At 39.7% G+C, this 67,573-nt stretch overlaps 4 protein-coding genes and 1 long non-coding RNA gene across 16 annotated transcripts; 2 read left to right on the top strand and 3 right to left on the bottom strand.

Annotated features, from left to right (window-relative positions):
• Window positions 1-19,168: 19,168 nt before the first annotated feature.
• Window positions 19,169-32,615, bottom strand: LOC131336073 (ETHYLENE INSENSITIVE 3-like 3 protein). Of its 5 annotated transcripts, XR_009202745.1 has the most exons (4): window positions 32,112-32,549; window positions 20,084-22,039; window positions 19,888-19,993; window positions 19,169-19,585 (listed from the first exon to the last, which is right to left on the bottom strand). XR_009202745.1 is itself a non-coding variant. In XM_058371714.1 (3 exons), the coding sequence occupies exon 2, from the start codon at window positions 21,861-21,863 to the stop codon at window positions 20,097-20,099; it is 1,767 nt and encodes a 588-aa protein (XP_058227697.1). In that variant the 5' UTR covers window positions 21,864-22,039; window positions 32,112-32,615; the 3' UTR covers window positions 19,169-19,993; window positions 20,084-20,096. The 5 variants fall into 5 exon arrangements, 4 of the variants coding, with proteins under 4 accessions (XP_058227697.1, XP_058227728.1, XP_058227720.1 ...); XM_058371714.1 differs by having other exon boundaries at window positions 19,169-19,993; window positions 32,112-32,615; XM_058371745.1 differs by having other exon boundaries at window positions 19,169-19,993; window positions 20,084-22,053.
• A 4,787-nt stretch (window positions 32,616-37,402) lies between these two features.
• Window positions 37,403-38,557, top strand: LOC131336093 (uncharacterized). Its single transcript, XR_009202747.1, has 2 exons — window positions 37,403-37,530; window positions 38,106-38,557. It is a non-coding gene; the product is annotated as an uncharacterized LOC131336093 (long non-coding RNA).
• On the bottom strand, window positions 37,976-42,947 carry LOC131336047 (FT-interacting protein 3-like). Of its 5 annotated transcripts, none has more exons than XM_058371686.1 (4): window positions 42,735-42,947; window positions 41,940-42,009; window positions 38,878-40,951; window positions 37,976-38,555 (listed from the first exon to the last, which is right to left on the bottom strand). In XM_058371686.1, the coding sequence occupies exons 3-4, from the start codon at window positions 40,884-40,886 to the stop codon at window positions 38,264-38,266; spliced, it is 2,301 nt and encodes a 766-aa protein (XP_058227669.1). In that variant the 5' UTR covers window positions 40,887-40,951; window positions 41,940-42,009; window positions 42,735-42,947; the 3' UTR covers window positions 37,976-38,263. The 5 variants fall into 5 exon arrangements, with proteins under 5 accessions (XP_058227669.1, XP_058227677.1, XP_058227661.1 ...); XM_058371694.1 differs by lacking the exon at window positions 42,735-42,947 and adding an exon at window positions 42,417-42,708; XM_058371678.1 differs by lacking the exon at window positions 42,735-42,947 and adding an exon at window positions 42,453-42,708.
• A 5,821-nt stretch (window positions 42,948-48,768) lies between these two features.
• LOC131317478 (DNA topoisomerase 6 subunit B) lies at window positions 48,769-58,422 on the top strand. Of its 4 annotated transcripts, XM_058347027.1 has the most exons (19): window positions 48,769-50,161; window positions 50,290-50,342; window positions 50,923-51,020; window positions 51,126-51,231; window positions 51,610-51,747; window positions 51,904-51,955; window positions 52,156-52,220; window positions 52,534-52,640; window positions 52,808-52,910; window positions 53,089-53,174; window positions 53,314-53,510; window positions 53,750-53,865; window positions 53,983-54,068; window positions 54,225-54,297; window positions 56,393-56,484; window positions 56,615-56,753; window positions 56,825-56,919; window positions 57,016-57,190; window positions 58,152-58,422. In XM_058347027.1, exons 1-19 carry the CDS (start codon window positions 50,068-50,070, stop codon window positions 58,296-58,298), a joined length of 2,022 nt encoding a protein of 673 aa, XP_058203010.1. In that variant the 5' UTR covers window positions 48,769-50,067; the 3' UTR covers window positions 58,299-58,422. The 4 variants fall into 4 exon arrangements, with proteins under 4 accessions (XP_058203010.1, XP_058203016.1, XP_058203024.1 ...); XM_058347037.1 differs by lacking the exon at window positions 48,769-50,161 and having other exon boundaries at window positions 50,290-50,401; XM_058347033.1 differs by lacking the exons at window positions 52,534-52,640; window positions 52,808-52,910.
• Window positions 58,423-60,345: 1,923 nt separating this feature from the next.
• Window positions 60,346-65,418, bottom strand: LOC131317471 (uncharacterized). The gene is made up of 2 exons (XM_058347022.1): window positions 65,075-65,418; window positions 60,346-61,143 (listed from the first exon to the last, which is right to left on the bottom strand). The coding sequence occupies exon 2, from the start codon at window positions 60,986-60,988 to the stop codon at window positions 60,575-60,577; it is 414 nt and encodes a 137-aa protein (XP_058203005.1). The 5' UTR covers window positions 60,989-61,143; window positions 65,075-65,418; the 3' UTR covers window positions 60,346-60,574.
• Window positions 65,419-67,573: the final 2,155 nt, after the last annotated feature.

The raw sequence follows: 67,573 nt of genomic DNA, 5'->3' as shown, positions 1-67,573 counted from the left end.
GTAGAGGCCTGAGCCAAGCTGTTGGCTTCAGTGTTCATACTCCTTGAGACGTGTTTGACCGTGACATTATCAAAATCTTGAATTAATTGCATGGCTGCCATATAATAAGGGGCTAAGTCCTCACTATAGCATTTGAATGTTCCTGCCAAGTGATTGATAACAAGGTTTGAATCCCCAACAACTTGCACTTCTCTGGCCTCTAGATCCCTAAGAATTTCAAGGCCTATAACAACTGCTTCATATTCGCCTTGATTGTTTGTACATGGAAAATCAAATTGAAAAGACAATTCAATCCTCAGGCCTTGGGGAGAGATGATAATTACTCCACAGCCTGAGACCTCTTGAGTCCTTGATCCATCAAAAAGCAGTGTCCAAGGAGTGAGTGATATTTCAAAAGTGCTCAGCCCTTGTTCCGGATTCATCGTCGATATCTACGCATGGATGATCAGCAAGAAAATCTGCTAAGGCTTGGCCCTTCACAACTTTTTGTGGAATGTATTGAAAACTGAATTCCATTAGCTAAAGACCATTTTCCAATTCGGCCTCTCATGATTGGCCGAGAAAGCAAGTATTTAACTAGGTCTGTTTTACTCATAACGTAAACCAAAACAGGGAGCATATAGTGCCTCAACTTTATTACTGAAAAATACAAGGCAAGACAGATCTTTTCAATAGGAGTGTATCTCCTTTCACAAGGAGTCAACAACCTACTGAAATAATAAACTGCCTGTTCCTTTCCTTGAGCGTTGTCTTGAGCTAAAAGGCCTCCAATAGAGTCTTCAGCTGCTGAGATGTAGAGTTTCAATGGCTTGTTTTTTATGAGAGGCATAAGGACTGGAGCCGTTGTTAAGTAGCGTTTGATCTCATCAAAGTCCTTCTGATGGCTTGCCTCCCAAACAAAAGTGTTATGGTCCTTTAGTTTCAAGAGTTGAGAAAAGACCTGGACCCTTCCAGCTAGGTTTGAGATGAACCTTCTTAAGAAGTTGAATGAACCTAAGAGCTTCTGTATCTCCTTTTTGGTGGTAGGAGACTTTGTTTCCATAATTGCTTTGGCCTTGTTCTTGTCGACCTCAATTCCACTGTTATGAACCAGAAATCCAAGGAATTTGCCTGCAGACACTCCGAAGGCACACTTTAAGGGGTTTACTTTCAGATCAAATTGTTGCATCCTCAAGAATGACTTCCTCAAGTGTTCCAAATGTTCATCATAGGACTGAGATTTGACCATGATATCATCGATGTAGATCTCCATAAAAAGACCAATGCAATCATGAAATATGGTATTCATTGCTTGTTGAAATGAAGCACCTGCATTTTTCAGGCCGAAGGGCATTACGACCCACTTAAAGGTTCCTAGGGCTCCAGGACACCTAAAAGCAGTCTTAGCCGTATCGGCCTCGTCGATGAAGATCTGATTGTAACCAGAATGTCCATCCATGAAGGACAAAACCTTGCGACCAGAGGCTCCATCCACTAACTGATCTACAACCGGCATTGGATATTCGTCCTTTGGCAACGCCAAATTCAAGTTTCTGAAGTCTACACATACTCTAACCTTGCCGTTCTTCTTAAGGACTGACACAGTATTAGAGAGCCAAGTAACATACCTGGCTGTGCGTATGAACCCAGCGTTGAAGAGTTGTTCGATCTCATCTTTGACCTGAAGATAAACCTTATTGGACATCTTCCTTGGCGATTGCTTGAAAGGTCTGAATTCTGGTTGGATGGGGAGCTTGTGTTCTACTAGGTCTCTGGACAGACCTGAAAGCTCCTCATAAGTCCAAGCAAAACAGGACTTGAACTCCCTTAAGAGCTGGATGAACTTTTTCTTGACATCCTATGGCAGAAGTTGGCTAATATATATAGGTCTGGGATTCTCTGAGTCTCCCAGATTAACTTCTTCCAAGGGATCTTGCACATCGGCCTTTAGATCATCCAACTTGGCTTGGGCTGCTTCAAGGTCCTTTAACTAGATTTTGTCCAGATTTTTAATCAGATTTTCATCCTCATTGATTACTTCGGCCGCACAGGACGAATGATCTTCCTCTGATTCTTGATCACTCATCAACCTCCTTTCAAGCAAGTAAGCTTCAAATTTTGACAGTGTGGCATGAAGGGCCATACTCTTTTCTTTTTGTGAAGGGTTTATTGACGTTGAGAAGGGCGTTTGAATGAAGTTGTAATCGGCCTACTTGATTCCGTGATCATTGGACCGATTAACTCTTGAAAGAGTGCCTTTACTTCTTCCGCTGACTTGTTGCCGTGTATAGGAGCTATCTTGTGGCGGCCATACTTGTCAAAGCCTGCCACTTTCATTGGACCCACCCCCTCATAGTACAAATGGGCCTCAACATGATTCGTAGAGGCCTGGAAAGGTTTGCGGTCAGCCCATATCACCTCTACATCGTCTTGATTCCAGAAAATAAGACATTGGTGAAGGGTTAAGAGAACTGCTAGGCAAGAGTGAATCTAATATCTCCCCAACAGAACGTTGAAAGAAGAGAGTAAATTAACAACAAAGAAAGGTGTTGTTAAGGTCTTGGACCTTACTATTAGGTTCATGATCAGAATACCTTGACAAGCTGTCTCCTTTCCAGTGAAATCAGTCGAGGTTGAAGTGCAGGAGACTGGGTCTTGATCAGTCTTCCTAAGCTTCTGCATCATAAACCTAGGAATGAGATTGGCTGCTGACCCATTGTCCACAAGAAGACGATTGATTAGCATTCCATCAAGACAACCTGTGATGTACAAGGGCTTGATGTGTTTGTTCATCTTGAGACTTGGTCTCTCAAAGATCACACTAGCTACCCGATCCTCAGTCTTCCCTTCAATCTCATCCTTTAGCACAATCACTGAAGACCCGTTCAGTCCTACAGAGAAGGACTCATTTAGAATTTCAGCAGTTTGCCCCATCTCCACAACATCTCCTTCCATGGCTATTGGAGTGTTGTCTTTGGCTTCCAGATCTGCTGGTAGGATCACAACCATGTTGCATTGCATATTAGAACCCTGTCCAGGCTTGAACTCCTTGGCCTGTGGATTCAGATTCAACTTGCCCCCCGAGTCTGGCTTTCTCGGTTCAAGGGCTGTCTTCTGGAGCAACGTGACTTATCTTGGTGGGGCCTGAATCCTAGCCTCCTTAAGAGTTCTGTCCAAGAGAGGTTGTTTCTTAGATACAGCTGCTTGCTGGTTTGGTAATGGCCTCCTTGTACGTCTTCTTGAACGGGACTTGCTTCTGGGGTAGAGTCCTTGGAGGAGACTCAACGATAGCCTCTTCCATAATCCTTTCCAAAGGCTTGTATACTCTTTTAGCCTTAGGTTTTTCGACCATAGGCTCTTCCACTGGGATCTCCATCTTCGTTTTCCCCTTGGGATCATCCTCAATCATTGGGTCGTCCAATAGATCTGCTTCTTCCTCAGCCCTTCTTGCTGCCTGCCTGAATCATTGGCGGAGCCTCTTTTGAGATCTGGACAAAGGTGGAGGTTCAGAAGGAAACTTGGGATGTTCAACCTGTGCCATTCATCTGGAGAAGTAACGGGAGGTCTCACAACCCTTGGTTTGTCCTTTGAAGGAGCATATATCCTTAAGTTCTCCAAGTCATCTTGTATTTCGACCAATCCTGGCTGAATTCGGTTGAACACAGATTCACGTACAACCCTTCTTCCCTTAGACCTGTGTGCTTCCTCAGACCTTGGTTCCATCCTTCCCACGATAATACTCTTTAGGGCTGGTTTGCTAGGCCTGCTATGACTAACATGATGACCGCATGCCGTGCATATCATGGAATAGGTTGGCCTTTCTGGTTTCTTCACCCCTGTAGGTCTGGACCACCATGAATTCTGTTTTTCAAACCTTCTGACCCTTTCAGTTCTGAAATCCCCCTCATCATAATAAAGATCCAAGTACCTGCATGGGTTGGACTTGTAAGCTGTCCTGGAAGGAGCTTCCAAACTGATCTTCTGCCTAGGAACAGTCCTAGACACGCCTCTCATGTCTGCGGAGACCATATTTGTACTTAGCCCTGAGGGAAAAGGATTGCCATCAACCCCCATGAGCTGCTTGTCCTTCTTGGGAAATTTGAATTCTCCCCGGTCAATTTTGTCCTAGATATCATTTCTAAATACTATGCAGTTATTAGTTGTGTGACTCCAAGAATTGTGATACTTACAATACTCTTTGCCCTTCAGTTCTTCCGGAGTTGGAATCTTGTGACCAAAGGGTAGTTTGAGCAGCTTGTCGGCTAGGAGTTGGTCAAAGATAGCTTCAGCCCTACCAACGTCAAAAGTATAGGCCCTGGTTTGCCTATTAAAGGTGTTTTGGATTGGCTGCTTTATGGGCTCCATCTTGACAAAGGCCTTGCAAATGTATGGCTTTTTGTTAATGATTTTAGCCATGGCCACGTCTGGGTCGGCCTCTGCTTCCACTGCAGCAACCTCGCAATTAGGGTCACGGTAATACGTTCCTTTGGATGCAGTCTTCCTATCTTGCTCTTCTGCCAAGAACCTTTTATAATGAGAGGCCTTAAAAGATAATTCAAACAAGTCTCTGAATTCTGTCCCATAGAACTTCTTCTTCATTTCAAAGCTCAAGCCGTTCAATGCTATACGCACGTATTCGGCCTCTGGAAGGACTATCTTGCACTTGAATCGAGCAGTCTTGAAACGTAAGAGGTAAGACTCCACGAATTCTAGATGGGTTTGACGATAGCATGATAGGTCTGCCAACGTCACTTCTGGTTCTACCCTGTAGAACTGTTGGTGGAACATCTCTTCCAACTGTGCCCAGGCACGGAGTTAGGCAACAAGTTGATGTACCAAGTAAAGACTATCCCCATAAGAGAATTGGGAAAGAGCCTCAACTTTAGAGCATCAATGGTTCCAACCTCTCCACATTGAACTTGAAACCTGGCAATGTGTTCCACTGTTGACTGCGCGCTTTTACCATTGAAGGTCTGGAATTCTGGACCCTATAGCTCTTTGGGAAAGGTGTATTATCCACCTCCTCGGTTTGAGGTTTCCTATACATAGGCCTCCCCAAAGGTCTAAAACCAGGCCCTAACTACTCCTGGAGCAAGTTCAGGATTTGATCCCTTCCCATAGCTAGGTCTAGCACAAGAGGCGGCTATGGGAGTGCCTCTTGTGCTTGTTGGTTCTAGGTGTGGGCAGCATGCCCTTTGGAAATTTTTGAATTTCCAAACGCGCAAGGGCCCGAAATTGAGGGAGCGCTTTTTAGCTGGACAACAAGCGCTCGTAAAATACAGAGTCGCCACTCGGATTTTGAAGGTCTGACACCCAAGGAACCGTATTTTGAAGCAATTGCTGTGCTAATTTGATTTGAAAAAGTTTAAGGAACCAGTCCGTCATAACCATATCTGGGTTCGGGAGCCAGGTTACGAGAGGGGAAGGGTTTTAAGGCACCCGTCTCGCCCAATCCGGAGATTGGTCTCTACTTAAGTATTTTGTGAAAAAGTTTGTGATTCTTCTTTTATTAATCAATTTTTAGCCAATTAGGACGGGGGAACAGTTTAAAAGGGAATTAAAGCTATAACATATTTGCAAGATGTGATTAAAGACAAAATAAATGGATGGCATGCTTGAATGATAAACGAGATAATACCCAACACCGTTATCGAGCATTAAACAGCGCGTTGGCATGAATTAGGTACAAGCAACAGCCAACTTGCATGCATGGCTTTGCCAGCATGCAAGTAAACTGTCGCGCGACTAACTCACACCATCGCGCGATGGTTGTGTCCCTCCAATCAGGTTGAATTTCATCTTCTTCTGGGCTCTGGAAGGCGATGGTTGTATCCCTCCAATTAGGTTGAATTTCATCTCCTTCTGGACTCTGGAAGGACTAGTGCACACCCAAGATTCAAACCAAGCAGATTATATATACTGAAAGGAAATAATTATTACAAACAGAATGGATAGGAGATAAGTATAAACCCCTAAATAGTGGGGGCATTAAACAATGGTCATGGACCAAGCTGCGCATGCAAGGGCAACTTCTGGAAATAGAACGACTATCGCGCGATGGAGTCACTTCATCGCGCGAGTGTCACGACTGGACTTCTAGGAATTGCTTTGCATGCCTGAGCTCTGAGCCATGTTCAGGAGCAACCCAGGGGCATTCCAAAGTTAAATTACTGATAGCTAGGGGTTAAACTACCAATTTTAGCATGCAAGACAGTGAGTCTGGTTTTAAACATGCTTCACAGTGATTTAAAATACTATGAAACAGAAAATAACTAACATCCCATCCCCACGAGGACCGTCACGTGCTGACTCAAAGCGTTGCGCGATACAGTGAGTCCATCGCGCGTGGTTTTACTTGTTACACGGCTTTTGTAACCCTGCTGACTTTAGAACCAGGACTGATATTGATTATCAGCCTTGGCTCTGCCAGCCCCCCTCAGGGATCAAAACAGTAAACAGTAAAAGAATTATACCTTTGCTTGTGTGTTACGGAAATGGATCGAACTAGGTGGTGTGGCTTGGACAATGAGTGTAGGGGAATGACTTGAGTAAGGAAGTGGGAGGAGTGTTTGAGAGTAGCATTGTCTTTCTTTCTTGATTTTTTTTGTAACCCTTTGCAAGAAGAACAATGGGGGGGGGTTTATAGAAGATGAGAGGGTGCTTGGTGGGTGATGGACTTGGCCTAGTGACTAGCCAACAAGGCTAGCCAGCCCTCCTTGGTGGAGGAAGTGGCCAACAAGGTGAGGGGAATGGTTGTGAGGGTGGTGCAACCCATGCACCTGCAAATGCTGTTCAGCCCACAAAAACAGGGTTCCCAGGTCAGTAGCCCCCTGATCATCACAAAATCCAGCTGGAAAAAGGTGAAAACGGTGGGAGTTGACCATCGCACGAGGGACTGGGTTATCGCGCGATGGTTTTACCCACCCACGCGACGGTCAACAGTTTGACTTTGACCAACACCTGGCAAGTACATCATCGCACGAGGGACTCGATGGGTTGTGTGATGGTCAACCCCTGTGGTCGGGGTTTTGACTTAGGGTTTTAGGGTTTAAGATGGATTTTGCCTATTCTAAGCTCAAGCCACTTCACACTCAATACTGTTTTGACCTGATTCATCATCGGGGAAACAAGAAACCGAAAAAAGAAAGTAAATCAATTGGGAAATCAGATTGGGGTGTCTACACTGGGCTGGACTTGCCCCCCAAGTATTAGAGCTTTGAGGAGTATGGGCAACTCCTTTGTCCTTTCCAGAGCCCTGGCCTCCTTGTAAAGGCCTTTTGTTCGTTTTGTCAGGTTTGTTCAAGTCTTCAATCAAAACAAACCTTTGATCGTTATTTGTTGGAGGCAACTGGGCTCCTCCAATCATGACTCCTTTCTCCTTTTGCCCCCCGAGTGCAGGGCTACTGGATGAGGTAGCATGGTAAAATGTTTGAGGAGGGGGAGGTACCCCCAATAAGCCAGCTTGGTCTTGACTGTTGCCATAAACACCAAACTGTGAAAAGCCCTGCTGCTGAGGAGCAAGCGGTAGCCTCTCTGTAAGCGTAGCGACCATTTTATGGACTGCTATGGTCAGAGGTTCCAAGGACTGAGAGAACGATTGCGAAATTGAGTGTGCACGTCGCGGGAGATCTCACGTCCTGCCAAAAACATATAATTTTTGACGTTGTCGGTAGCGTCGCTAAGATCTTGAGCGCTGATCTGAGGACCAGCCTCCTCGAGTAACAGCACGTCGACAGCCACTCCCTCAGGACTTTGTGGTGGATCCAGGATGGGTGGATCCGATTGTTGCTGCTGCTGTTGCTTCCTTGCCATAATAAAACCCTTAGACGATTAGGGTCCCACCGGGCATGCCAAAAAACTGTTTCGGCTCCAAAGTAGCTTAAGGACTAAGCGGGCGTGCCAGGACTTGTCTCGTCCAACGTAAGGGACTGAGTGCCCCTTTTCTGACTTCTTAACCGTGAGGGCGAAAGTGCTGCAAACCTAAGGGCTGGATTGCAGTGTTGGTTCCTGGTTTTGCCTCTACGAGTGAGGACTTAATAATTTTCTAACCGTGTAGGAAAAGAAGTAACAACGTAGAATAACTTTATTATATCGTAATAATAAAGTTGGAATACAAGAGAAATAGGAATAATTTTGTTATGTCGTAATAACAAAATTGGGGTATAAGAGAGATAGAAATGAGGGAGAAATGAGATAGTTGCTTCGCTGAGAAGACTTTGGTTTTAAGCGTTGAGCTTGATTGGTGTGTGAACCATTTTTTCTTCTTGAGTTCTTCTATTTATAAGCTGAGATGCTCCACGGCTTTGCACGTTGTAAACCTCCTGACTTCACTACAACATGACACGTGTCCCATGAACTTCCACATTTCCCTCCAACGTGGCGGTTATAGGAAGTAATCTGAATAATCCCCATGTTTCTTTTTAGTCTTGGGCGGTTATCAGAGATAGTGGGCTTCCTCCATTTCCTATTTCCGTGGGTTTAGAAGAATAATGGGCTATTTGACAGTCAAATGGCCATGTGGCAATTACTCCCACTAACCCACTCCCTCATTTCATGGGATAGTTCCAGAAAGGTTACAAGGGTAATGAGCCACGTGGCTCTCCTTCTTTTATGGGCATGAGGGAATTAAGAGCCATTTGGCTTCAAAATGGACAATAAACATACCAATTTCATGGGCCTACTTCCAAATAATCATTTCCAATTATAAGCCTTTGCGCTTTGGCAGACAATTAAGCCCAGTATACTCCTAACCCATGATCGGATCAAATTAAAATTAATTGGGCCCAATTAGTTTTGTCTTGGCCCATTAATTTTAATCCAATGTATCTCTACTTTTTGGCCCAATTTAATCAAAAGACAATTAAATGGCCTTCTAACGCTTGTCCAGGACTGGGTTCCAAAAACGGGTGTAAACCATTTTATATACTGGGGCCCAATTGGCTTATATAATTGGAGGGGAAGTCAGAAATGAAAGGAGAGAGGAACTCGACAGAAACACAGAGAGAAGAAGGGGTAGTTCGAGCAAAAACCAAAGACCAGTTCCACTCCATAAATGGCTAACTAAACCTTCTCTTAGGGTATAGGTAAGCCCTGGCTTTGTAACTATGGTTTCTTTTGTTTTGTAATTAGATCAATTAAATATGGTGATTGTATAATACAGAGGATTGTCTCAGGGGGTGTTCCAACTTCAAAAAAAGAAGGTTTTGGAAAAAGGAAGGTAATTTCAAGCCCAAAAATCATATGTTTATGTAAATAATTTTCCTACCAATATGGATCTTGTTTGATAGATTTCATTGAGATCTTTTATACGGTGCAAGAAAAATCAAAAAATTATTTTTCATTTTCATTATATTTGAGTTTGAAAATTGAAGAAAAAGAACTTTTTAAAAAAGAAGGTTAGTTGGAACACCACCTCAATAATCGATTTCATTGCCAAATCTCAATCATGTGTTTTTATAATTGAGGTAACTCCTAGTCCTTGTGGATCGACACCTGTACTACCGCTTTACTACCGATTAAATTCCATTTTGCACATTCTTACGAGCAGGGGCAGACCCACCATAGGGCACGTGGGGTCACGTGCCCCCATGCCCTTTAAATTTTTTTTTTTTGCGGTTTTGTATATATATTATTTATGTTGAATGTATGTAAATATTTGTTGGTTGGTGCACCGGTAGAGTTCTCTCCTTTTAAGCAGGAGGTGGTGGGTTCAAGACTTCCCTCATGCTCTCCTGCAGGTACTTTTTGCCTTTTTCCAAAAGGAAAGTGTGTGTGTGTGTGTTTTTTTCCCAAAAGACAATAGAAAAAGGTAATGCGTGTGTATTTTTTTTCCCCAAAAGGTTGAAAATAGTAGTGTATACCTTGTTTTTATATTATTCGTGGGTTTGAGTCTACCTCCACATTGCATTTGTATACTTTTTTCCCCAAGACTGTAATAGTAGAGTTAGTAATAGAAAAATAGATGATAAACATGTGATAATGTTGTTTTAATGCATTTAGTCAAGGTGCGCAAATTTGCCCGAGTAGCTAATTATTAAAATACATATATACTTTAAAATTGTTAATTTATCATGAATTCTAAAATTATTTTGGAGTAAATGTGCTTAACTGTAACTCGTGTATTACGGTTACAAAAAAAATTGGTGCCCCCGCTAAGTCAAAATCCTAGGCCCACCACTGCTTACGGGTTAATTTTATCTTGATTTTGACATGATCAATTCTTGGCGCTGTTGCCGGAGACTTTGATAATTACTTTAATCTTAGAATTGATTTTCGTTCCCTTTTAAAAGAAAAAAAAGGAAAGAAAGAGCTCAAGAAAAAGAAAGAAGAAAAAAAGGGGGGAAAGACTTCTTCAAGCTGGAAGAAGAAAGCCAACAGAGTCACTCGACATTCTTCAAATGGCTGGGTATCTTTGGTTTCTGTGGTGCAAGAAGACCTCTCCCGTGTGTTTCACTTCATGTTATAATTTCCACGCGATGTGATATCTATGCTCCCCTCTTTGCTTTACGTGTTCTATATCTTCCCTTTTCTTGGGAGAATTTTTCATAAGTCCACTATAACACTTTCTAAACCCATCTAGTCCACTTCTAAGTTTCATAACCTACTAAGTCCACTAATAAATTTAATGACAAAAATACCCCACATAAGAAACAAGGGCCTTGTTTGGCTAACACGAAAATATATTTTTTCAATTTTTTTTCGTTTCTGTTGCAATATGACAAAAATACCCCACATAAGAAACAAGGGCCTTGTTTGGCTAACACGAAAACATATTTTTTCAATTTTTTTTCGTTTCTGTTGCAATCAAGCCGCCGCCGCCGCTATCGCCGCCACCACCGCCGCCGCCGCTGCCATCACGCCACATATAACGTTATATATGTAACAAAAAACGTATTTTTTCATTTTTTTAGATTTTTTTTATTGAACTCGCTACATTTAACATTTAACATTTAACATTTAACGTTATATATGTGACAAATTTCTCTTTTTGTTTTTTCCTATTTTTCTTGTATTGAGTTTTTAACGTTATACGAGTGATAAAAATTTCATAACATACAAAATTATATGTGTGGCAAAAATTTTCTAACATGCAACATTTCTTTTTGGTTTTTCTTATTTTTAGTCTTTAACGTTATATGCTGGTCCATACAAAACATATAGCGTTATATGCTCCGTTATCCATCACTTATTGAATTGGTCCGCGCAGCGGCCTTTTCGACTTGCTTCTGAAATATATGGATATATCCATATATTAGCTTATATATAACGTTACACAGTACAAAAGGTATACAGAATATTTCTAATCTAGAATGTTATATATAACAATATAACATTATATATTATTATATATCTCTCTAACTAAGAATGTTTTAAAAAAAATGACATTAAATAACAAAAACACACAAAAATATATTTTTTGTGTGATACGAAAAACACAACCTACAACCTATTTCAACCTTATATGTTTAGCCCTAGAAAAAACACACATATAACCTTATATATTTATTCAAAAAACTCCAACTATATCAAAAGCAAGTCGGAGAGGCCGCTGCGCGGACCAAATCAATAAGTGATTGATGAAAAACACAAATATAACCTTATATATTTATTCAAAAAACTTCAGATCTCTAACCCTAGGAAAAGCACACATATAACCTTATGTATTTATTCAAAAACCTCCAAATCTGACCACTCAAAACCCCGTAACTGTTGCTGCCCTCAAACTCCTTAAATCGCCGTTGCCATACAACCCCATTTGCCCATAAATGCCTACATCGCCATTGCCGCACCACCACTTTAGACCGCTACAAATCCTCACTGCCGAAGCACCACCGGTATGATGCCCAAGAACCACCTCCACCACTGCTCCACACCCTGTCTTAAAAAGGCCGATGCAAACCCCAAACCTTCTAACCTAAACATGCTTTTGAATTAGATGGGCTGAAAACAAAGAAAACAAAACCAAAAACCCTTCTAACATGGAGGAGCTTAGGCTTAATATTCTTTCTGGTGTTTCTCAAAAAACTTCTTTACCCTGAAAGGAAGCATCTGAAGATGGATCCCTCGTGAAATCCCAAGACGTGGATGCAACAAATCGAGACGATGGATTGGGGAGATCACGATCGCTGGTGAGGCTCCACGCCCAGGAGGAGTTCCTCAGAGCCACTTCTCTTGTTGCAGAACGAACATTTGATTTAGAAGACTCCATGCCGGCAGCGAGAGAGAGAGAGAGGGGGGACTCCAGATTTATTTATGATCTAGGGTTTCTCTCTATATGATAGCTTATATAGGAGGATATTTTTGTCTTGATTTAATTTCTTTTTAAAAAGAAGTGGACTTAAGACCTTGCTAAACTATATTAGTGGACTAGGAGGGTTACAAACATTAGAGGTGGACTAAGTGTTAAAAAATAAAAAACCCTCATAAAAGGAAAACGTTGTTCAAGTCTTGCTTGCATGTCTAGTTAGGTTACTTACGCCATGCCCCGCCCCGCGCACGGCGCCCTATGCGGGCCTGAGCCGGTGCGGCCACGTGCCCACGACGATCCCATCAATCTTTGTACAATATTGTCCACTTTGGGCGCCCAAAGACCGTAGACTTCCCAGTGAGGTCCCCTGGATTACCCCAGGATGAGCACGCTTAACTGCGAAGTTCCTATGCGCTTTGGCCCTCCCTCACAGCTTTAATAAAGCCGTGAGGGCGGGAGGGCGGGCCAAAGCGCATAGGAACTTCGCAGTTAAGCGTGCTCATCTTGGGGTAATCCAGGGATGGGTGACTTCACTGGAAAGTCTACGGTCTTTGGGCGCCCAAAGCAGACAATATTGTACAAAGATGGATGGGATCGTCGTGGGCACGCGGTCGCACCGGCTCGGGCTCGCATAGGGCGCCGTGCGGGGGGGGGGGGGGGGGGGGGGGGGGGGGGTGACAGGTGGTATCAGAGCCCCGCCTTGGGCAAAGTGGTGGGTAGGATGTGCTCTGCTATCATGGACCCCAGGGGAGGTTGTTGGGCCTGTGCAACGAGGATGTTGCATCCCTAAGGGGGGGGGGGGGGGGGGGGGGGCAGATTGTGACAGCCTACTCGCCGGTTGAGGGAGGGGCAGGTCACAATTTATAAGGAATGATCCATCCTACTTGTACAAGGCCTTTTAAAGTCGTGAGGGCGAGCCAAAGCGCATTAGAACTTCGCAGTTAAGCGTGCTCATCCTGGGGTAATCCAGGGATGGGTGACCTCACTGGGAAGTCTATGGTCTTTGGGCGTCTAAAGCGGACAATATTGTGCAAAGATGGATGTGATCGTCGTGGGCACGTGGTCGCACCAGCTCGGGCCCACATAGGGCGCCGTGCGCAGGGCGGGGCGTGACAACTTAGGTGTCATGTAAAAAGCAAACCACTTGGAGTAAACCAAACACTTGGTCAGTGGTTGATGATAAGCCCTAAATAGTGTAAATAATGGGGCTTATCTATCCCGTTTTCTGCTCTTGCAAGCGTTTTATACTTGTTTCTAGTTAATTTTGCGTGCAAGTTGTGCTTTTGTTGTAAAGTAGGTAATCGGAGCAAAAAGGACGTTTCCAAGGCTCCCAATAATCCTCGGAGGAATACAGAAGCATTCGTATACGTGTGGCACATTAGAAATCCCTCCCCGAGTCTCGAACGAAGAAATCAAAGCATGGAAGGAAGGTTTAGGGCTCTCTAAGACCGAAAGAAGAAGAAAACAGCCAAAACCAGCCAGAGAAACATGGGGTATCAATACCCCCAGCACTAGGTATCAATACCAGGAAGCATGCTGTCCAGGGAGAGAAGAGGTATCGACACCTCTATTAGGGGTATCAATACCTGGTGTTTGTGCGCGAACTTTTTAATGGCATTTTTGTAATTATTTTGTAAAAGGGTATATATACCAACTTAAGCCTGATTCCAGGGCATTGGATTTCTGCACTTTCTCTCTCTACCTCCATTAAAGCTTAAGCTCCCACCTCTCTCCTCATTCAAGTATTGATGAGGGTTTTTAGGTACGATCTGTTCAATTTCGAAGCATTTCGCCTTCATTAAAGTTGTAAGGAATCTTCTCCTCTTCGAGGATTTTGTGTTTATTTCGCATTTAATCCATGTTTAGTATTTTCCTCATGTTTACCCTTGAACTTTTCCTATCTCTTTGCAATATATATGAGTAATGTAGCAAGGCTAGGTTGTGGGATGGTTAGCATCCCGTAGCCATGGGTATTTCTTGTTCTTCTCTTGTAAATCTTCATTTTCTAGCTTGAGCATGTAGTGGGGTTCATTTTATGTATCAAAACTTAGAGGTGTTAACTCTTTGATCAAATGTAGGCAAGGGTTACACTTCTTGTCACATTTGATGCTTGGAGCTATGTCCCTCCATGTGTTTGTTTAAATGTCTCAAAAGAACCTTAGACATGTTTAGCTCCTTCGTTAAAAAAAGAGAAGAATAAGGCTACATTTGTGTTATGGGTGTTGATTATTCCTAAACCTAGCATTTAGTTTAAATCTCCAGTTAAAAAGCCGTAGTTAGGTTAAGTAGCCATTCACCTAAAATTCTCAGTTGGCCGTCTCAACGCCAAAGTTTGGTTGGCGGTCCTAACGCCAAAATTCTCTACGCAAGCTAATCTCTAAACCAAGTTATGGATGCGCTCCCTGTGGATTCGACCCCGGACTTCCGGGTATTATTATGCTTTCAACCGACCTAACCCTACGCTTGGGACATTCTTATTGGAACACACTTTAAGGTTTCAAGCAGTTGAACCAAGCTACTCTTCTGCTTTCCTTATTTTTCAGCTCTTAATTGATTTTTTAAAAAAAACAAATGTTAATAGGTATTTAAGCAATCAAACGTGAAATCTGGAGACTTGAATTGCAACATTATATCAGTATTGTTATAGACTATTTATCACAAGCAAATGAAATTGACGAAGAACTCAGACTAAGTTACTTGAATAATATTTTCAAAATATTTGGTCTTCGACATAGACTCTCCATCTTAGCTAGACCTTAAGTTGTGAAAAAAAAAAAGAGAGAGTTTATTTTTGTTTGACTTGTGTGTTAGTAGTTTTTATATTGTCCTATATTTTATGCACGGACGTTGGTCTCTTGAATCTGAATTAGTTCCAATTGACTTCAAGTTAGAGAGAACTGTGAGAAAAATACGAGCAAAGAAATGCATAGGAAATCTTTTAGAACCACCTTTACAAATGGCTTTAGAAGAAATTCCCGGAGAACCACTGCCTAGACAATTAAGGGACTACTTTATTCCCTCGATATATACATCACCATTCTGCATTTGTATCCTGCCCCGATGATATAGCACCCTAGTATGAAATTAAGTCCAGCATCATTCAAATGCTTCCATCATTTTATGGACTTAGTATTGAAGACCCATACAAGCACTTAGACAAATTCCTAGAAATTTGTACGTTCCACTTTCAAAATTCAAATTGGGATGATTTCTCTATCTTGGGTTGTTAAGTGTTAGAGAATGGATCATTTACCGGTTTAGGAAATCCCTAAGCAAAATTGACTTGCTCTTAGACATACTCTGGGTACTGGGAAGCCATGGGACGCTCATTAATCATTGAGTGTCACAGATTAGAACACAAGGAACACGCCTCTTGAAAGGCGTTATGCTGAGATGATGTGGGAGGGACTTGGCGGTCCCGTGGCCTACATTCAGAAGATGGTCAGGTTTACGGGTCAAGGCAGCAACTTGATCAAAAAGGCAACTTGATCAGAAAGGTCACTAGACTGTTTAACCTCGTAAACACCCCTTTGGGAACTCGAAGCTGAGGGTCTCTCGCTCCTAGAGGCGGAAGTATGGTGTTGGGAATTCTCACTGAGATTATCAAATAGTTCCCATGCCTCATTTTCACTCTTAAGCATGAATGTGCCTCCGCATGAGGCATCAACCATCTGACGGTGGCGTTCGCTCAAACCGTCATAGAAACATTGGACCAGTTGTCACTTCGGCACTGCATGGTGGGGACACTTCCGTATAAGGTCTCTAGTCGTTCCCATGTTTCGTGAAACTGCTCACCATCAAGTTGGGAGAAAGTTGTGATATCTCTCCTGATTTTATCTGTTTTGCCTATGGGAAAGTACTTTTTCAAAAATTCCTGTTGCATTTGTGCCCAGGTAGTGATTGAGCCAGGTTCTAAGGAATTGAACCAATGTTTGGCCTTATCCTTAAGTGAAAAGGGGAAAAGCCTCAACTTTAGAGCATTGTCAGAAAGGCTTTGAATTTTGAAAGTGGAACGTACAGATTTCTAGGAATTCGTCTAAATGCTTGTATGGGTTTTCATTACTAAGCCATAAAATGATGGAAGCATCTGAATGATGCTGGACTTAATTTCATACTGGGGGTTCCGTATCATGAGGCAAACAAATGCAGAATGGTGATATATATATCGAGGGAATGAAGTAGTCCCTCAATTGTCTATGCAATGGTTGTCCGGGAATTTCTTCTAAAGCCATTTGTAATTTCTTTGCCCATGCATAAAATATAGGACAATATAGAAACTACTAACACACAAGTCAAACAAAAATAAACTCTTTTTTTTTCACAACTTAAGTCTAGCTAAGATGGAGAGTCTATGTCGAAGACAAAATATTTTGAAAATATTATTCAAGTAACTTAGTCGGAGATCTTTGTCAATTTCATTTGCTCGTGATAAATAATCAATAACAATACTGATATTATGCTATTGCAGTTCAAGTCTCCGCATTTCACGTCTGATTGCTTGAATACCTATTAACATTTGTTTTGTTTTAAAAACCAATTAAGAGCTGAAAAATAAGGAAGCAGAAGGTAAAGTGGCTTGGTTTAACCACTGACCGAGTGTTTGGTTTACTCCAAGTGGTTTGCTTTTTATACGACACCTAAGTAACCTAACTAGACATGCAAGCAAGACTTGAACAACGTTTTCCTTCTATGAGGGCCCTTTTTTTTTTTTTTTTTTTACACTTTGGAAGTTTAAGAATAAGTGCACACAAAGGGCTTCTTACCCCCCTCAACTTAAACTAGACAATGTTCACACTTGTAAGCACACAAATTGAATATAAGGCATCTAAGCACAAGAAAATATATAACATGTAAAGAAAAGAGGAGAGCATAGATATCACCTCGTGTGGGAATTATAACATGAAGTGAAACACACGGGATTGATCTTCTTGCACCACAGAAACCAAGGATTACCCTTTTGAAGAATTTCAAGTGACTCCTCTCTGTTGGCTTTCTTCTTCTAGCTTGAAGAAGTCTCTCCCCCCTTTTTTTCTTCTTTTTTTCTCTTGGGCTCCTGACCGTACACTTCTTGAGAGAATCCCAACTGTGGGAGTGTTTTTTTTTTCTTTCCTTTTTTTTCCTTTTAAAAGGGAACGAAAATCAATTCTAAGATTAAAGTAATTATCAAAGTCCTCGGCAACGGCGCCAAAAATTGATCGTGCCAAAATCAATATAAAATTAACCCGTAACAATGCGCAAAATGGAATTTGATTGGTAGTAAAGCGGTAGGGTGTCGATCCACAGGGACTAGGAATTACCTCAATTATAAAAACACATGGTTGAGATTTGACAATGAAATCGATTATTGAGACAATCCTCTGAATTATAGAATCACCACATTTAATTGATTTAATTACAAAAAAAAAAAGAAAAAGAAACCATAGTTACAAAGTTAGAGCTTACCTATACCCTAAGAGAAGGTTTAATCGGCCATTTGTGGGTGAAACTGGTTTTTGGTTTTTGCCCGAACTCCCCCTTCTTCTCTCTATGTTTCTGCCGAGTTCCTCCCTCCTTTCATTTCTGACTTCCTCTCCAATTACATGAGCAAATTGGGCCCCAGTATATAAAACATAAGGTAGAACTAGACAATAGAAAGTGGGGAAATAAATGAAAGAAAGAGAAATACAATACAAGTGGGGAAATAAATTAGAGGCAGGAGAACATGCATGGGCGGCCACTATAGATATCTAGGTGGAGAATTGAAGGAGCAAAGGACAATGAGGGAGTCGGCAGGGAAGGTAGAAAATAATCAGGTCCTCTCTGTCGGGCATGGGAGTGTTGGGATATTAAAAGTTTGGGTCTGTTAGAAAAGGTCACGGGCTGAGCTGGGCCTCTCAAACAAGGTCACGAGGGGAGAGGACCTGTATCCTCTCCGTTCGTTCCTTGGCGGGCTGGGTTATCACCCAACCAGCTGACTGGGACGCAGCAGGACGCTTTCCCTGGTCGGTCCCAAGTTGGGAAGGAATGATCTCTCGCGGCCAGCCATTCTGGTGGTGGGTTGGTCGTCCCTGGACCCTTCCAGCTTGGGTTTCCCCTGAAGACCTGAAGTCGTCCTGGATGGCCTCCTCGGTGATGTGCGCCCCTCTCGGATGGAGCTTCACTGTCTTGGGCTCGAGCTGGGATCCGAGGAATTTAAGCAGCTATTGCCTCAAAGATTTCCCGGATGACGACTGTCTTGTCGCCGTTGTGCAACCGGGGGATGGATCCATACTGGGGCTTTGAATATATTGACTACTCAAAACATATTTTTCTGCCCCCACAAGAAGCATGACATGGGAATGTGCTAATTCGACATGACATCCGTATAAAATGGCATTAAGGCTTTTTCTGAAATTTTCCAGCACAAACCATTCACTGTTAAATTCACCATCTTTGTCATTTTCCCACTTTTCTGTCTCCTCTTACCACCTCCTCCGTGAAATTCATATTGGACAAAGCTTTTCTCTAGCGAGATCAAGAATTTACCGGCTCCGGCTAAGCTGAACGACTGTACTGCAAGTTTGTTTCGAAAGCCATCATTTTCCTTTCCGAAAAGTGAACAAATTCACTTAGACATATCCTTTATGTTTTAAACGGAATACTGTTTTTCTTGGATTATAGTTTATGTAAAGAGTCTATAGTTATCTCAAAACTGGTTAAGTGAGTCACGCTCGACCAATCCGGAGAGACTGTATTCTAGCGGAATGAGAGTGTAGAGTAAATATATGAAATACATATAATACATATCAAAATAAAAACATAACAATAATCCAATTTATTTATTCTACTTTGCTTCACATGATCTGTTTTTTTGCTTCATTCCAACCCATTTCAATTTGTCAACGTCTCGAGACTCCACAAGTAAATGACTGTTGTTCCAATCATGCCATATTAACAAGTGCTCACTGGGTGATGATGAAGATAAAAAAAAAGAGTACGAAATAAACTGAAACTTCATCACATATATGTCACACATTTCAAACTTTTTCCACATATTCTCACAAATTTTTTACATAGGTATTAGCTACCTGAGCTAGGGAATGACAAAAAGATCAACTCATATATGGAATCAACTGTACGTTTCTATTAGAGCAAGTATCAAAATGAAATTTACCCAAAAAAGAGAGTATCAAAATGACTACACCGGAGCCATTTTTTGGCATGCGACATGCAACAATGAAAGCCAAAAATTAGCAATATTTGGATATGTTTGGTGCTAATTGGCACGCGCAATTTCCCCCCTTAAAGGATGAGACGAGGGAGGGGAAATCAGTTCTGGTTGGGTGGGTGGCAAGGTTGGCAAAACCGAACTGGCTGCGAAATCCGGCACAATAAATGGCTCTGTCAAATTATTCCCAGTTTCAGCAACATATGTCTCCATCGGACCAGAACAAGTAGAAAACAGCGTAGAATGGAAACTGATGACATAAAGCTTCTGAAGTTGAAGCGGTTCTAGTTTCAACCTTATCAATAGAAATGAGCAAAAGAAGGTCACCATTCTATTTTGCCAATCAGAAAACTAGCTCATTTACATGAAGTGATCAAGAAGCCTCACTAGAACATAATGAAGGGGCACCATTAACCCAAAGAATCTCGAAACAGTTTGCTGACAGGAAACATTTAGTATTGAGGTCATAACTTACAGTTATGGACTGGCGATGCATGAACAACACCAGCACGCGCAACAGCCGGAAAGAGAGAAAAACGTCGACTTAGTTCAACAGCAAGCACCCCATATTTGCAGTATCCCTGTGTAAGATAACATCATCAGAAAAACACGCGGTCTTCGAATGAAGTTCCAAAAGAAAGGAGAGGGTGTTGATAAAAATTGTCACTCACAAATTTTGACGAGCTAGGCTCCACAGTATGACAAAATGTCACCGTCGAAAAGAGTCTCTATCTCATTGAATGAAACCATGTCATCAATCCCGCTAAGATAGCCGTTATAACCTCCATAATCTGCCAACATGCCGTTGATTGGAGACCCTAAGGGATTCGCAAAAGGTCTATCTTGCTCGTTCGGAAGGGTGCCTGTCAAATACTGGTGCATATCTCCAGATATATCATTTCCATTCCTATGTAGTGCCGGTGCATTGACTCCAGAATCCCCTGCCCGAACCCATGGTTCATGAAATCCCGCCTGGGTCTGGTGTCCAACACCACCAAGCCCAAATTCCAGTGATGGATGATAAAGATCATAAGTAGGGTCATGATTCAACTGAGCAGTTTGTAGCAACCCATAATTCTGACCATTAAGCAGCCTGTCATTTGGAGTTTCATTGGGCAATCGAGAATCCAGAGACCCGTGATGCAACTCATTCTCTTGAACCACTGGATATGGCAAGGGCATGCCGTTAGCAAACACGTTCTGGCTGGGTAGCACATTGGCAGGTTGAAGGGTGGGGTTTTGGTCAAATGCTAATTCTGGTAACTCGACATTTATATCTTCGCTAGAAGATGGTGCAGCCTTTTGATCACCAGGGCTTGGTTCCACGCATGGTCTTTTTCTTCTCGGTCGCTCTTTATCCCGCAAAGAACGGTGTTTCATCTTTTGAGGTTGACTAGATGGCTCCACGTCTAGTGCCTGATCTCTCCTATGATCTTTAGATGATACAGAACCCACACAATCATCAACACCATCAACGTCATAGTCACTATCACTATCAACAGAAGGTTTCTTCTTCCCACTACGGCCACCCTCGGTTACGCCAGATGTCGCATTGTCACTGCTCGGCTGCTGGATGAAAGATTCCTCGCGGCTCAAAACCCCCAACCAAAGTGAGCTCTCCTTAGCAGTCATTTTGTCCTGTAAGCACTTTGATTTTCTGACCAACCTCCTGATCTTCGCAATATCAGGCGACATGTGCTTTATCACGGCAGTCAACACTCCCACTTTCCACATCTTCTTCAAATCATGAGGCTTCCTATACGGAGGGCTCTGGCCTCTGGGTAGCCCCAGTTTCTTCCCCCACCATTCTTCATTCCCCGATGGCCACCAAGGCGGGGGAACACCCTTCTCTAAAGGGTACTTCCTCTGAGGCGGATCGCAGTGTTGCATCAAAGAGGACAAAAGCGACCCTAAAGTCGCATCTTGCAAATCTTGAAGACAGCTTTGGGAATTTCCCTTCTGGGAACCATTCCCCTTGTCCTTGGCAAGAGCCTCCACTTCATGTTTCGCTATGGCTAATGGCCCATTCTTGTCAAACTTCACCTTCTCCTTCCACCAAGCCCTGACGTTATCCGATGCACCACTCACCGGTTTACCCTTCTCGGGAATGATCCCGTACACGAATCCTCGGGCTTTGCAAACTTCCATGAGCTTCAACATGTACTTCAGTATCCCATCCTGAGCTCTGGACATTTTCTTCCTCTGAGCCTGATTGGAGATCTGCTTGGGCTTGAGCTTCTGCTTCTCCGCGGCTTCTTGGGCTGCGAGTTTTTCTCTTTCCTTGATCCGCTTGAGTTTGATACGATCTTTCCACATTCGCATTTCCAAGTCTTCTGCTTCAATCTCCTCATCACTCACATCTTTCTCTGCTATATTCTCTCCCCTTATCTCATCAACTTCTATATCCGAACTGTCGTCCAACCCATTGGCATCAATCATGAAAGGATCCATTACAGAAGATGTTTAACAGAACCAATAAGAACCCCAAGACCCAAGTAATCTCAAAAGATAATCAGACAAGAAATCTCCACCCGCTCATTCAAAAAATCCAAACATATACTGTTCCCTTTGGCCTTCAATTTGAACACTTGAAATCAGCATCAATATGTAGCACAGTAGTTAAAACCCTACAAATCAATTCCTAGGCATGAAATGGATTTCAACATAAGAAAATAAAGAACCTGTTTAGTAATCCGCCGAACCACCACACACACAGTGCGCAAGAACAATCAAGTAAAGAACGCAATTTTTTCATACATTCACGAAGGCTTATGCCAACTTCCACTATCTAATGAAGAAAGAGTATGTTGGAATTTGGGGCCGGTTCGGGACCAAATCGGGTCGCCCATGTGGGCATGATCCGGTGACCCATATATTAGAAAGTCCTATCTCATCTCGGAGATAAGAGATTGGAGAGGTTGAAGTAATTTTAATCTCTTAGGATTAGAAGACTTCTAAATCATCTAGGATACTCTCTCTCTATTTAATTCCTGCAGGATGTTCATTGAGACTGACACAATAATATACACAAGAGATATAGAGTTTTGGGAAACTCTCTCTCTTCGATAGTTCTCTCTCTACCATTAAAGAGCAATCCGAGCTTTTGAACCGTGGAATAGAGGGTGATACTCGATCCTCGTAGTATCACTCCATCGCCGGAGTTTGTCGCTGATTCAGCACGTGATTGAGAGTTCATAATCCATCCGCCAAGGTCTGGTTCGGTTAAAGTTCGCAAGAGGTAACCCGAACTACCCACTTCTACACTATTGTTATATTCATCTCACATTGGTATCAGAGCCTTAGTTAGATGTTTTCATGCTCGTTTGTACTTGAATAGCCATATGTATCAAGTTTTTGACGTACATATTGACTGATTTTCGTGTATGTCGAATATAGGTCCGAAAAACATGATTTTTCAAAAGTTATCGAAATTGTTTCAAATTTTACAGAACGTAGTCCATAACATATAGGTCATATCTGGAAAGTTTCAGGTTTATTGGATAAACCATTTGTGAGAAAAATCAAACCCTAGTTGGTTTTCTCGAAACTTTGACTGGACAGAGGTTTTTATGTGTTTTGATTTAGCATGCAAGACTTATATCATTGCGTAGCTCTTGTTTCTAGCTTTTCAACGATATATTATAAGCTTGATTTGGAGTTACGGATCAAAAGTTATGGCAAACCCTAATTTGGGCACGTTTTGGAGAACCCTAGTCCTAATTGGAGAAGATGAAGTGAAGTTTATGCACACTTTCACTCTCAGCTAAGAGAGAGTGAGATTCACCCCTCTCTTTACCAACGTCGTATGGAAAAATTGAGAGTACCGCTAAACTCGAAATTGAATTTTCTACGTTTCTACCTTTTCATTTTATTTTTCTGAAATAAATTTTATTTTTCAGAATTTTAAATACAAGAAAAAGGAAATTGGACTCGGTTTATGAGAGAGTGGGATGCGTGCCTCCTCCATTGGGCACCAAAATTTTTGTGGCATATTCTGCTACTATTACCTATTGTTTGGGGTATGAGGTGTAATATTTCAGTAAGCACGATTTTTTATTCTGTATTTTCTGTTCGTTGTTTATTTGGGAAAATTAGAATAAAATTCTGAAAAGTTATAAATTTTCAGATTTAACCTCCTGGAATCAGAAACAATTTATTGGAGTGGTTGGTGTAATTTTTCATTGTACGTTGTTTTTATTCTATATTTTCTGTTCGTTGATTATTTGGAAAAATTAGAATAAAAATTTGAAAGATTATAAATTTTTGGATTCAACCTCCTAGATTCAGTACCTATTCATTGGTGAAGGTTTTGTATTTTTCCAGTACATGTTGATATTATTTGGCATTTTCTACTTGTTATTTATTCTTGGAGAATTAGAATAAATCCTGAAAATTGACAATAATTGCATGTGAGCAACTAAAAATGTACAGAATATTGAAAACAACATGTTTAATATTTTGGGTGATTTCACATGTTATATGTGGCATGTTTGGATAATTTTTGGCATTGTTCAATGTTTAAATTATTCATTTTAATAGCATGAAAAATACTGTTTAATGCATAAATTGTGTTATGCACTATCATAAATTTGTTTCATGCTTGTGATAAGTCATATCTAGTGGGAGGGTGTTCGGTAGAGAATATTTATATATGTTTTTCCCAAAAACTAAAATTTTGCGCATGAATTAAATTAAATTATAATAATAAAAACTTAGAGGCGCAGGAGATGATTATAAGTTTTGCGAGTTTTTGATCTTGCGATATGTATGGTATTATTTATTTATAATTTAGATTTTTGCTGCAAAATAATTCTGTGTTGTGTTGTTATTAATAATCCCATGCACATTTCTTTGATAGAGTTCAAATGGAAGCTAAGATAGTTGTAGCAGGTTTGACCCAGGTTGAGAAATTGAAAAGTGACAATTATAACGTGTGGCGCTATGAGATCCAATTTCTCCTTAATGAGCTAGAGGGAGATCCTTGACCATGAGTTGGTTGAGCCAAAACATAGTGATTCACCACAGTATCTTCGTGATCTTGAGGCCTTTGAAAAATGGTACAAGAAAGATCAATGTGCGTGACTTACTATGGTACGCAGCATGCACAACGATTTGATATGTGAGTTTGAGTTTGAGTATTATGAGACTGCTCATAAGCTGTGGAAAGCTATCAAACAGAAATATGATATCGACTTCTTGACTAAGATGGTCTCGAACTTGAAATGTGATGATGAACATAAATCAGAGTTCATGAAGGCAAAGCGCCAAGAGGCAGTTGAGCTAGATGGTTCATGCATCATAGTTGAGACTGTCCCTCGCAGGTCTGGGTACCAACGAAGGAAGGCTAAACGCGCCCTTAAGAAATGAGCTGCTATAGCTCTTAACCCTATTGGCGCTAGTTCTTTTAAGTGTAATAGAGGCAAGAAGAAGAGTGGTAACAAAAATAAGGCCAAAAAGGTGTGTTTTTACTTGACAAGTTGGGACACTTCGCACGTGAGTGCACTGAATCTAAGAAGGTACTCCATATTTTTGTTTCTCATGTAGAATGTTTTGGAACATGTCAAGGTTTAGTTGCTTATTGATAAGCACCCAATAATGCATATTCTTGGTGTTTAAATCATTAGTTTTATTGTATTTATGTTTATAAAGTTAGTGCTTTATGTGATATTGCACGTAAGGTAGGTTTTTGTGTGTTTCAGGAAATTTGTATAACTAAGGCACATTTGAACGCCAAGGAATGCTCTGGGTGCAACAAAGTGCCCCAGACCACGTGCCACCCCGTGGTGGTGCCTAAAAAGTCATGAAAAGATAGTTTTGAGGTTACTCGGGATGCCCAAGGGTCAGGGAAGTGAGGGAGATGCGAGGATTTTATCTTTTGATGTGCAAACTATTTTTGATCCAAACCCCTTGGATTAGAAATTAAACTCGACAAGCTTTCCAATGGTTCAAAGAACACCCAAATCCGAGTTTGGAAGTGTTCGGAGCGAGCTGCAAAGTTGCCCAAAAATCTATCAAGCAAAGCTAGTACCGGTACTAAGGAATTGCCAGTACTGATACCCACTGATTAAAGAGCAGCAAAACTAGCCCGTTGAAGCCTGGTACCGGTACTGAGGAATTTCCAGTACTGGTACTGCCTGGGAAAAATCTGCAGATTTTTGTAACTTTTTCAACCTTCCATTTATGGAAAGTTTCCACTTATGGAATATTTTTGGGATATTTTGGAGGACTTTTTGGTCCTTTGTAACTTAACTTTAGAGCCATATAAATAGGCTTGTATGCCTTTTATGCCATGGATGACCATTAGTTAGCTTTAGGCCTAAATTTTTTTCTTGCTTTCTAGGATTTTCATTATTGTTCTTAGTCTTTCAAGCTTTCAATCTTCAAGAAGCTTTCAATCTTCAAGAACTCAAGTAAGTATTTGTCGTACGTTAATTTCCCTTTTGTTAATGTTGTAGCTATGGACTAGATCCTTAGTAATATCAAGTTTATTTCCGTTTCCTACGGTTAAATCTCATGTCTCAATTTTCTACTATCTTTTGTTCTTTGAGCATGGTTGAGTAGTTGATTGACTAAGTCTTGGGCTAATCTATCCCAATGATTTAGGTAGTTGTTTGTTCTCAAACCTTCAAGCTTAAAAGAATGATTTTCGGTTTAGAACTAAGCTTGCAATTTTTGGTCTAAACTAAGATTGTTAACTTCTTCGATACTGTGTCGACAAGCAAGCGGTCTTGGCACACGATATACTTGGAACTCTGTCATCCTATATTTTCGATTAATTAGTTCAAACAAGTTAGTTCGATTCCGGTAAATCATATCATTTGATTAAACATAATCTTTAAAGTTAAATCTTCTGAGCGTGAGCGCGCGGTCGTGACTCTCACTTGAGTTATATTCGAGAATTGATAACGGCCTAAGCACGGGATCTTAGTTGCATGAAGCAGGAGCGGGGGAGGGAGCGCAAGCAGGTGCGGGAGCGGGGGAGCGAGGGAATACAGAAGCTCTCAAGGTTGGGAGCGTGAGAGTAGCTTGTACATATATTATAAAAATAATGTAGCATAGAGTACTCACTTTGAAAGTACAATCATTTTAAGAAGTAAAAATATGGGCCAAGTCTGCCATAAATGTAAGAAATGGGCTAGTGTTACAATATATGATTTTCTTTTCAAGATATCATGACTTGGGCTAGATATCATGTGTTCATTGAAGATCAATGAATAAAGCCAAGTGACAAATCTCTGTTTTCCTATACAAAGATCATACAAAAGCTCCCATCTTTGTAAGGAGCGAGCTCCTATCTCAATGGGAGCGGGTTCCGGTCAAGCTTATTAGTTGGGAGCGCAAAAGTGGGCTCCCAAGGAGGGAGCGGCTCCATTTTAGGAGTTTCCTACAACTAAGCACGGGATCACAGGATGGACAATCCCTAGTCTTGCCTCTCTTTGTTCAAATCTCATTTCTAGTCTTTTTACAATAGTTTTCCACTTTTCAAAGCAATACCGACAGTTTGCCATCTAAATGCCGAAAATCTCACATAAAGCCTACAATCTGAACAAGCTATATTCGATTCCCTGTGGTACGATCTCGGTCTTATTGAGTTATTTTGCAAACGACTAGAAGCCCTACCCTTCGGGCTATACATCCAGGAGTATTCATCTACAGTCGTAAGCATTTATTCTCCTCATTCATGGGTTGTAGACTCAAGAGCAACCAACCAATTAGCCAGAAAACAAGATAGGTTCGTGGAGTATTGCCGAATTCCAGTTGGAGGCCAAAGAATTTTCATGAGAAACAAGTCTAGTGTGTTGGTGCTCGGCGTTGGCAAGCTAGACATGCGACATGAGTGCACTTTGTCTTTTCATGAAGTACTTTATGCTCCATGAATTTGCCGAAACTTGTTATTAGTCACTGGCATGATGGGTCTAGGTTTTTATTTTTGTTTGAGAGTAGCTTAGTAAGGATTGATTTGGGTACAATTTATTATGATTTTGGATAGTTTGGTGATACTAGATGTTATTAATAATAATGCTAGTGATTCTATTTGCTTTGTTACATCATCTGTTGATGTTGATTCTGTTAAATGACATTCAAGATTAGGTCTCATTGGGCAAAAGGGGGATTTGTTAGTCAACCTGCCCATTTGTGACCTTTGCCCAATAAGAGAAGCAATTAGAAAACCATTCAGAAAACCATAAGGGCATTTGTTCCATTACAGTCGATCCGTTCAAACATTTGTGGCTCAATGATAAAAGGGCAATTAATAATTCCTTATACTTCGCAACAAAACAGTGTGGTGGAGAAAAGGAATCATATGCTACTAGATATGGTTAATTCGATGATGGAGTAGCCTAATCTCCCAATTTTGTATTGAGGAGATGCATTGTTAAACTGCAACCTACATCCATAACCGTGTGCCTTCCAGATTAGTACCTTCCATCCTATATGAGCTATGGACCGGCAGAAAACCTTAATTTTGCGGCCATGGGGGTTGGCTGCTCAAACACATAGTACTTCTCATAAGTGTGGGAAAGTAAGCATTAGAGGTGAGTAGTGCATTTTTATGCGTTACAATGAGCACTCTAAGGGCTATGTGTTTGTTGGTCAGCAACCTAATGGAAGGATGACTGAAATTGAGTCACGAGATATGGATTCCTGAAGGAGGTTTTCCTTAGCAGATGAGAGGTTAGTAGAGATATAGAACTCTACGAGAAGGAGAATCCAACGAAAAGCTCACCAAATCGTCCAGTTGAGAATGGGGAAGAAATTCTTCTACCTCCTAGGGACAGTGGGAGCGACTTGCTTAATTGTGGATTAGATCCAATGGATATGGATTCTCAAGATCCTCTTAAGCATAGAAGCAAACATTGAATAATCCCTCGTCGTCTTTTTGAGATTGAGGGGGAGTTTTCCATGATTGCTCCTAAAGACAAAGGAGAGCCTAAAACAATGGGAGAAACTCCTTTATCGCCTGCTAGTAAGGAATGGATAGCTACAATGTAAAATGAAATGGAGTTTATGAAGATAAACCTTGTCTGGGACTTGGTTGATCTTCTGCTCGGGCGCAAGATCATTGGGAACAAATGGGTTCTGAAGATAAAATGCGAAGCAAATGGTCCCATACTAAGCAATAAGACTAGTCTAGTAGCGAAGGGTTACACCTCAGTCACCTTATTCTAGCCTTGGAACTATTTTAGGTGGACGTTAAGGCAAAAAGCTAGGAGCGCAGAGTTTGCAAGCTCTAATGGTCTATCTATGGCCTAAAACAATCATCCAGGCAGCGGTACCTGAGATTTCATCTAACCATTTGGGTTTGCGATGATCAATGAAGGCCATTGAGTGCATATGAGACGGTCCAATGATAGTTTCTTGATATTGTCATTCTATAATGATGACATTTTAGTTGGCTAGAAATGACTAGGAGATGATGTCACCACAAAGTTGTGGTTATCCTTCACTTATGAGATGAAGGAATGGGCAAAGCAAGCTATGTGCTTAGAGATCCTTCTAGGAAGATTCTTTGTTTAAGAACGTTTTTAGAATGATTCCGGAGATAAAGCTGCAAACTCACAAACACTTCTATTGTTAAAGGCGAGACTTAGGCTTAACATGGAACCTAAAACTCCTAAAAAGTTGGAACAGATAGCCCATGTGCCCTATTCAAGTACCGTTGGCAATGTTCTAAATGGCGCTCGGCGGTAGTCGGGTGGTGAACCGCCGCCAAGTGCCTAGGCCGCCTAAGAGTTTGACCTTCTTCTTCTTTTTTTTTTGGTATTTTTCTTGCTTTTAGTGTATATTATGGTATTAATATATACTAAAAGGACTCGTTGTATAATTTACCATAGCACACACATATATACTAAGAGTACTATATACGTATAAAATTTTAGATCCAAATCCAGATCCAGATCGAGAAACCCACGCCGCTTCTCTCGTCTCGCCACCTTGGACTTCGCCAGTATGTCTCGTCTCTTTCTCCCTCTCTCGTTTCTCTCTCTCTCTCTCTCTCTCTCTCTCTCTCTCTCCCTCTCTCTCTCTCTCCCCTCTATGTCTCTCGTCTCTCACGCCGATCGTCGACTTCGGCGCTGCCAAGCTCCACCTAGCTGCCTAGGCGGCCGCTAAGCTCCACCAAAGTCCACCTAGCCTCCCTAGCCGCCTAACAAAACGCCAAGGGGGGTAGTCGTGGCGCTGACCCTACGCCTAGTGCCTAGGCGGCCGCCATTTAGATCACTGTCCTTTGGCAGCTTATAAGTAGTAATTGGTCCAATCTTGGCCGTGATCATTGGAGGATATTAAGATATCTATAATGGACTGTTAATTATATGCTTTGCTTCCAGAGTGTAAATCTATGCCTAGTTAGGTCAAAGATATTGTTGCACAAAAGAAAGTGATTATAAAACACATAGCTATGAGTCTCATAATTGTATGCCCTTTGTCTAAGCCCCTTGCTAAGGGGGCCTTTGAGACTCATGATAAAGCTTTAGGACTGTGTAAATGATGATAGACGTGTTTTATTAATTAATTTTATTAATCACTTCTTTCAAATTTATGGGATATTTATGCCATTTCTGCACTTAATATTAGCTTATTATTGTTGTAATTTGGACAATTGTTTATTAAACAACACATACAGAATTGAAAGACCAATGTCGGCTGGTTAGATTGGCTTACTCACACGAGCAAGCTTTTGGCGCTTGAGATAGCGAGCGAAGATGAGACGGATGGGTATTAAGATATAAAGATTGGACCTGTGATATAGTCTGAGTAGAATCAGATATACCCATCATATGTCGCCTTGGTTGGAACCAAGATAAGAGAGACCAATTTCGGATAGTTCCCCCTATCTTGAGATTAACATGTCTTTGTTAGCTAGATGTGAGGACTTATGTAGCGCCATGATAGCAAGCCATTTGAGAACTCAAGTTGGGCGCTAGGTAGCGACTAGACTAAGATCTGTGCAGTGTTTGGGAGTATGACGTCGCTTTTTGGAAAAGTAACTCCACCGTAGCATGTATTCATACTACATGTGCTTGGCGATCATTTATTTTAGAGGTGAGTGAATGGATTCTTGTTTCCTCACTGTGTGAGTCTAAGCGGTCATTTAGAAGGTGACTGTACATATATTAAATGTGCACTTTATTTTTTGACTATGTCATGTAGTAGAGACTTTGTGTTGCTACTCTAGCTTGTCTACCTAAGACCACAAAATGTCAGGGTCCCATGGAGCATGTCTGGGAAAGCAGCAAGGTTAAAATGAAGTGACATGAGGGCAAAAAGAGGATCATTTAGTAGTACACCCTTGCAATACATTCACTGTCGACAACTTAGGTTGCTCTATTGGAATGCAGATCGGGTGTGAATATAAAGTGCATGACTTTGGGGGGTCAAGCATGCTTTTTGGAAGGATTAAAGATGCTTGGTCTGGTGAAACTAAATGGATTTAGGGTACACATGAGACATTCTTATGGGTTGATGTCTCTATGTTGGCTCTTAAAAAGTTTCTAGTGTAGAGCTCCCACTTGCAGGTGCTCCAGTGATCGCACGGTTCATTAGCGTGTATGAGTTTGTTTCTTAGTTGGGTAGATGGAAGAGAGATTGATACAACTTGTCATGCCCATGCATGGACGAGTGGGAGATGTTGGAATTTGGGGCCGGTTCGGGACCAAATCGGGTCGCCATGTGGGCATGACCCGGTGACCCATATATTAGAGAGTCTTATCTCATCTTGCAGATAAGATAGGAGAAATTGAAGTAATTCTAATATCTTAGGATCAGAAGACTTCTAAATCATCTTGGAGATAATATAGGAGAAGTTGAAGTAATTCTATTCTCTTAGAATTAGAAGACTTCTAAATCATCTAGGATGCACTCTCTCTCTCTCTCTCTCTAATTCCTGTAGGATGTTCATAGAGACTGACACAATAATATACACAAGTGATATACAAAAAGATATAGAGTTTTGGGAAACTCTCTCTCTTCGATAGTTCTCGCTCTACCATTAAAGAGCAATCGGAGATTTTGCATCGTGGGATAGAGGGTGATACTTGATCCTCGTAGTATCACTCCATCGCAGGAGTTTGTCGCTGATCGTAATCCATCAGCTAAGGTCTGATTCAGTTAAAGTTCGCAAGAGGTAACCCAAACCATCCGCGTCCGCACTATTGTTATATTCATCTAACAGACTACAATCTATATCGACTACTATAAGCATGTTTTTATCGGCGGGGATCACGAAGTTCGCATAAGCTAGTTTAGACACCATTACCGACAGAAATATTTACTATCCTAAGTTTTACCCGATCCCCATGACATCCTATCTAGGTTTGAGGGGCGCCGCCTGGACTCCCGAGACCGAATCGGACCCGACATAATCATCAAAGTGGCAATCCATAGCCAAATGAGGCTTCACAAACCCAACAAATCCTAGGCCCGATACCCTCATGATGAAAAGGAGGTATGAAACAGACAAAGTAATATTCAAAGGTTCAGAAAAGATAAACGAATCCAACTCAATTCTGTACAAAAGTATTTAGATATATATATATATATATATATATATATATATATATATATATATCTATGTCCTACCCAGAGAACAGAAGAATTTATATCAACGTACATATATACATACAGAGAGAGAGAGAGACAGAGAGAGAGAGAGAGAGAGAGAGAGAGAGAGGGGAGTGGGCAAGGATTTTGAATCGTTACCTGACATCGGCTCCAATGTCTTCAGATACACCCATGAATTGCAATTAGGGACCTACCTCCGTTTGCTCCCCCCTCGTGATAAGATACAGAAGAACAAAAGCTTTAGAATGTGCACTTATCTAACAGGAGAGAGAGACGAATTGGGGGGCGGCCAAAAGTGGCAGAATGGATCGAAACAACCCAGAAACGCGACACCGAAAGTGAATGATGAAAATAATACCTACCCAGGAAAAGAAAATTCGAGATTATGTGAACCTGAATCAATTTTTTCAACTTTTCTGCATGGTGTTAAATTCAAGATTATGTACGAATGAAAAGAAAAAAAGAAGAAGGGGGTGGGGGGGTAAGCTTTGTAAAGAGTAATATTTTGCTAATTAATTCGGATTAATTAAAGTGGTGGATTCTAGGGAGGAAAGAAAGAAAGAAACGGAGTATGTATGCATGAGAAAGAAGTGTAAACCAACACGAACACTTTCCGGGGACAGCCAATTGAGACTCTCGGGAAAAACAAGTCCAGGTTCAATGTATGTGGCAAGAATAGATAGTGCAACACTCTCAAGGGGGGGATGGATTTATTTATTTTACTCTGTTTCTTCCAAGCAATTGCTGAGAGCAAGCCCCCTCCGGTTTTAAGAATTTATTTTATAATAAAGTAATCTCAAACTCAAAAATAATAGGTTTAATGAAATTTAAAAATATGCAATATGGATCTTATTTGAAAGATCTCGATGTGATCTTTTATACGGTGTAAAAAAAATAGAAAAATTATTTTTCATTTACATTATTTTTGAGTTTGAAAATGTGAAATAAGTACTTATTTTTTAAGAAAGTGTTCTAGAACGGGACCAACGAACTGGATTAAGACAAGAATTGATGATTAATTTTTAACAAGAATATATCCTTACGTTGTTTTTTTTTTTTTTCCGTTGATGAGACTATTTGTTGGGTTGTTACGAGTCAGGACCCTCTGTGCTGAAAATCTCTATACTGAGGGGGTTTTCGGCCGTTGAATTTAAAACATAAAAAAGAAATCAAACAATTCAACTGTTGGAAAATTCTTTGGCACAGAGGCATATGGGTTTTCGAAACAGAGGAGATCGAACCCCGATTGTTTCATATTGAGTTTTAATTTGTTATTGCAGACATCACATTGAGTCAGTGGCGGAACTATGTTGGGGCCTGTGGTGACCCCCGGCCCCTGGACTCCCTCCAAGTTCCCGAGTTTTAAAAAATTTATTTTGTCTGTATCTGATTTTGAATAATATTGATAACTATTCACGTATAACTACTTTATAATCTTACTGTAATACTTTTGGTATGATTTGATAAAAAAAACTCTAGTTATTTTACATTCTTGTTTCTCAATTTCTTTCATAAATAAAAAATAATTATATGACTATTGAAGTTGCCTAAAGAAAAAAATAAATTGATTGGTATATATTTGAGGTGACAAATTGAACCCAAACTCACTAATCAATCCAAACGACCCACTAGTATATAGACCCAACCTGGCCATCTAACCCATTTACTAATAAGTCTTAATTGGGTCTCAATTGGACCAGGCTAATAAATGACCCAATAGGCCTAGACATAACCCACCACAGGAATCAAAGGAAAAGAAATCGAGAAAATGACGGCCCAGTACGTGTTTTGATAATTAATATTTGTTAAAGACATGTTGAGAACATTTATTAATGCTAAAAATATTTTTAACGGATATTAATTATCAAAACACGTAATTGGTCGTCATTTTCCCAAAGAAATCACTACGGTTTGACTGTATTTTTTTGGATCGAGCAGTTTGACTGTATCGACCAAATTAAAAAACCACCCAAGCTAAATGACTGTCCTCTCTCTCATATTTTGACTGTATCGACCCCTCTCTCTCTCTCTCTCTTCTCTCAGTTATTAGCTAAATGACTGTCCTCTCTCTCATATTTTGACTGTATCGACCCCTCTCTCTCTCTTCTCTCAGTTACTAGATCGATTGAAACTTTTTTTAATCTATTTGTGTTTCGTATATTAGATTGATTGCTCTTACAAAAGAACAGCTTGTAATGTTAAATGCAATAAAATTTCGTTACTAGAATTCAGTTTGTGATGCGCTTTTCCAACTGTAATTGTGTTCTCTTAATGGTGGCATAGGGCTCAATATTCTAAACTTTTTTTCTTTTTCGTTTTATTCGGTTTTTTAAATTTTTTGTTAGATTTTCTGATAATTTTTGGATGAATTATCCGTCACGACAAAAAGAGTTTAAAAAGTACAAAATTATGATCAAAAGCGGAAAAATTCAATAAAGATGAAAAACAAAAAGCGTCGTCTTACATGAATATTTTCAACATTGGTCCATAATTTTATACTTTTTCGATTCCTCTCATCGAGACAAATAATTAATCCTAAAAAACAAAAGCGAACAGTTACGAAAAATAAAAAATACCGAAAAAAGTTATGGACAAAAAAGTTCACAAGAATAAAATGTGAGTTGGCACTAAGATTGGGTTCTTGTAAACTTATTTTTTTTCTTCATTTTGTTTGCTTTGTTCGTCTTTTTTGAATTTTAGTTAGATTTATGTTATATTTTTTGGATTAATCATTTGTCTCGACAAAAGGAGTTAAAAAAGTAAAAAACTTATGACAAAAGAAAAGAAAAGAAAAACTAAAGACGAAAGAGTATCAAACAACTTTTTTTTTTTTTTTTGTCAAGGGTGTCGTCTTAATGGGTTAATGGGCAGGTCAGATTTGATTTTAAATAAATGGGTCGGGTTGGGTATAGGTAATTGGACTCATAATTAATGGGTTATAAATTGGTCAATAATCCATTACAGATCTAACTCACTTACAACTTGCCCAAATTGGCTCAAACCCACCTATTTGACACCCCTAATATATATTAACTGCATTATGCTAGCAACATTTTCAATGTATAAATGTAAATATATTAAAAAACAAAAACTGTATGATATAATAAGTATGCGTTCCAATAAAAAAATTATGTCTATTAATTTGGTCTTCCGAATCAAAATCTTGACTCCGTCACTGCATTGAGTTTCGATTCCGAAATGGAGTACTGTATTATTCTATGATCATGAAGAATGCTCATTCCTTTCGGTATGTAGAGATAGTCCATTCAGAATAATATTGACCTTGGAATGGAGAACATAATAAATAATACGGATGTGACTCCAAAACTATGATGTGATCAAAAATTTTTATTTTATTTTTTCTTTCTTTGGGCTCAATCAATAAATCAGATATCACGTGAAATACCTATTGCAAACTATTTTGGTCGTGGAAAATAGTTTTGAAAACAAATTTTAAAGATATATGAAAGCAATATCAGCAACATGATGTATTGAAAATCTAAAAAAGAAAATAAATTAGTATGTTATTCCAGACAAACTCGTCAACATTAGATTATTTCCCTATAGATTTATTAGTTATTACTCCCTCTGTCCTAATTTATTTATCTTTTTTGAAAGTTTGTGCTATTTTTCAATTGATTATATCTTGTAATAATTTTCTATGCTTTAGGTAATTTTGAATATATTATTTAAAAGAACTAATTGAGATTTAATAAATAAGATCAATATTGTATATAAAAAATATTACCAATTGAAAATTATAATTAATTTTTTATTCGATTAGGATATAACGAGGGACTAAAAAATTGGTACTGAATTAGTATAACATTATGAAGAGAACATAAAAACATCTACCTAGCCATTCATATTCTGTATATTAATCCTTAATCCTCCATTTAAAAAGCCTTGGTTTACCATAAGTAAAGTGGGTCAGAGGCCCAAAACATATCCAGGGAAAGCTATAGTATGTGGCCCATCTTTCTGAGCAGCCTGGGCCTGATTTGGGCCCATAAAAAGGCCACTATTATTATTTTTTTTTTGTCGCTCGATAGATGTCTAGCCTATCACTAAGGGGATGAGGAAGGGGTACGGTTAGACGGTATATGACAAAGCATTTGCGCTCTTGGCCCCCGTTTGATAATAGTGATAGATGGATGAAATTCGTAAGGAGATGAGATTATGATTGGGATTGGTAATGGTAATGAGAATGGATTGATAATGAGTATGTTTGTTTGTGATGAGATTAGATGATGGAATTATTAATATCATGTTTGTTTGAGATGTGATTGGATTGATAGAAGAAATTAGTAATGAGAAAGAATTGGTAATGAGAAGGAGTTGAGATTGGACTATGAATACCAAGTTCCAAGGGGTATTGCTAAAGTCTGGCTTCCTCATCCCATGAGATTCACAATCCGAAGCTATTTGTGTTACCAAACAAAGAATTTACAGTCCGGAAGGACTATTAATCCAATCCCAAGGCCAAATCCGGTTAACAAACGGGGCCTTGGCGAGAATCGAACCCTCACCTTTCATGCGAAAGAGGTAAGAAAGTGCCGTTGAGCTAAAATTTCAAATGCCATTCAGAGAGAAATTAATATGTTTCAGTTATATTCAAAGGAACCCAAATCTCAAGTCTAACTGAAATCATGTAAATTTTATATCATAAAAAACACTAAGATAATTTAAATACAACCAAAAGTGGGATCCAATAAAGTAAACATCTCGTTGAGAAATCAAACAGCGGAATTGATTTCCCTTGATCAATAATTGGAAGATCGGCAAACAAGATGTTCTGTATCACAAAGAACTCGGTAGAAGGATTCCCAAGAATCAGTTTTTGTAGTACTTTCCTCCATACTATTTTTATTGTTTATTTTTGAATTACGTGTTATTTTTGAATATTTATATCATTTAATATATAATATTTTTTATAATTTTGAAAACTTTATATTATAAAACTAATCAAGATTTATCAGACAATATTCATATTACATATTTTTTAAGATCCATACTAATAGATACAGGTAAAAGACATAAAAGAGACAAACAGAATAATAAAAAATAAAAATAAAACAGAGGGAGTACTAGAGAGTACACAACACAAGAATCCACACTCTGAAAGCATTTTTTTGTCTTTATTTAAGTTATTTTTGCATTTGTTATTTTTGCGTTAAATTATTGTGAATTATTGATTTGTCTCGACGAGAGAAATTGAAAAAATAAAAAATTATGATCGAAATGCAATTTTTTTTTGATAAATACATAAATAAACTAAAAAATCTGTCTTTTTTTTACTTAATTTTTTCTTTATTCATAAAATTTTGCATTTCAATAATATTTTTATTACTTTTCCGGTTTTTTTCATCAAGACAAACTAATAATCTACAAAAATTTGACACGAAACTGATAAATGCAAACAAAATTAGAATACAAAGTAAAAAATTACGACTCTTTTAATAGTTTTTTCTTGCTATAGAACACGCAATCACGTATTGGATAGCTATTTCATTCTTTGCCAGGAAACATCCAACTTCCTACATCTGCATAATTTGATGTAGAACACGTGGAGGCCCAATTCCATGATCAGCTGGACCGAGCCAAGCCCCGAAAGTCCAAACGGTGTTTAATTTCAGATTACCCAAATTGGTTAAATTCGGACGAGCTCGGAATAGGCCCAAACTTGGTGGGCTGACTTATTTTCGCACGCCGATCAATACTCATCAACTTAAGTTGATGACCGATGGTGCTTTTCGGCCTAATTCCTTCGTTTAGGCATTCAATTGCGTTATTTTGCTGTTTTAGGAAAGATTTGTTTCGTTAATAACTCTTAGACCGTAATTCCTTTTAAGTTGATTCTTTTTGGGAAAGTCTTGTTTTTCTTTCCCGTTTTCAATTTTAGGAAAAGCCCCAAATTCTGGGACTTTTTATTTTTCAAGTGTATTTTTAGGGTTTCTAGGGTTTCAGCCTATTTAAGGGTTTGTAACCTAGAGTTTATGCAGCTTATTATCAATAATATTCAGACTTTGTCTTTTTCTCTTGAAGATTCAAGAACTGCTCGTGGCTACGAGTACATATCATTCGTTTGATTAGTACGCAACTAATCTCTTTGTTAATTCCGCTGCGTCGGAGTCAGTTATGCACTTGCAATATACATAATTGAATTACACATCTTTTATTTATCACCCCTATCAGAATCAAATAAATACCCTTGTGCACCTCCGCACGAAAAGCGCGGTAAGGCAAGGCCAATATATAGTCAAACGAACGCGACAAATACCGGACCGATGCTACAACAGGCAGTCTGTTCGAGCAGGCAGCCTCCGGAAGAAATTGACGGGCAACGAGGGAAGCTTGTGACGGAACCTGGGATGCCTCAAAATGTAAAACCCCACCAAAAGCCCCAGCACTTGGAACGGCGTCACGTAAAGCACAATGGCCATAATCAAGCAGAACGTAACGAAAAGCGCCGAGGCCCTTGGATCCCTCCAGCTAATAAGCGAGTGGAACCTCTCCCCCTGCGTCGCCAGATCCCCCACCACCGTCTGGATCCTCCCCGCTATGCTCCGCAGCCGGTCGTACCTTGTTTGAGTAACAACATTGATTGATTTGACGACGTGAGAAACATGACAAGATACGAGTTTCAGGGACAAATCCGTAATCAAAGATAAAACAAAATCCGTTTTGCATCGTGCTTGCAAGATAGGAGTAAGAAAGTACTACTACAATTTATTCAGCGCTTAAATTTTTTATTTTCTCACTAAAGAGAACATTTCGATTATTGTTTTTCATTCGTGAAGAAATTTATTTTCGTATCCAAATACAAACACCATTTTTTAAAACGGACCAACAATATGGAACAAAAGTATATGTAGTTAAATACGAAAATGGTCATACAACATACCTCATCCTCACCAAATCGCTCCCCTTGGACGTCGGAAACGTGTCGAATTCCTCATCCAGCTCATCGCCGCCGACGGCGTGCGCGTGCGATAGCTGGATGTCCATGTGCGGCGGGTGCCTCGGCTTCCACCGCCACCTCCAAATCCCGATCAAAAAGAGGTAGAGGAAGACTGTAGGCAGGATTAGTTCAGGGTAAATCATCAGAATGACATGAAGGACGTGAATCAAAATCGTCGTAAACGGGTTCTTCCAGTGGCAAATCTGCTCAAACCATTTCCCAACGGCAATCAGCCCACTCAGACAATTCATGATCCTGTAAAAATTAGCCTTGCTTTTCCTCACACTCCAAATGTGAATCCCCACATCCAGCATGTAGTCCACCACCTCCTTTTTCAACGGCGGCTCCGCCCTGCCCAGCCGCATCGCGACCAGCTGGTTCGCGTGGTGCCTCAACATATCGAGTTGGGTTATCGACAGCGGGTGCGCGTAGTGCATTTTCGGCAGCAACGGCTGGGTGTACTTATGCAACATGTTGAAAAACGACGTGCACGAAAACCGGACCGCTAGTTGGACCTCCCCGGTCTTTTTCACCCCCGACGTTTGCAAGATGATGAGCGGGTACGAGTGGGTGTAGACCCGGTCGGTCTCGAGGGTAGAGAGCCGGATCCTCACTTTCCCGATTACCGAGTCTTTTCCCCCTCCGTGGATGTGCCCGTTATCAAACACGCCGACAGTGATCACCGTATGCGGGTCGAAAACCTCCCAGGTGTACTGCTCGTTCCATTTGGGAGTGGTACTGCCTACGATCGACCTGGTCCGTACCCATTTCGGACCGTACTTCGCGACACAATAGGCATCCGTGGTCCCAAGACCGTCTCTCGTCTTCATTGGGGACAAACCCGTGGCGCTTATGATCCCGAGTTCCAGAAGACCGATACTCGATTTCCACAATTGCCTAGACGTCGGCCTAAGATCGCTACTATAGTGAGTCGACTCGTCCAAGACGTGATACCCGCCTTCCAAACAGAGCCTTAAGTGAATCTTGCTCGCGAACCTCGTCTCCTTCTTTTCCCCCTCTACCAACGTGTGTTTCTCCAGATTGTGCCACCGGGCGGGCACGGCCTTGTGGTCGAACCTCCTGGGGACGTTGGACAACATGATCACGCATTTCCCCAACACCTCAGTGTTGGATCCAACTCTGTCCTCCACAAAAATAACCAACGGTTCCTCAAACGGCTCCGCGGTTACGAATACAAAGTCCTCATTCCACATTGGATTCACACCCTTGGCAACTTTAGTCCTCATTGCTTGATTTCCCACAGCAACCCTCACGGCGACATCTGGGATCCTATTCTTTTCGCCCGGTAACAAGTCCTGGCATTCGATGACGTTGACCCGAAAGTACCAAAGTTTAGGCGATAGATACACCTTACCACGGATATTTGTAATGCCTTCTCTGCCAACCGTGGCCGCATCCGAATGCCAGGCATCCGGAAACGCCTCGTCGGCTTGAGTCCCCTTCCAAACAGCAAGCATGATTTCCCCTGTTTTAATCTTGTCCCCTTTCTTATCCTCCAACCTATACCACTGCGGAGCCAAGGGACTGTCCGGCGGGACTCGTCTCGGGACCTCATTCAGATCAAACTGAATCTTCCCAATGAAGTCATCTACAATCACGTCCTTGTCTTTCACTAAAACCTCGACGAATGAGGCCTGGAGCCGGTCCTGAGAGAAAGCGAACACGTGATTCCACTCGGGATTCGTTTTCTTTTCGAAATGCCTGGTGACCCCCTTGTAGTTTCCGAGCTTTACTTCCACGTACGGGTCGCAGCTGCCGGTGACATCCTTCCCGGGTAGCTCTTTGGCCTTGACAACCCGCACGTAGAGGTATTGCATCTGCTCGACGAGGTCATACGTGCTCGTGAGCTTGTCGCCCGTTATGGCCCCCGCCCCTACGATTTTCGGCGAGGTCTCCTTCAGAGCGAACTCGTCTAACGGAGGTCGCTGCATTTTTCCTTTTCACACTGACCAGACTGATTGGGAAAAAAGGAGGGTATTTGTGGAATGCTCACAACCTACAGGAAGAAGAAACAGCGATTTAGAACAAGAACAGAGACTAATGAAGCCAATATCATTTTAACTCATAACGGTTACATTTTAATTTTTTGGCAACTCATGGTGTCCGAGCCAAGTATGCAAACCTCGACTAATTGCTAGGAGACCGGTCCATCATCTACTAGCCAGGAGTCCATTAAAGCCAGCAAAGCTTTATATCATGAACTGATCCCACAAAAATTGTTATCACCCAAGAGGTTTCGAACATGTGACTTGGGAGGAAGTGAAGTCCTGAGTTCCAGGATTTGCCGGGTTGGGTTTCACGACTGCCATTTTCGGTACAAGTTTACCTCCTAAAAGGGGTGTTTTTTTTATCACTCACATCACATAATGCCGCGCTACTACTCTCATAGGATCTTGTAACATATACTTTGTTTTAGCGTGCTGCCAACAAATTGAATCGCGAAATTGTCGTTTCCCTTACCCAACAACCATAAACTTTGTTGCACTAATCAGGAGTAAGATGGAGCACAGGCTCATGAGAAACAAGAACAACCGACGTCTTAGTCCGAGTGTGGCTGATCATGTTCTTGGACCAGCAGCTCATCATCTTCTTCATAAGTTATTGCCTCACTAACTAGCTACTCAGACGCTATCCCCTCCCCTTTTACATCTAACAAAGGTTATACAGTCTGTTTTATATAAATCATACAGAATCACGTAGCTTTTTGTGATCTTTTCATTTCAAAACGAAAACATCCACTATTGCGGCGTATAATTCCGAAGATGGCAGTACCGCACCATTAATTTGGTATTTGAAAAAAATTCTGTCTGTAAATAATTTTCAAAAAAAAGAAAAGAAAAAGAGCTTCAGTTTGTAAATTGTAAGCATATATTGTGGTTCTGGCATCGTAAAAAAATTGCGAAAGACTTCGAATACAAAAACAATAGGAAGCCAATGTTTGAAAGTTACAAGCAGAGAGATCTCATCAAAGAGAAAGAAAGAACCTCATGAATTTTTGTGTGGACCAACTTGCGACAGAGAATCCTTAGGCACGATCCGGGAAAGCATGGAAACCTGTAAAATTGCAGCAAGATGAAAGAACAATGAGTCCCCTCAATAGATTAGCATAGAGGTTTCCTAGTGGTATGGTTGCTGAGAAAACAGAGGAAACAAGACAAAAAGATAAGATAAAATTCAGGGGTTAGGTGGTTGGTTGTTACGTTTGGGGAACTACTTTTTTCTTTTTCTTGTTTTTCTCTTTCACAAGAAACGTAAGGAATGTGATGTTTGGATTTAAAACTAGGAGAGCAGTTTCAGGATCCTGACTGCAAAATCCCAGAACTTTTCTGGCCTCAGTGAAAGCAAGTAAGCCCAGGTAAGAGCTTTCTTCTCTTTTCTTGCGTTTTCTCAGCACCCAAACAGTTGGGGGAAGGGGGGGAAATGAGAAAGAAATCATGGGTTTTTTCAAAAAAATCTAGTACCTAGCTAGTATGATTGAAAGAACAGTCTACACAAACCATTCATGAGGTTTTTTTGTGGAATCAAAAGCATCGTGTGTAAGTACTGAACTGATCAAAAGTTGGAAAGGGCTTGGGGAAAAGTCAAGGCATTTTTCTACTCACATGCACTGAAGTGTATCAAGTTTAGATGGAGATGTTTGAGCTTGTCACACTGGTAAGACCTTCGCTCTCGCTCTCATTCTCAATCCGTGTTCTGCACTCGCTTTCGCAAATTTTAGTGTTGAGAGAGAGAGAGAGAGAGAGAGAGAGAGAGAGAGAGGTGATGGACAAGTGACTGACCTTAGAGAGGATCAGTTTTTTCTTGAGTTGCAGCAATTGACCAACTACTTGTTTGAATTGTTCTTTGATTGGTACCATGCGAAGATATTGCCAGTGTGGTGAGATCTCCAATGGTGAACAACGTCAAAAATTAAGATTTCTTCTTCTTTTTTTTTTTGTTTGAAATTGCCAGAAAATAAGATCGGTTATGCCAATTTGATGGTGCAGTATGGAGGTACACCGGATCCCAATAGGTATGCAAAATTTGTCACTCCAAAGCTAAGTATCCTAACCAACTGGGGCTAGATCAGTTGGCCATGACTTTTGCATCTCATGATTAGGATGTGAGGAGTTTAAATCTCTCCACTTGCCTAGTGCAGGTGTTATTCCTTTTTGTATTTGGTGGATTATTTCTCCACTTATTGGGGCTAGTAGTCAGGTTTAGCCTACAGTGATTTCTAGATTTGTTTGAAATTATTTGGGAAAATGACGGCCAATGACGTGTTTGATAATTAATACTCTCTAAGGATATTTTCAGCATTAACAAATGTTCTCAGCATGTCCTTGGCGGGTATTAATTATCAAAACACGTATTGGGCCGTCATTTTCCCAAATTATTTCTCTCCCTACTAGTAGTGGGCTTGGGCTGCGATTGTCCAGTTTCATGTAATTCTTATCCTCAATTCTCCTACCGTTTGACAAAAAAAAAAAAAAAAACCAGCTAAAACGCTATAGTTATTTTCTTCTCTCCTATCTTGTTATTTTTCTTCACAAATCCAAGATGAAATGCAACCACAATATTAGACTTAGAAAATCACACTATAGCTTGTGAAAAAATATTCCAATTATTGTTAAATTTGCAGCTTGTTACGGCATGTATAAATAAAGTTATCCTAATAAAGTTGGACGAAGTGCTTTTCCCATGCATACCTACTAGTCTACTACTACTTTCTTTTCGGGGAAGCTACAGTACTTAAAAGGGAAAGAAATATATACTATATACGTATCTAATCACATTAAAGAAAAGAGTAGAAAAAAATACATATACTATCTGAGGTTTGTTGGGCAGCTGGACCAAGTGTGTGTATATACATGTATGTATATATTTTTTGTCACAACGTTATACATTAGCGGGTTAGTGAGTTATAGTTTGTTAGGGGGAATAGAGGCCACCGCATGAGTGGAGTAGGCATGGAAAACGAACCCAGGCCAAACGAATGGGGCAAAGGGTGCTCGATCAAATGAGACACCACCTACATTCGTTGGACCAAGTATATATAACGTACTATCTATCACAAACATAAACAGTGACCAAATCAAACTAATAACTTCGCTAACCCTGCTAATATTTACAATATCGGCAAAAAAAATCAAACTGGTAACCACCACCCGAGATATGAACATACATGCATAATTATATATCGGGAACTATAAGTTCGGATCAAGTTCTTTCCGGTCATTTTTTTTGCTGATTTTTCGCGAGTACTCTTAAAATCACGTTCTGATCACATTGAGCGGCTCGGATCATCAAAATTTAATCGGAAACTATAAGGTGTTTTTTTAGGTGTCCCCGAAACCGCCCCGATTATATATATCATTAAAATGGACATGGTGATATGATGAAAACCCTACTAATTATTTCTCTTAAATACTCTATTGTTTTCGTTAATTGTTAGACATGATCACTTGGTCAACGGTATTGTTATTGTGTGAGTCAGTGATCGCACTTGTTCGTCAAATTATTTAGAATTCACGGTTAACGCATGCCAGCGTCAATCTTTTTATCTTTATTTTTGAAACTCTAGTCTTGGATCATCATTCATGGGTGTATCGATGGGATTTTTCACTTCTGGTGATCCAATGAAAGCTTTTGTACGTGTGCAAGTTTTGCATAGCTGCACCGATGAATTGATGTAATTATTCCAATAATTTCTTGTCATTTTCCAAAAAGAAAGCAAGCAAAATCACTTGCATTTTGTTGCCTTCAAAATAAATTATTTACTAAAAGGTCCTATGTATTTACTACATTGCCCTGCTCATTTTTACTCATTTTTCTCGCAAAAAAATTAGGAAAATTCTACAATGATAAAAGAAAGAAAGAAAGAAGATAGGCTTCAAGCAATATAGATGTGCTTTGAATGAAAAAATGTTTAGATGCTAATTGGATAGAAGTGGAACCAAACAAAACCGGTCTTGCGGTATGACTTTGGTGCATTGGGGAATGGTGTTGTGCAGTAGTGTGTGCAGCATTGAGCTACGCACTTCTGAGCCGTCAGATCGTGCATCTAACGGCTCAGATCTCATCTTGGCAATGAACGGCTCTCGATCGTTAGTTGCCAAGATGAGATCTAAGTCGTCGAATGCACGATCCGACTTTTCAGAGATGCGCAACATAGTGCTGTACCTCACTGCATAGCATCAACTTGAAGTCCGGCTTTGGTGAGTTTTCAAACATATATTAGTCAGGTTTTGGTCCTCAACTTTTTAGAACCATTTGAAATAGGCTGGTTACCCATTTTTTAGAGAATCCAACCAATCCGGATCACTTGCACTCCTAGTTTTTCCATTTTTTGGACTTATTGTTATCGCCGTTGTGTTCCCATGTTCAAAGGCGAAAGAGAAGGGGGGTTTACAAGTATTGAGCCGACACGCGTGGCTTGGTCTCGGGCCAGCATTTACATATGACCCGGTTTTTTAGGCTTTTTTCGTCCCTTGTTTTTTTCTTTGTGATTTCCGGAATGACCAATGTTTTCGACGAGTTTCAAAAGGTGAATGGTTCCGATCATTATTGTGAATTCGGAAATTAAAGACTCACAAATAATCCAAACCGGAGGGAGAGAAAGACTGGACATGAGCTTCGTCCTTGGGTGAATGGTTCCGATCGTTTTGTTTCCCACAAGCGAAGTAATTCTCCGGTAATTCATTAGTGTCGAGCTACGCTCCCGGTTTATTATGCAAATAATGTTGCATTTGCTGTAGTAAACAACGGATTTATCACTCTTGATCTTCGAAGGGGGTTGTTATGATTGGTGACCCTTTTTTGTGATGACCTTCACTTTTTTAAACTTTGACTTTGTTGATACTCTTGTTTATTTCCATTTTACCCCACATCAATTTTGATCGTACTCTTACTCTTAAGCAATCGCGATAAAGACAATAGACTATTTAAAGGAAGATTAATAAATAATTAAATACTAATTAGCTAATACTACTCCACTATACAAGGACAGCTATGGCCTATGTGAAAGCAACATGCACTACTTGCATTCTTGTAAATTTATAGTTCCGAAACTTATTTCGATATTTTTTTACTTTTTGTAACTTCTTGTTTAGTTTTTCGTCGTAATTTTTAGGATTAATCGTTTGTCTCGACAAGAGAAATCGGGAAAGTATAAAAATATGGACCGATGTTGAAAAAATTCAAATAAGACAGCTATTTGATAAATAAGACAAATAAGATAGCTATTTGATACTTTTTTCGTCTTTAGTGTACTATTTTTTTTTCTTTCCGTCATAATTTTGAACATTTTTAACTCCTCTCATCAAGATGAATGATTAATTTAATCCAAATTAAAAATCCAAAAAATATGATACGAATCTAATAAAAATTCACAAAAGACAAACAAAAACACAAAAGAAAAATGAAAAAAAAGTTTACAAGAATGGATCAGTAGGACACACCCAATTCCCCCTTCGTCTAGCTCAAGGGCTTTTGCTCAATTGGTCCATACTCTCTGAATGAATCACATCTAGTTTTTAATGAATTGGGTGCTTTTCATGGGTCCAAAACCACCTACTATACTCAATCAATAACGTGCGTGTTGTTTTCTCATCTTAAAAAAAAAAAATACACTAGTCTTTCACTCTTCTTCTTCATCTTCACATATAGGTTTCTCTGGTGAGGGAAATTTCAAAGAGAGTGCAAAATTAAAACCCTTTGGTGGTGTCCCAATCCCACCTTCAAGAAGACAGTTGAGAAAAATAATGAGGGAGAATTGATGTTAGGTGTGGTTGGTTTTGCACGTGACCAGTACGTGCCAATGCTCTTCCTCTATTTTTAACTTTCCCTTTTTTGGGGGTAATGCAAGGTGGTGTTCCGGTCAGCTTGTGCACACCTCGAAATCTAGGACTAATCCCTACAGCCCATCTCACAGCTGTTTCACACGGCTGTGGATAGAGCAAAAACTTTCCCTTGGGTTTTGTTCTACCTATGAGAAAAACGCTTATAATTGGTAACCCAAGGAGTTTGATCAAATGGGTATGATCAGAAAGCCAATAAGTACTTGTTTTTTATGAGGCTGCATGTTCGAATCACACGACGCCAAACATTGAAAAATTTGGGGACACTGGAGAGTTTGATCGGTCGTTAACTTCAGGGCCTCGAAAGACCTGGACAATGTGATTTAAAAAAAAAAAAAAAACCTTGTAATTGGTGCACGTGGTAAGTTATAGTAGCTAATATGGATGACGAAAGTGACAGTACCACTATTATATACGGTATGATTGGCGTAACTGCCTTACTTGATTTGATTTTCTCTGATTTGATTTTTATACTTTGAGCATATTTTGTTGAAGTTAGATCTAATTCTCCCCGTCCGTACCCCGTCGGTTTGAGGATTACATGGACAACACTGTTATTGTTGGAGTGCTTATTATTGTATTACAACAGCTCAATATTGTACCCAAAAAAATGTCTTGAAGCACTATATTTTGCGTATTGGAATTGACTCAAGCCAAGTGAATTAGATGACGCCGATTAAAAAAAAAAACAATTAGATGATGTCAGCATAACATTCTGGACATTTTTTTTTTAAGAAATTTGTTCTCGTGTTATTTTTCTGAGGTAAAAGGATGTGAGAAATCTTTATCTTCAATTTTTTTTTTTGTTGAGAGATTGATTATCGTGATCAGTCGAATATCACATACAGAGTAACACTTGTTACTGTGAAGGATCACATGATCGAATGTAAAACGATATAGAAATCTCGAATATTAACTGAATAGTATTGAAATAGTAGAAATGTTTGAATGGCATTATAACTTGTTCACCTTAAAGGTTGATCATGAGGATCTAAGAAGGGTTAAAGAAAATGACTTTCGGTTTTCATTTGGTGGATGTCCATTTTCGGTAGTAGTCTAGCTTTCAAGCTGTAGTGAAAATTAAGAAGGGGAAAACTTGGAAATGGACATGCTTGCAACTTTGGGTGACACATTTTTCTGGAAGAAGATAGCAGTATATCTCACACTTTTATTTCAATCTTCTTATTAAAGAGCATGTACAGCAACAGCAGCATAGCAAAGAAGGCACTTTATTACCTAATCAAAATCAACAAAACCCAAGAGCAGCAGCCTTAATAAACCCTAGGTACTTGACATTTTGCTACAGCCAGTGGCATAGCCAAAAAATATGTACGTATCAGTGGGGGCATTATGAAATAAAATTCCGGTGACATAGAATTTCGCACATCCCCCTAACCCTCAACTTTTAATGCTTTTTGGCAATATGACGGTGACTTACATGTTACATCACGAGAAACAAATTGATGTTTTCATATTTTAGAACAGTGTTTTGTTCATCCATTTATTACGAATCCTAAACAATTAAAGTAGATAATACTATCATATTCACTCTATTTTTGAGTTATTGAACATAATATTCTTTATGTATTGTGTGTGTATTTTGATGAGTTGATTGAACCACATAAAAAGCAATAACAGATTCGATTCAAGTAAAAAAAATGCAAAGGGGCCCCGGGGGACCTACATTGCCTCCGCCACCTGCTACAGTACTTCACTACTTAATTACTTATACCTAACCATTGTTCACATTTCACACGAATCACACACCAATGCTTTGTTTATTGTTTCTCTCTCTCACTTAACGCTCCCTTTCTTTCTCCATCTGTCCATTTACGCTTCCCCGCCCCGCCTCTTTGTTGGGTAGTATTTTGTATTTGTTTATTTAGTAGAGATAAAGAAGAGGATATAGAAGCTGTTGTACATTTTGCACTAGGTAAACCAAAATTCACACTTTTTCAATATTAGCCTTCTTTTTTTTTTTTGCTACCCTTGTTGCACATGCTTTTATAACTTCTGCTAAGCTAAAAAAATGTGGGAGAGGGCGATTAGCGTGTGGCCGCCCTCCTTGAACGTGAACAAGGGAATATTCCTACCTACCTGTTAGAGGCTTAGACATGATCATGAGGAACCTAACCGAGTCTTGCAGAGGGAATCTCACACAAGAACTTTGTAAGCGTAGTTAAGATGAGTTAAAATTTTACTCTATAAAATTCTGGCCCCGCATAACATAATGACAAAAAACTAGCAAGTTAAAATTACTCCAAAACTCGTCAAAAAAACTCCAACTCATGTCTTCGTAGTCACCAAACCACTTGAGAGTAAGCAACTTACCACAATAGAAACCCTAGATCAGGGGCAGATGCACTTGGTGAAAAGGACGGTCATGTGTCCCTGGATTTTCAAGACTTTCACTTATATCCCTATATCAATCTATGATATATTTCATTTAATCCCTCAAAAATTGGACTAGTGTCCTATTGATATTTAAGAATTACCAAATCTATCACTCTTATAAGTCTCAAAAAAAAATTACAAAGACAACCTTTTAATCGATGTGTTTAACTTTTTTCTATGAAAAATAATTTTTTGTCTCGATCATAAATCTATAGTCAATCGCTTAATTACTCTATTTTATACAAAACCATAGAGATCAAATTATATTTTTGTGCTTGCCAGGAATAAAAGTTAAAACATTGGATAAAGTACTTATCAATATTCAATTAAACTGCCTTTTTGAAGCCAACTCAAAAAAATATTTTAAAATTTATCAACGAATTAAATTATTTGTGTGAAATTCGTGATCGGGCTGTCACCCGAAACTCATCAAGTCAATGTTTAAGGACCTGGGAAGCCAGTAACGGGCCTGGGTCGGCCCATTTCCCAAAACAATGCACAACATATTGGCGGGAAATCTGAGTAGAACATTCCTCAGTCCACATGTGCGGCTGCATCACAACGTAGATCAACACCCAAGTCCATCTCACTAATATAAGCCGTCCGATGGAGAGACCCAAACGAGATGAAACTAATCCACGGATTGTGACCGTCGATGTGGATCGTGTACGCGGATTTCAGGAGGGCCCACCCGATCGAAGCCAGAGCTTGACCAGCAACTGCTGTGTAGATGAAAACACCGGATCCTGCCCTCTGCTACGAGCATAAACTTCAAGCCCTACCCTCTCTCTCTCTCTCTCTCTCTCTCTCTGAGGTTTTTCCAGAAACTTTGTTAAACCCTAGCTTCTTCAGCTGAATCCATTCTTTGGGGGGATCCGAAATGGACACCGGTGGGAGCAGTGAAAGTCCAATCGAAACCAAGAGAGGCAAATCGAAGACCCCTCGAAAAACCAAAGATAGCGTCCTCAAACAGAGTCAGTCCCTCTCACTCGCTCGCTCTCTCTCTCTCTCTCCGTATATGTTCGAAGACTGCGTGACTCAGAATTTTAACGGTTTAAGCGTTGGCTGATTGATGTGTTGGTTTTTTTTTTTTGTTTTGCAGAATCTCCAGCTGAGTTCTTCGCTGAGAACAAAAACATTGCTGGGTTTGATAATGTGAGTGTGAAACGCGTCATGTTTGACTCAATTGCGAATTCTGATCTTTGGTTTGATGGGTACGGTTTACACCATTTTGTTGCACTAAATGCTCATACGTACGGGTGGCATGTTGATATTTGGTTTTAGTTAGTTGAATTCAGCTCTGAACTGAGCAATTCATAGCACTTGTTGATATTAGGATTTTTAGTTAGTTGAATTTCCAAACTTTCTTCCTCGATTGAAATGAATTTACTGTTTGGGGATTTTCAGTGTGAATAGTAAGTTGGCATCAGTTTATAACGTAGTAAATGTTTCAGAATGTTCTTCTTATTGTTATGATGAATTTAGTTTGTTGAATTCAGCTCTGAACTGACTAGTAGTTGTTCATAGCCATCTGGCGTGTTGATGTTAGGATTTAGTTAGTTGAATTCAGCTCTGAACCGTGTTCCTCGATTGAAATGAATTGACTGATTGGGGATTTTCAGTGTGAATAGTAAGTTGGCATCAGTTTCTAACGCAGTAAATGTAGCCGAATGTGCTTCTTATTGTTGTTATATGATGATTTTTTTACTCCTCATTTTTTTGTATCTAATTTCAGCCTGGGAAGAGCCTTTACACAACTGTGAGAGAACTTGTTGAAAATGCTTTGGACTCTGCAGAGGCAATCTCTGAGCTTCCCGTAGTAGAAGTGATGATGTAAGTGCTTATGTTTTTTCATATTTGGATGTAAAAATCTACGAGGCTAGCTTGCACTCATGCAGTGCAAAATAGGATTGGTTACTAATTGCTTCTCTTCTTCAGTGAAGAGATTGGCAGAAGCAAGTTCAATTCTATGATAGGTCTAACTGATTTGGATCGTGTTGATGCGGAACTATATGATGATTTTGAGACGGTGAAGGCTCGTGAGGTGTGCGCGCTCTTGATTTAGTTATATAAAGATTGTTCAAAGTTTGTGATTGCATAGTTGTGTTAGGTTGGTTTGTCAATGACTAAATGACTGTAGAGTAAGATCCCAGAAACCACAAAAGTTTCCTAAAAAGTTTAGAGAAGTAGTAGTCCTATTAGAGTAATCATTGTATGCTTTCCACTATTGTGAAGGTCTTTAGGTGACGTTCAAAATCTGGCCCATATTCCTTTGACAATGTCTTCTGGTAACTGCAAAGGCTATTCTTAAGAAAATGGATCGATGCGAGGGATCAAAATTACAAACTTTTGGTAGCTCATAAATATGGTTTCTGCAAGTTGTTAATGTTCATTAATTTTTTGTTTTCTGTGTTGCTACCAGAAACGTCTTGCTAAGGAAGCTCGTAATCAAGAAATTCAAGCAAAGAATGCTGCTCTTGGGAAGAAAGTAAAAGAGCCAGCAGCTGCAAAGGGTATTAGGGGTCGAGGTGAGGCCTCATTTTACAGGGTGATTTGTAAGGTGTGGTTATTTCCAGTTAAAGTGTGAACTCTCTGCTAACTTGCTCTATTTACAATTTTGTAGGTGACTGAATCATCTTTAACTTATTTTGACACAAGCGAGTTCGGAATATTGTATGCATATTGACTTGCTTTACTGTGCTTTGCTTTCATGTAGGACAATGGAAGAGGAATGCCACATGATGATATTCCTAATATGTTTGGACGAGGTGTGGCATTATTTGCTAGAAATAGTTTCCATTTGATACGCTTCTTTTGGTTTTTCTTTCATTTTCCCCTTTTCTTGGGCATTTGGACTGGAGTAGTTGTTTAATCAAAGAGAAGTTTTGTCTATGTACTGTGGAGAATGGCTATTTCTAACTCTAAGAGTATGTTGTAGAAGTTACTAATTGTGGGTATATTTATGTAGTTTTGTCCGGGACAAAATATGGCTTGAAGCAGACACGTGGAAAGTATGGACTTGGTGCAAAGATGGTAATGTTATGACTTCATTTAGCCAATCTATGCAGCTTCAAGTCTTGTAGTATGGTAACTTTCTTGTGAAATTGTGTAAATCATAGCTTTCTAGTTATTGATTGGTTGACAAAAAAAAAAAAGCCTTTCTAGTTTCTGGTGATGCATGCAGAAAACCGCTCCAATCAGGCTTCATTTGCATGATTTAGCACCTATTATTCTTGATTTAATAATCTGGAATCCGTGATAGTAGATGGATGGCAATATCCTCTATCATGGTCATATGCTTACGATACAGTACAGTCTTAAATTTGATCTTCATGGATATGTGTAGGCGTTAATTTGGTCCAAGATGAGTACAGGGCTTCCTATTGAGATCTCATCGTCAATGAAGGGCCAAAACTATTTTTCGTTCTGCAGGCTGGATATAGACATTCATCGGTATGTTTTATGTAATAACTTAATAAGGACAATGGGAAGCGATATTTGATTAAACTGTCAGTGTCTATGATTATTACTACATTAAGCATAAATGTGATTTGCTGTTGAACATTGTCAATTTCTCGTACTGGTTCCTTCATATTGTCTGATTGCATTTCTTACAATAGGAACATTCCTCACATCCACTTACATGAAAAACGAGACAATAAGGAAAGATGGCATGGAGCTGAAATCCAAGTTGTCATTGAGGGGAATTGGACGACTTACCGCGTATGTAGTACTTAGTTTGGCCCATATCATTTGTTTTTTATTGAAGTTTTAGTTGTGCACCCAATTAAAGCAAAATATTCATGCCACCTGTGTCCATTCATGTTTTATGTGAATATGATGAGATTTGACATCTTTTTGTTGTTCTTGTTGGCTACTAATCCTGTGTTCACATTTGCAGTCCAAGATCTTGCATTATATGCGTCAAATGGCAGTCATAACACCTTATGCTCAGTTCCTTTTCAAATTCGTGTCAGACGCATCAGAGTACTCTCTCTCTCTCTCTCTCTCTCTCTCTCTCTCTCTCTCTCTCTCTCTCTCTCTCTCTCATATCTAGTTATTCTTCTTGTGTATAGTCTGATTGTAGCCTTTCATTCTGTTATTTATTCTTTCTTCCTCAACGAAGTAAGAATGTTACCATCAGCTTTGCAAGAAGAACGGATGTAATGCCACCAGTTCCTCCTGAGACGAAATATCATCCATCAGCTGTTGATTTGCTTCTCATCAAACGCCTTATTGCAGAAACTTCAAAACAGAACCTTTTGCAATTTCTTCAGCATGAATTTGTAAATATAGGGAAATCTTATGCTGAACGTCTAATTGGTAAGAATTCTGATTGTTCACCCTAAAGTGGTGATCATTTTATGCCAAGTAACATCATACATTAGTTTGACTTAATGAAAACTGTTACACGTCTTTCTTTCTGACATCAAACAGTTACTTGCAGTTCTGAATCCATGAATTCTGTTAAATGATCTTCATGAATCTTGTATTCGTTTCTAGGCTCTAGCACTACCAGATAAATCCGCTAATTCCTTCCAAATGATGTTCTCGTGTTCTAGGGGAAATGGGTCCAGATTTTAGCACAAAAATGCCTGTTAAGTCGCTGACGTCTCAGCAAATAGTTCGCATCCATCAGTTGTTTCGTCAAGCAAAGTTTGACGACCCTAGTGGTGATGTAAGTTGCTCTGTGTCTAGGTTTTGGTCCAGCTATGATTGGTGTCAACATCATCGTATTGTTTTCTTTTCTTTGTCTTTTTTTTTTTTTGGCACATCAAGACTACACTTTTTGCAGTGCCTTAGTCCTGCTGGGGAATACAATCTTCGTCTTGGAATTATAAAGGAGCTGCACCCAGATATGGTTGCGACTTACTCAGGAAGGTTGTGTCTGATATGGAAGTTTTTTGGATCTACTTAGTACTCTCTTCATGTTTTAATTTAGCTGATATGTACAGAAGGTTTCGCTAGATTATAGGTGATAAAAAAAAAGAAAAAGAAGCTATGTTGTTTTAAGTTATCTCATTTTTTCGTGTGTAGTGCTCAAGTTTTTGAAGGCCATCCATTCATCGTGGAAGCCGGGGTCAGTGTGGGTGGAAAAGATGTTAAACAAGTATGTGCTTTGCTCTTTTCCTGGCTGGTTGTCTGTTGTCCATACACATTCATCACAAGTCCAATGAGTAAATTTCTGTGGTGGTTGAGCCGAAAATCTAGGGTGTGTTGAATGAGTTTTCAGTCAGAATAAGCAATTAGCTCTTTTTGATTATATTGCAAGAATCTTTTATCCAAGGTAAAATATATGAGAGAGCACTAGAAATTTTCAAACACAGACACCAGAATATCCAAGGAATATCCAAACCAGGAAAAAACCATGGACACGGACTGGTAAAAATTATTCATTTAGGTGATCACGGCCACCAAATCAATACCCCTTGGCTGTACGTAGCCATGCCATTAAGAGGGGATGTTTTAACATCACCAGAATATCCAAACCAGGAAAAAACCATAGACATGGACTGTTAAAAAATTATTCATTTAGGTGATCACGGCCACCAAATCAATCAGTGTTCTAAAAGAAGGATTTAATCGCCGATTAATCGGAAATTTGGCCTAACCGATTAGATTAATGCCTAGAAGGTTGAATTAGTAGGTCAGGATGTTAATCGGAGTTAGTCGGCGATTAACCGGCGATTAGTCAGTCGGCGTCTAGCGGCGATAAGTCGATTAATCGGTTAATGGGCGATTAGTCAGCTATCGGCGATTAATAGGGGTAAAATCTATAATTTTGGAAAATCAAGGGGTGTAACTGTTATATACTCCTACCAGTTTAAGGGCTTTGAATCATAGTTTTTAGGGCTTGTTCAACACCCAGTCATCGATTGATCGATCTCGGAGTCACCTGTCATATCTCTGTGTAAAACACGAGATCTCTGAGCCGCCTATCGCCTCTCTCTCTCTCTCTCTCTCAAATTCGAGATCTCGTCTCACTCCACGTCTCCACCGACCTCGAACATTAGTGTTTTTTTTTTTTAAAAGCCCATACCCATATTGACACGTTAGTGATTCTGAAAACAAAGTGTAGTAATATTTTTTATTAAATCTTAACACAAAGTGTAGTATTGTTTGGTGTATATAAATAAAGTTATTATAATTGGTAAGTGACTAATAAATGAACGGTCCATACCCAATACCAGCTTGTGTTATAATCATGTTAACAGTTTTCTGCAAAGGCGAGATTTCTATGTCATATTTGAAAAACAATTGATGTTGGATTGATAGATGAATGTTCAATTTTTTATGAGAGTTGTCATTGGGGAGTATTTATATATTAATAAATAAAAACCCGACTAATTGCTACAAGCCGATTAATCGGCGATTAATAGGTCTCGAAGCTCGAAGGTGGTCGACCGAGCGACGAACGCCGAGCGACTTTTAGAACATTGAAATCAATACCCCTTGGCTATATGTAGCCAAGCAATTAAGATGGGATGTTTTAACATTTTTCTTAAAGTTCTTTAGTTCGTTTCTGATTTTTCGTACATCGTCTGGACTGTAAATGAGGGAGCAGAAAGGGAAAATTGTACTCCCTGCTTTTTTGGAGCCGATTATATTGTGCAAAGCAATCGTGTGTAAGAATATCAGAGACGTGCTTAGTATACCTTTTAGCTGTAGCTTTAGTATAATTCAGCAGCTTTTCCTTTTTGCAAGTGTCATGTGACTTGTCACATAAAGGCGCTTGCTGTCTTGAGTCGTAATTGTCTTAAAGTTTGATATAGGCATCTGCACTCATGTACAGATTCTAATATGCAAGTTCTAATCTTCACAACTGGCATGCATCTTGTTCTAGATTGCAACTGAAGGTTATTACTAGTTTACTCAATAATAGGGGGTTGTTTGTCTGTTCTACTTCTTGTTGGTTTTTTGTTTTCTGAACCCATTTTTTCTAAGTATGCCACATTCTTCAATTTGTTGCCAAGTATTTGGTGGAGATTGAAGTCCGTGTTTTGATTGATAGACGAGTCAGATGACTGATCCCATTGGTGTTTTTTATTGAATGGTTACTAAATTTTCAGACACGGTTGCTTGACTAGTTTGACTTTGAGTGATGTAGAAAACTGCTGACGGTGTAAAATCTCCATTCTCTTCGGGGTCTTTCTGTATATAGTAAGTAGAAGATAATGAACCATGTTATGCTTGCTTAAATGTAGGGTTTGAACATTTTCCGGTTTGCAAACCGTATTCCCCTTCTATTCGAGCAAGGAGCTGATGTCGTCACCAGGACTGCCCTGAAGAGAATCAAGTAAGACATATGAGAAGATATTATACATACATGCGTAGCAGGTCTGAATTTGTCTTAGTTTGGAAAATTGATAACAAAAAATCCACTTAGTTCAACAACTAGAATCTCATTGAAATGCATCTTCTTTCAGTTGGAATAGTTACAAGATTAACCAGACACAAGACAAGATTGGTGTCTTTGTGAGCATTGTAAGCACAAAAATCCCCTTTAAAGGGACTGGAAAGGAATATATTGGTGATGATATAAAAGAGATAGTATCTGCTGTCAAGGTGAGTTTTTGCGTTAAATTGCTTGTTACTGCTATGGAAACAGTTGGTAAGTTAACAGCATATTCCTCCAGACTTCTATTCAGCAGTGCTGTGTCCAGCTAAAAGCCAAAATAGTTAGGAAAATTCAGGCTCGAGAGCAACAGGAGAGAAAACGAAATTTGAGCAAGTAAATCCAATAACTCATTTTCTTTATCTATGAGCTTTAGTAAGTGAGAGTGAGTTTTTGTTACACCAGTATGAGTCTATTTTCATTTATTGTCAGGTACATTCCAGACGCAACAGGTGCTATATATGCTGTCTTACAGGAAATGGCACGCTCACACGCTGCAAAGAGAAAACGTTATGAGGGCGAGGATGCCGAATTACTAAAGAAAGTCTCAGTCCGTTCGATAACAAAAGAAACATTGAGTGAAAAGCTTGCTCAACATGTTGAACAGGTAAACTAAGCAGTTTTGGTAAATGTTTGCTTTATTCTTTTCATCACCTCTACCTAAACATCAGCCGGCTTTCTTGTGAATACGACATAAAGTGGTGGCAAATCCACTGTTTTCGATAGTGTTGCGCTTCTGTTGTTTAAAAGTGATAGAACGAGGGACACATAACAATAGTTGCATGAATACGAAACATTGCCCACGCGATAACCAATCAAGTGGTAACCCTTTGTTTTGATGCAAGTGGTGGTTAATTATTATTATTATTATTTTTGGGTGTGTGTGTGTGTGTGTGTGTGTGACATGGAGGATGGAAATTAGTTATCGGGGAGGAAGCTCCCTACGTTTGAAACTGGGTACATGAGCGGGATAGCACTTAATGTTCTCGGGTTGGACCAGCTTCTGAACTTGAACTAGAAGATTATGTCAAAATATGGTGGACCTGGTGTTCAGAGGGAGCAGTCCAGTGCTGCGATCGCTTTAAATGTTAGGATACATATTCTAACATCCATGAAAGTCTAATTGCTAGATTCTTATTTACCTTTTTGTATTGCAATTTGGTGTACTTAAGGTAAGAATATTGGTTCTCTCTCCATGCATACAAGATTGCCTGTCTTTTTTAACTTATTACATAAATATGAAGGTCAAATAGATAACAGGCAAAAAAAAACTAAGTCGTGCCTATTCGTTGTGGTGGTGTCCGACCTCTGGTGCAGGCCCCTCGGGCCCGTCTGTCGTAGTGCTGCGATCTGAGGCGAGGCTCTTGGGCCTGCGTCAGTTGGGTTGGCTCCCACATCGGGAGTTTGGGTTTGGGTGTGTGTGTTTAAAGGGTTCACTGAGCCTCTCCTTAGTCAGCAATTGCTTAGGTGAGTTAGTAAGTGAAATTACCCTCTTGACCTTCATCAAAAAAAAAAGAAAAAGAAAACAGGCATTTGATATTTCCTTCCTTTTGAATGTAAATTTGCAGGTAGACTATGAAATGGCGCTGGAGTACGCGACACACAGTGGTGTTAAGGAGGAACCCAGAGAACCCATATATATACAGTCGCTGGAAGCTGAAAAACAGTTCATTGATTTCCATTGTCCCATATTTGTCTTCAGGCTGTTTCAGTAGGAATTTCCAACTTACCGGATTTGATATACAGAAAGACAGAGTTGATTTTATTCTGACGATTTGTAGTATTGTATTTCAGAATCCAACTTGCATCAAATAATTGAATACGACTATTCTTCAGCAAGATATTGCTACTTTGTGTGTCTATTGTTGCCAATATATTCCACAGGACTACTGAAACCCTATCTTTTTTTGTGTTTATGATGGAAGAAACCTCTACTTGGTAGTTGGTACTGCAGTGTTCATTCAGCTTTTGCATATCAATAGAGCTCATGTCGGACCCGTTGGTCAGGCAATAAACTGAAATCTTGATAGTCAATAACCGGGCGTATTTGTGTTTTTCTTATCTTCATGCGATTCAACACTGCCATTTTTATTACTATACACCCATTTGAAGCCAAGTATCCCTTAGGGACTTTCGGTTTTTATCTTTGATTTGCACAATTCTACCATTACAGAACTTGTTCTCAGTAATTGGGTCTGTTTTGCAATTTGTTAACTGAGTTTTACGCTTGTTTCTGAATCACACCCCTTCTTAGTTCACTAGAGTGATTTTCTGTGTTTATTTTCTGTTGGTATTATGTTCTATCTTTCTATTATCCATTGAAATTGTCTACAAGTGCCGATGGGCTTTCTCCAGAAGCCTAGGATGATTGTGTTTATTCTGTTCTTATTTCCGCCGGAATGATTCAGGTGGCCAGGATTCATGTACTCTAAATGGGTCACACTTTCGAACCTCACACACTGTGAGGCTTTACTACGAAGCCTTTAATGCCCAAAATGAGTTTGCCGTCCTTACATTTTTCCATTGCACCAAACAACTGCCATCCAAAAGCTTCAAATCCTAATTTTGCAAAGAAATCAATGGAGTAATATATCTGCATAAGTGTGATCTCAGGCTACATCCACTGCACGGCTAGTAACAGACTAACAGTCAACCAAATTTCAATGCTCTAAGTAGAATCAACAACCAAACTCACTAGTGCTCCTACAGGGGTTGAATCAGATTCTTTGGTAGATTTCTTGCATATTCAAGCCAAGCTCATATTCGACTCATTTGCAAAACGAGCTTGAGAACTATTGGCTCGCGCAAGGTGAAAATCAAGTTGTCCATCAAGGGATCGACTCAAGCTGTTCTTGAACGGCTTGGTGTTTATATTAGAGACCTAACAAACATGATGATGCTATATGAAACTCTGTTATGATTGTTAGAATCACCTCTATACCTTATTATCCCCATATCATCTCTGCGCTGAGGGTAGGCATCGGGGATGTAACTGAATAGCTTCTTATCATCTCCATATGCATGGAAAGTCTAATCATTTTCCTCTTGGTACGCGGTTAAGTTTTACACTCCATATTTTGTAATGTCATTTTCAATAAGTGCCAAAAAGCAGGGTAAAAACCTGTACATTGGACCTACGCAGAAAACCAGAAGTACCCAGATTTGTTCAGTGATATAAAGCCCTCCCAAAAAGGTCAATGTATACAAGGCACTTGAAGCGGTCTCAAACTAACATTGTCCAGGCACCTCAACCGTAAATTCATACTCACTCCCTGACTCATAAAAATATCGACTCATAAACCTCAAATTTAAACTCAAACTCATAAACCTCGAACTTCAATTAGAACTGGTGTAGAATTGAATCCAGGACAGGAATGGCTAACTACCCAATCAAATTCATGAAATGCTGATGATAAAAAAAAAAAAAAAAAAAAAAAAAATTCATGAAATGCTCTTTCGTATATGTATGTATCTGTCTCAGGTCATAGAGTTCTTTCCCGAATGCCAAAAGTAAACACCACCACAACAGACAAGAGAATAATACGCTGAAAAGCTATCACTAAAACAACGGATCAACCACACAGGTAAAAACACAAAGCGTCGAATTCCCCGTTCATTCTGGTCTTGCTGAAACTGCAAAACTAAGGGAAAGATGGTGGTGTTATGAGGTGGTGGTCAGCAGAGTTTTAGAATTTAGAATAACAGAATATGGATTTCATGGAAGGAGATAGTCAACGAAAGTACACAAACTACATAACGTGATAAAGATGAAAATAGCGAATGTAATAGATCAAGAATGCAGCAGTATAATCATTTCCGGACCTTTCAACAAAATTCAAGAAAGAATTTAAGAAGGTATTACCAAAAAAACAGGAGCAATAAACAAAACAACAAAATGAAAACTAGAGTCAGTTGCTCTTCACCCGACATCTCTTGTCCTGTCCCTTATGCAGAAAAAGGATAAAATTACCAGCAACCGGTAGCCACGATATTAGTTGCACTCAACACCTACTTCAGCAGCTCGACGAGGCTTGTTTTTCCGCCTGCTTCCAATATGACGAAAACCATTGGACTTTGTCAAGTCATCTGTGCTTGAACTGGTTCCAACACCATTTTCCACTTTGACTGAATCTGATTTCTCTTTGGCCTGCAAATTCCGCTTCCTCTTCTTTCCATTTTCTGCTGATACAGAACTTTTAACGTCTTTGGTTGATACACCATTCTTCGTAGTCTCACTGTCATCCTCTTCTGCTTTTTCATAATCTTCTTCATCAATCTCATCCTTGAGTGGTTTTTGTGGCCTTCCCCTTCTCTTCTGAACTGGGATTTTTTCTTCTTCACCACTTCCAGCATCTTCGTGGCTAGTAACTGAAAACCTTTTCCCCTTTCCCCTCCCCCTACCCATAATTATAACAACCACACCGGCGAGAAGGTCACACAGCAAAAGAGTTCCAACGTTCCAAAATGCTTGACGCAGCCAGACCCAAGCTTAGTCCACTACCCAACTTAGGTTGTCAGGTGCCCATGCATAATGAAGCTGATCCCCGCTAGTGAAAACTTCTGAAAAAAGAAAGAACAACCTCCATTTGTGATATTGAAAAAATTTACACTAATACTTAATGTAATCCTAAAGATAGAGGATATTCAAAGTCTCCCAATACGACAGCATCTTTGGACAATAAGACCATTTTTTCTTTTTAAAATACCGATTGGCATATCGAACATCTCATTTACCTCAACTGGTTCAAGTCTACTAGCAATATGCAGGAGTAATGATTCAAAAAAAATGTAAAGAGTTCAGAAATAGTCATCCTCAGTAGTGCTGTCCAAAAAACCCACCCGACCGACCACCCGACCCGACCCGACCCGAAAATTCAGCCTCGGACGGTTTAAACAGACATAGTCGGTCGGGTTCGGGTTGGGCTTAGATAGACCCGCCAGTTTGTCGGTCGGGTTCGGGTGTCATATATTAAATTTCGGGTCACCCGACCCGACCGAATGTCACAGAGTATAAAAGAAAAAAAATCCATCTTTCATTCATTAGGGTTCTCTTCTCACTTCTCAGTCTCCTCTCCTCTCAGTCTCTCACTCTCCGCCGATTTCCACCCCACCCCACCCACACCCAGCCCCACCACGGACGGCCCCCACCCCACTCTCTCAGTCTCTCTGACCGGCGACCAAGTCTCCGGCAAGTCCTCTCCGGCCAGACCTCTCCTGCTCTCCAATCTCCACATCCACTGATTCCACTCTCCTCTCTGACCGTGGTACGTTTCTCTCTCTCTCTCTCTCTCTCTCTCTCTCTCTCTCTCTCTCTCTCTTGCTCACGTCAGTCTTCGATCTCCGATTCTCCATAGTTTTGATGATTTAATTTTTTAACTTTTAGTTTTGAATTTCTAGATCTCCAGAATCTTTGTGGACCACTCTCTCGTTCTTGTTCGTAGCCGATTGCAGCCGATCAACGCCTAAATCTGGTACTTCTCTCTCTCTCTCTCTCTCTCTCTCTCTGTGGAAGTGAGTGGCGGCGCGCCGGCGGCGGCGGCGGCGGACTGGTGGTTGATGGAGTTCATTTTTAAACTGCTAGTTTTGTAATTTGTTGCTAGATTTTGATGGAGTTCATCTCTAATCAGATAGAACTCGTCTCTGTGTGTATGTGTGTCACTGTGTTCTTGTGGAGGGACGACTGTGAATGTGTGATGTACTGATGTTTTGAGGGGAATATCGTGTGCTCACGTTTTTATATGGTTGATTTATTGTACTGCATTTTATAATGCCTATTGAGTTCACAATTTGCCATAGTAATTGTCCATATTAGTGCAATATATTAGATGTTAAAACTCAGACACCCGAAGCAGTAAATTAGGGTGTCACAATACCTATGGTTTCTTGAGAGGAATTAGGGAACTTAGACACCTGATTGGATTTTGCTTCTTCCAGTAGCTTGATCAATTTGTTGTTTCCAGACATTCGCGCTTCACTAAGTGGACTCCGTGGGGGATTTGTGCGAACGTAGGGACAGTCCAGATTTTGATATCTTGGTATGGTGGAAGAACAATTCCAACAAGTATCCAATCTTGTCAAAAATGGCGCGTGATATATTAGCTATGCCTGTGTCTACAGTAGCTTCCGAATCAGCCTTTAGTACGGGTGGTCGCGTACTTGATCCATTTCGAAGTTCACTCTCACCGTCAATGGTTGAGACTCTTGTATGCACCCAAAATTGGCTTTTAAGTACGGTTCCAATCTCTCTTCGACAGTCCATGGATAAAGTTGAAGATCTTGAACGAGGTAATTTAATTCATTTGATCTAGTCTACTTACTATTTAGTTTTTCTTAGTAATGTATTGAATTAAGTGTGTTTTTTTTTCAGAACTCTTACAAACTGAATCAATTGATGATGCAACGCAAGTTCTTAGGGATTGAGGGATGGGCCTTTGGACATTAGACATTGGTAAAACATTTAACATTATGTTATTTTGTAATCTTTGAAGTTTTCAATTTGGTTGTATGATTTTTCTTTCTATGTAACAGGTTTGGTCAGTTTACATGAAGGAGTACTTTGGAGGACATTGAACTACGGGACTAGTTTATTTTATTATGAAAGTGTTTGGTTGTTTTAAATTATTATGGACTTGTAGTTTTAATCACTTTGGACTTGTAATTGCTTGCCTAGTAGACAGTAGTTGACTGAAAATGTTATGACTGGTTGTATGGCTGCTGAAAAAACAGGGGAGAGGAGTGACTAGGGAGGCTGGTCACTGGTGTGTCATGTGTGGCTGTGTGCCCACTGTGCCGTGTTTGGTTTGTTTTTTTTTTTGACATGTGGTTGTCTTTGGTTGTCTTGTTGGAAATCACTTGCTGGAAAATTGGAAATGTAGTAGTAGTGGACTGGAAAGTAGGCAGACTGGAAATCACTTGCTGGAAATTACTTGCTGGAACCTGGAAATGTGGTTGACTGGTTGTGTATGGTTTCTAAATGAATTTTTTTTGATATGGCTTGGTGGAAGCCGGAAGTCTAGACTAGTGGATTGCACTAGAAGTTTGGAAATGTGTAAAAAATTTTTGCTGATGCTTGGTAAATTTTTGTTGTTGATGAATGTGTAAATTTTTTTTGGCTGATGCTTGGTAAATTTTTGTTGTTGATGAATGTGTAAATTTAAATGGCTTAGTGCAAGTCCAAAGGTTAATAAGGGCATTGGGCCTTGTGGCCTGCTATAAAACTTGCAAATTAGGAGGTTAACGGCCCAAAACAATTAAGGAAATGGAAAAAAATGGCCCAGAAAAAATGAATACGGCCCAAAAAATAATAGGCCCACAATGAGGCCCAACCCGATGACCCGACCGAACCCGACCGAATCCACCCGACCACAAATCCGCCCGAACCCGACCAGAAGTTCGGTCGGTTGCGGGTGGGTATTTCTTCAACCCGACAAATGTCGGGTCGGGCCCGACCCGACCCGAACCCGAAAAAATCCGCCCGATGGACAGCTCTAATCCTCAGAGTGATATGATGCTTTTAAAAACATTAGTGTGATATTTCCATAGAGAATCCATTATTTACGAAAACAAAAAAAGAGCACTCCATTTGTCTTAAATTCTTCAATAGTAGAGAATGCATCCCTGGTTGGATTGTTCTTATAAGAGAAACAGAATGAATCACTTTCATGAGATAATAAAATAATCAGATCATATCAACAGCAAAATTGAGGAATCCAATGAGTGTATAAGGAGGATTTCAAGTAGAATAAGAATGTGACCGCCCATACACCTTTCCCACCACACCTTCCGTAACATCCTTAAACTCTTAGGGCTCACTTGTTTTACCGGATATTAGCATCGCATAACTAAATATCAAACATGACCAAATATCCGGTATTTGGTTAAAGTATTAACGTCTTGATCAGCATCCCTAGAATAAATAATCTCGCAAAGTGTGAAATATACAATACCATGGTTTTATTATTCTGATCACTATTAATCTGGGGGGGCTATATATCCTTCCACAATTAGTCCCGTCAAACAAACGGCCTACATAGGTAAGAAAGTTGTATCAAATTCTCTTGAAAAGCTAACTAGAGACTCCTATAAAATCCATCCGTTTAAACAATAAGAGTGCTAATTACTCCCCCTACAATTTGAAATTACACCAATTTGAATCAGAGGTAAACAGATAATCCGAGCAAAACTAGTACCATATGAAGAAGTACTCAGATTAACTAATTGGCCACATGGCCCATGGAAATCAGAACAGAGAAAAAAGAGATTTACCCAATCCAAGATGTAGTCAATAAGATCTATATAGCACACATGGGCATAAGATTAGATCCAACCAATCGAACTAAATTAACAGTAAAACTGACCCAAAATACAATCAGCTTTTTCACCTGCACAACCAACAGCTATCGACAATAACATCTGAATACGGTACAATAAAAATACACCTCAAGCATCAAACAGTGATACATATGGAGATAGAGACAGAAATGAAACTAACCGAGTGTTCCATCAGGAGACCCAGAAGAGGGAATCTGCCAAAAAGCCTGACAAAAAGAGTCAATAAACAACAAGACCCAGATGGGTTTTTGACAAGTTGAAAAGTAGAGGCAAAGATTTGGATAGAGAGAGTTTCGATCTGAAGAGGGAGTGGGGAGCAGGAGTGTTTAGAACCCAGATCAAGAAATGAGCAGAGCAGCGGCAAAGAGATTTGTAGAAGCTGTGTAGTGGACCGTAGGGGGGCGATAGAAGAAGTCAGTGAGTCTCTCCCAAAAGTGCGCAAAAGGCAGATGAGAGAGAGAGAGACTTGTGATTGGCTTTTGTAGTCTGAAGTTCTGCTATGCTATCTTACTGTATTTTGCTGTACACGGAGTAGTAGTAGGAATTCGGTGTGTTTGGGTACATGGGAGAAGAAAGAGAGTATACATTGGGAAAGGGTTGAGATACTCCCCCATAACTTGGCCTTGGCAATTCAATATTCGTTTTAAAAAATTTGCCAAGTTCAATCACGTTTAATTATTTGTTTATGAATTCAAGCCAATTTTTTTTTTTTTTGATTAACAGTCAATTTCATTCATTAAAAGTGCCCATCGGGCAAATACAGGAATTCACCGAAAATATAGAGATACAGGCTAAACAAGAACATCAGGTAGGAACCTAAACTCTACCACCAAGAAATAAGCACATACTGCAAAGCAGAGCCGACATACGAAGTTCGACCAATAGAACCGTTCACCATAATAGAGATTAAACACCTACGGGAACGGAACCTAATCACACAAAATTCAAGTCAAGTTTGAGCATATGAGTATTTGGCTCAATAGCCTCGTGAACAAAGAGGTCATTCCGTAAATTTTACAAATATAGGGACAGATTTAATAAATGTCTCAAAATATGAGATCTGCGTCGGCCTTTCAAATGGATGTTTTCACCAATTTTACGGTAACATTGCATCCAAATAGAAAATAGCCTTTGTGAGATACGGAAATTTAGGTTTGAGGGTTTTTAATTAAATGAATGTAGCTAGTAACTTAATTTTATGTTTATGAAATTTTTTTTTGCCTAGATTAATGATGTTAGTTCTTATTTATGGCTTTAAATTAGTCTCTTTCATTTTGGAACTCAATGAGTCTAGATTGAAAGCTCGAAACTTTACAAGGTTAAGCTCATGCTTGAAAATTTGAGATGGGCTTGCATATTCCACAAGCCAAACTTATCACGAACATAAAATTTCAAGCTCGAGCCGAGCTTGAACAATTAATCTCAAAAAGTTTCGAGCTTAAGCTAAGTTTGAACACATGTAATAAGGAGTCAAGCCAAATTTGAGCAATACTGTGCTTGGCTTGTTTGTAGAACCCTCACTTATGAGACAATTCCAACAACTATCTGGGACAGCTATGGGAGACAGAGCCAGCTTAGAGGAGAAGCTGAGGAAACCATCGCTTTCTGACCCCCAATTTTTTGGTTCGAAGAGGGCCTCAAAATATAGAGTTTATAGTTTTAAACAATGAGTTTCAATTGCCTTTAAGTAAGATCTTCTTGTTGGTGTGGTAGCTTAAGTTCTTTGGAGGCTCGAAGAACTGGGTTCGAATCTCTACCTTCGGGCAAAGATTTGCGAAGAAAGATGACCCCATGTTAGGACTGACGCTTGGGTCCTAAATATCTTTGAGCCGACACTGATGGGAGAGGATCCACTCCTGATGGGGAAAACAAACTAAAGGATATTAATTTTAGAAAATTGATTTCACACTCCTATTTTATCAAGTGCATTCCATCTTTTGTCTTTATTCATGTAGAATTACAAAACTACCTTTAATACATTTTTCCCTTCATACATGAAAGAGTAATCATGTAATTTCACATCACTACAAAAAAAAAGGAGTGCGTTTGGACAAAAGGAAGTGTAAAAATCAATTCCCTTAATTTATCTTTCGTTGTTGTAAGCCAAGTACAAGAATAAGCAAAACGGATAAGAGTATTATTAATCTCTAGTACTTTACATGAAAAATCTTTCAGACACAGATGTTTGGATACAAATTTTAGTATGTATTTGGAGTCATCCGTAGTGTGGACTCCACGAGCATGAATGAGATTCATATGTATTGAATGATTCCAAACGTGCCCAACGATTCCGAAATTATCTATGTGTTTGTAACCACTTCTCTTTCTTATATAAGCTTTACAAAGAATTTATTTTCAAATTACATTGACCATGTGTTGCATGAGATCTTTTAAATAACGAAATACAAATTTTAAAATTTATTAATAACAAATTGGGTGCGAGCAAACTTGTTTGGTTACAAATAACATATCTGTGCATTTTCCATTTATTAATTGTTTATTTTTAAACAAATAAGCATAATTAACAAAAGGGGACAAAAATCATTCTCTATTGGAATAGATTAATACTAATAATATAAACAAGGGACAAATAAAAAGTCTCACATTGCGATATTCCGTTCTAAAAAATCTCATTGGCAGTTGCACTCAGTATTTGCGA

Source organism: Rhododendron vialii, chromosome 1a (assembly GCF_030253575.1).
Source record: "Rhododendron vialii isolate Sample 1 chromosome 1a, ASM3025357v1".
Classification (NCBI taxonomy): domain Eukaryota; kingdom Viridiplantae; phylum Streptophyta; class Magnoliopsida; order Ericales; family Ericaceae; genus Rhododendron; species Rhododendron vialii.
This window is presented reverse-complemented; position numbering and strand designations above follow the sequence as displayed.

Excerpts from the sequence above, each read along its gene's own strand:
- LOC131336073 (XM_058371714.1), bottom strand. The coding sequence starts at position 21,863 with ATGGATCCTTTCATGATTGATGCCAATGGGTTGGACGACAGTTCGGAT.
- LOC131336047 (XM_058371686.1), bottom strand. The coding sequence starts at position 40,886 with ATGCAGCGACCTCCGTTAGACGAGTTCGCTCTGAAGGAGACCTCGCCG. Across the intron at positions 38,556-38,877 it reads AGCGATTTGGTGAGGATGAG|GTACGACCGGCTGCGGAGCA; the intron begins GTATGTTGTATG and ends TACTCAAACAAG.
- LOC131317478 (XM_058347027.1), top strand. The coding sequence starts at position 50,068 with ATGGACACCGGTGGGAGCAGTGAAAGTCCAATCGAAACCAAGAGAGGC. Across the intron at positions 51,956-52,155 it reads TCCTAATATGTTTGGACGAG|TTTTGTCCGGGACAAAATAT; the intron begins GTGTGGCATTAT and ends ATATTTATGTAG. Across the intron at positions 52,641-52,807 it reads CTGGATATAGACATTCATCG|GAACATTCCTCACATCCACT; the intron begins GTATGTTTTATG and ends TTCTTACAATAG.
- LOC131317471 (XM_058347022.1), bottom strand. The coding sequence starts at position 60,988 with ATGGGTAGGGGGAGGGGAAAGGGGAAAAGGTTTTCAGTTACTAGCCAC.